The sequence below is a fragment of the Paramormyrops kingsleyae genome, unplaced genomic scaffold, assembly GCF_048594095.1.
Source record: "Paramormyrops kingsleyae isolate MSU_618 unplaced genomic scaffold, PKINGS_0.4 ups59, whole genome shotgun sequence".
NCBI classification, from domain to species: Eukaryota; Metazoa; Chordata; class Actinopteri; order Osteoglossiformes; family Mormyridae; genus Paramormyrops; species Paramormyrops kingsleyae.
The window spans coordinates 23,745-95,833 of NW_027325997.1; the positions used below are offsets into that span (position 1 = coordinate 23,745).

At 44.1% G+C, this 72,089-nt stretch overlaps 1 protein-coding gene and 1 long non-coding RNA gene across 7 annotated transcripts; one reads left to right on the forward strand and one right to left on the reverse strand.

Annotated features, from left to right (window-relative positions):
* Nucleotides 1–6,631: 6,631 nt before the first annotated feature.
* Nucleotides 6,632–11,447, reverse strand: LOC111851163 (uncharacterized). Its single transcript, XR_002839958.2, has 2 exons — nt 11,139–11,447; nt 6,632–7,012 (listed from the first exon to the last, which is right to left on the reverse strand). It is a non-coding gene; the product is annotated as an uncharacterized lncRNA (long non-coding RNA).
* On the forward strand, nt 10,479–35,946 carry LOC140577633 (molybdenum cofactor sulfurase-like). Of its 6 annotated transcripts, XM_072708268.1 has the most exons (16): nt 10,542–10,575; nt 12,765–12,854; nt 13,082–13,170; nt 13,901–13,967; nt 17,712–18,338; nt 18,812–18,888; nt 25,441–25,640; nt 25,855–25,971; nt 26,260–26,640; nt 28,411–28,573; nt 30,027–30,111; nt 32,077–32,189; nt 32,560–32,662; nt 32,936–33,071; nt 33,159–33,263; nt 33,667–35,946. In XM_072708268.1, the coding sequence occupies exons 3-16, from the start codon at nt 13,146–13,148 to the stop codon at nt 33,763–33,765; spliced, it is 2,298 nt and encodes a 765-aa protein (XP_072564369.1). In that variant the 5' UTR covers nt 10,542–10,575; nt 12,765–12,854; nt 13,082–13,145; the 3' UTR covers nt 33,766–35,946. The 6 variants fall into 6 exon arrangements, with proteins under 6 accessions (XP_072564368.1, XP_072564369.1, XP_072564367.1 ...); XM_072708267.1 differs by lacking the exon at nt 13,082–13,170 and having other exon boundaries at nt 10,479–10,575; XM_072708266.1 differs by lacking the exons at nt 10,542–10,575; nt 13,082–13,170 and adding an exon at nt 10,640–10,997.
* The last annotated feature ends 36,143 nt before the right edge of the window (nt 35,947–72,089 follow it).

A 72,089-nucleotide genomic window follows, 5' to 3' on the forward strand; every position in this document is an offset into this window, starting at 1 on the left:
TGCATTTTGGGCTATATCTGTCACTATGCAAAAAACTGAGAAAATTAACCCTCAGTTAAGTTTCATGGCATGAATGACCTTGTGCTAATCACATATAACTTGTAAACTGAATGAATGAAACAGAATTTTCTTGAAGATTGTATTTTCCGTATTGTCTGATCAAACCAATAAAACATAGTAAGGAAGACATGCAATTCCCTTCTAAAGACCTCTCTATACACATTACCCATGGCATCCAATCAGGACCACTTTTGGAAGATCCAAACATTGCATTATTCATTAGAATCTGAGGGACTGAACTAATGACATTTACTGATGTGTTGTTACATGGTTGTGTGTTTCTCTTGTCTAAGCAGCCTTTTTTAGTCATTCATCATGAACATATTTCTGCAATGCAGATATTCTAAAAAGAGCAGTCATTAGTACACTATAAGAGTATCTATATATACACCACATACAGTATAAGATTTATCCAAGGATAAAATATGAGCTGAATATGAAGGAAAAATCATGAACATGGGGACCAAAAAGCATCCTAAATAAATTAAAACTACACAACAAAAGGGGTACAAAATTATATATAAATATAAATGTAGCTCAGTGGGTACTGCTGGCTCAATAATTAAGGAATAAAATATTACTTAGATACTGCCTAGACATGCCAGGGCAGCTACTGAGTAGCCAGCAATTACTATGAAGGACCTACAGAATCTGGTGGTAAACAGTGCAAGATCAGGCCACCAAAGCCCATATCAAGAGCCCTATATACACTGATACTTCAAGAAAAAAAATACACTTCACACAAAACAAAGGAACTCAAAGCCTACCTGGGATTCTGCAGACAGAACCACAAGGAGTTGTGGTGCAGTGAAACCAAAACTGGCCAAAATGCAAAGTGCTTTCTGTAGTTCAAGGTAACACTGCCCATACCACAAAAACATCAATCAAGAATGATGGTAGCACCATTATGCTATGGGGATGGTTCTCACCAGCAGGGTTATCCAGTCATAACTGAAAGAATGAACTTAGCAATGGTGCAAATTACTGCAAGGGAGCCAGATTCAACTGAATTAACTTTTATATAGTGACATTCTCAATCTGGTTGGCTTAAAGCACTTAACGCAGAGTCACAATAGTACATACCAACATACCACAGTTTAGAATAACAGTAGTGTAAATGGATCGTAAGATAAATAAATGAAACTCCATAAACTGATAGAATAAAATGGCTGGCAGAAGCTTCACAAGAAATTCATCTTTAATCAGGACAATGAACCCACAGCAAAAGCAATGCTGGCAAGCAACAATGGCAAGAATGTAAATGTCAGATAACAGCCCAAAGTCCTGACTTCAACTTCTTCAAGAATGTATAGCATGATTTAAACATCCCACAGTCCAAATATGCTGTCCATAACCATAACAAGGGCACAAAACTCAGACATACAGTCATAGACTCAAAGCGGTCATTTTGGCAAAAGGTGGTTCTACCGAATAGGCCTACTAAGTATGATATTTGAAAACTTATGAAAGTATTAGGCTAATATTTCAGTTTTTGAACCAGTAACCGTGGGGATGTGCACCTCCCAATATTCCGTCATCTGCTCTCCCCCAGTCACAAGACCTTTGTATTTAAATTAAATTAAGTTTTGTCCTCCCCATTATCAAACTCTCTCCTACTCCTTTGCATGCAAGGCATTGTACAGGCCAGAGCAGAGTATTCATTACTACATACTTATGAGTAGCTCAGTGGGGAGTCTGCCTCTCAGTACACAAATTTGTCTTCTTATTAAAGGAAGCAGTAACCTAGCAGAGCCTTTTATGAGTGTTAGCAAGACATTTGCAGCAACATTCACTGTCACTCTTTCTTCATGCAAAGATGTCACTCTAAACCTCAAGACAACAGTGATCAGGTAAAACTCCATTTCCAGAATTAACTCTAAAAGACTATATCTTAAGGCACAGACATTAACTCTAACAGCATCCAGTTTGTTGGCATTGAAAAGCCACTTGTGTACTAAACCTTAACACACTACCATAAGTAAATTTTAAAACATTCATTATTCATTCAGGTAAACATCACAGGATCATGATGACCCTGGAGCCTATCCTAGGAAACACCAGTTTGTCACAGGGAACATACAATCATACGCTATAGGAAGTATGGGGAGTGGTGTGTGTCTCAGCGGGTTCGGACAATGTACCTGTGATCGGGAAGTCACTGGTGCAAATTGCGGGCTTGGCAGAGTGATTTCACTCCTGGGCTCTGGAACAAGGCCCCTAACAGGGACCGGCTGAGCCTGGAACAAGGCCCCTAACAGGGACCGGCTGAGCCTGGAACAAGGCCCCTAACAGGGACCGGCTGAGCCTGGAACAAGGCCCCTAACAGGGACCGGCTGAGCCTGGAACAAGGCCCCTAACAGGGACCGGCTGAGCCTGGAACAAGGCCCCTAACAGGGACCGGCTGAGCCTGGAACAAGGCCCCTAACAGGGACCGGCTGAGCCTGGAACAAGGCCCCTAACAGGGACCGGCTGAGCCTGGAACAAGGCCCCTAACAGGGACCGGCTGAGCCTGGAACAAGGCCCCTAACAGGGACCGGCTGACCCTGGAACAAGGCCCCTAACAGGGACCGGCTGACCCTGGAACAAGGCCCCTAAAAGGGACCGGCTGACCCTGGAACAAGGCCCCTAAAAGGGACCGGCTGACCCTGGAACAAGGCCCCTAACAGGGACCGGCTGACCCTGGAACAAGGCCCCTAACAGGGACCGGCTGACCCAATTTTCTTAAATGTCTGTCACTCTGGATAAAAGTGTCGGCTAAATAAATAATATGTAATAAAATATAGATACAGCAGCTCGGTTACCCACATGCTTCTGGAGTGTGGGAGGTAACCTGAGTGCCCAAACATCACAAGAAGAACATGCAAAGTCCACACAAACAGAAGGTCCTGAACCAGCAGCCCTAGGGGAATGAGGCAACATTGATACTCAGTATGGCACCCAGCATTTACCTGTGAGTTAGTGTTGAAGACTGCTATGCTCTCTACATTTAGAAATAACTGCTGTACTTATATTACAATTTCAAACAAATTCAATGCTAAGCAATCCCTTCAGCATTCATTGTCATCCATATACTACCTGGAAGCTAAGGCAACTGTTGAAGTGTGTGCATGTTCAGTATGGCCCAGTACAGCTGTTTCCCTGGGTTTTAATAAGGTTTACACACACATACACACACTGGTGGCAGAGCCAGCTGCTGATGACACTCCCAGTCTCAGATAACACACAACGACAGAAGTCAAGCACCAACAGGTGTGCTGGTAGCACGGCCAACCAGGCAGCACCCAGAGCCCCACGACTAACATGCTGTGCCCTTCTGTGCCAGGAAACTGCGCTTTTCGGGAGGAATCAGTAGACAAGGGTCTAGAATGACCTCCGAAAACTGCATAACCTATATAGCAGTTCGCTGCTCATTCAGATGATGCACTGAAAATTATATAACAATCTTAGTTAATATTCAAGGGAAGCCCTACCAGATAACATGATCCAAACTTTCCTGTTACAGGAAATAAAACCGTCCTCTGCTGGGAAGCTGCCTGCGTCTCCTTCAGGATGCGCTTGCTGATGAGGTCAGTCTGTGACTGTCACTGCAGCCACTCAGTCTCAGATGTCACTCAGTTTCTATGAAAGCCAAGATGACTCGTATTCTGTCCCCTCAGCCTTGTAATCAAACGCTGAATCACTCTGGTTTTAAACTTAACCAGGCATAATAAACCGCGTAATGGACCGGTGATACAGTTGTTATGCTGCTGTGTTGTTTATGTGGCAGCTGTGTACTCAGCATGGGCTCAGACTAACAAACTATCAGCCATTACCATGACATAGTTCTCACCTTTCCGAAAAGCTGATTTAATGGAATTATATCTCTGCTTTGCCTCCATTAGTCTTATTTTATTAACTACTACTGAGAAATGGTGTCCATTTTCATATAATTGCTATTTGTATTGTGCTATAAAGCAGTGTATTAAAAATATTGTTATAAAACAAGTACTAGTAATAATCATATAGAAAAATAACTGTTCTCATTGTCCCTCATTGACTCACACCATTAAGCCAGAAAATAACAGATCATATCCACATTCTTCCCCAGCACCCACACAAAAAAGCCGTATAGCCTTTGCACCTTTGCTTAAAGTACAAGCCAATCCCAATAGATCTCCCAAACAGGCAAACAGGCAATTTAACTATATATTAAAACACGTCGTGAACACGTTATTTAATGTTTTGGTGTTTTACTTGTGGTTATAATGATGTGTAAGAATTTTCCAAATACTGTGTTAGTTTATGTTTTAAGTTACAACTTGACATAAAAATACATAGTATGGAAAAAAAACTCAAAGCCCGAATATTTTCAGCGACCACTCGTCTTCATGTTCTGCGTGTTCATCAGTTTCTTCCTGCCTGATATCAGCGCCCTTTCACTTGCTTTATGTGAGTCGTCGCAATACATGAAAAATACTTAACCAAGCTGGAAAATTAGACACAGAGAAACGTCCGTTTCGAGGCATCCAAACATTGGAGAGACTGACAGCGCGCAGTCCCGAAGCGGCGGAGGTACGGTCACTCCGGAGGAGTTTTCCCGCAGGATGGATGGATAAGGTCGGGATGAAGACGGAAGCTGGCAGCGCGGAGAGGGGGAGAGCTTGCTGAACATGACCGGGATTCAGCAATAAACACCCTGTCAAGCAGCCGTGTGTAGACACACACACACACACGGAAAAAAGTGATGAAAAGACAAAAACTCACCTTTAACAGGGAATGTTGGGTGGGATCAGAGGAAGAGCGAAGGTGTGAAATTGTTAAACACAGACAAGGGTTTGGAAAGCGGGGTGGAGGGAACGGGAAAACCAAATAAAGAGGCTAGTCATTCAGCAGGAAAAAAATGTTCTGGATAATGATCCTACGTGTGAATAAAAACAATAACATATATAGCAATATCTTTGACGGCTAACGGGATGAGAAAATAATCCAATGAAGGCACCTCGTCTTCAGGTAAGATGTCTGGTGAATTCTCCAGCACACTGCTCTGCGCGGAGAGCTTCGCCTTCCCTGGTCCACCGACCGCACTTTCTCTCCCCGCTCCGCTCGATGCTCTCCGCGGTGACGTCAGATAGAGCTTGTCTGAGAGCACCGCACCTGTCAGCTACCGCGGGGACAAGCGCGGTGGCCAGCCTGTTATAACACCACGTGTAGGTTGTCGCGTACACATCAGCTCTATTCAATAGGAATTCCCCTATTTGACGGTCTAAGGCAGACATGTGCCCTCGTACATAAATAGACAGCCATAAATAAAGGATTATATTGGATATAGTTATATTAAATTTAGTCTATATACCCAATATGGCTTATCCAATACAGTGCTGTGTTCAGCCGGGAGCATATCTCATGGTGCCCAGCTTACAAAACAGGAGCCTATAACTATATATTAATTATTCTTTTTAGGCCAAACGTTATCTGTTTTGACACCTACAAGAAACCATCTTGCAGGTGCCTCGGTGGGACGCACTGTCACCTCACACTCATGTTCTCCCTGTGCTCTGCTGCTTTCCTCCTCAGTCCAAAGACGTGCAGTAGGGTTAACTGGTGTCCCTAAATGGGCCATAGCGTATGCTTGTGTGTGTGCGCTCTGTAATGGACTACACCCCAGGTCCGCCCCTGCCACGTGCCCTGTACTGCCTGCAATAAGAAGTTAGACGAATGGGAAAAAAGACATTTAATTTTTGGAACAACAGTTATTGTTGTAATTGTATAATGATCATTGATTCAAAATGAATTCCCCAGGGATGTAATTATAATGGATAGATAGGGGAAGTAGAGTCTTTCGTGGGGGGTGATGGCAAACTTATGTATAGTATAAAAAGCTATTCATGATTTAAGCCAATAAATACACATTTATGAATGAGGGCTAAAGCCCCCCCCCCCCAAATAGGGCTAACAAAGCCCATGAGTTCACTAAATTTTATGAGTACTAAGGCATTGATATATCAACCTATTATTTATGTTTATTAATTTTCTGAAGTTATTCTAAGTTCTAGAAAATCCACCTGACTCAAATTTCAAAGTCTGATTTATGTGTAGTTCAGTCTTTAGCTTTTTGAAAATTATATCCCAAACAAGGAAGGATTCATCTGAATGTGAAACATAATCAAACCCAAACTGTTTATATGAGGAACACTTCAAATAACCCTGAACCATGAACAACACGAGTGCTTTAAGCAAATTATCTGGTCAGGATGCCTCCTGGACGCCTCCCTGTTGAGGTGTTTCGGGCATGTCCTACAGGGAGGAGGTCCCGGGGAAGACCCAGGACACGCTGGAGAGACTGTCTCCCGGCTGGCCTGGGAATGCCTCGGGATTCCCCCAGAGGAGCTGGATGAAGTGGCCAGGGAGAGGGAAGTCTGGGTTTCCCTGCTTAGGCTGCTGCCCCTGCGACCTGACCCGGAAAAGCGGTAGGAGATAGATAGATGGATGGATGGATGGATGGATGGATGACCATACTAAATCCACAGTTACAAATGCAACACAGAACAACATAAATGTTTACAGGGGCTAAGTGGATGCAGTATTAGCAATATAATTTTGAAATATTAAAAGATTTATTTGGTGAACTGTAATGAACTGTAAATAGTTAAGTAATGATAAATTATACAGCATCTTGCGTAGCTTAAGGCCATTACAGGGTCAATACTATATGTTCCACATAGCTGAATCTTTATATAATAGTAGGAAATATCATGGACAAGTAAAAAGTATCTCTAGGGTTTCAAGGTCAGCCCATCCCCCTGGGTAGGCCAACAATAAACAAGCCAGAGACAGTGTGTTTTGTGTAGCCCTATCTTCTTTCGTGCCCTCTGTGGGTCAGCTCAGCTCGTCTGCACCCAGTCTTCGGTCTTCTACTTCGGTCCAGAAGCCAGTGGAGGGTCATATTTATTCATTCCAATTATATTCCGGTCTGCTATAAGGAAAATGATATGTGATTTGTACTCCCTAAGAGTAGAGCATTACAATAGTACAATAATACAATGTAACACAGCACTATTGAATAGTATATTCTGTATATTCAAGGATGGTACCCAGTGATTTCAGAGATCTACAAGGGACATGTAATAATCATATCACTGAGGTAAAGAAAAACATGGCAACATCTAAAAACTAAGACACTTAAAAAATAATCACTCAACCAGTTTAAATGGGTAATTATGAATATATAGACATTTGATGCAGCTGAGAGATATATTTGTGGGTCATCAGCTTATGGCTGAAAATTGTATGCTCAAATATCCTTCTAGCATGCCAGCAGCCAGTCCACCTGCAGTCAGACTAGATAATCCACCTGAAGCTCAGCAGGTTTGGACCTGGTTAGAACTTGGATGGGAGACCAACTCGGAAAAGGAGTTGCTACTGGAGGAGGTGTTGGTGTGACCAGCAGGTTAGCCCGTCCTGTGGATCTCATTGCAGTAATGGGGACACCGTGCTGTAAAAATGGTACCGCCCTTTGGATGAGATGTAAAACTGAGGTCCTGACTCTCTAAGGTCATAAAAGATCCCTGGGTATACTTCAAAAGAGTAGGAGTGGTACCCCAATGCCCTGGTTAAATTGCCCACTCTGACCCTTTCAAATCTACCCTCCTAATCATCCCCTATATCTAATTGGTGAATTCTCTCCTGCCCCTTCAACACCTTAGCTACTGTGTGGGGAGCATACTGGCACAGAATGGCTGCTGTCGCATGCTCCAGGTGGGGGCTACACAGTGGTGGTGGGTGAAGTGGATCCTCATTGCTCCAGTTAAGTGCTTTGGGTCTTGTAAAAAAGAAGTGGCATATAATGCAACATTCATTCAGCATGTAGCAAAACTGATCCCTGTGGAACTCCAAATTTCACCGGCAATATTGATAACACAGTGCTGTTATATATCTGAACTTACTGGTGAAGATTGTTCAGACAGGAGGCAAACCACTTAGGGAAGGTTCCATATATTCCAACCTAACATTGACTGGCTGAAAATGTCAAAAGCCTCAGTGAAATCTAGCAGAATAAGTACTGATGCATTCCCTGAGAACAGCAGTAAATCATTTACAACTCTCATTAAAGCTGTTTCACTACTGTGGCTTTGCCAGCATTCAGACTGAAACATTATTAGTGAGCATGTATGTTTGCTGTTGGGTGAGCACTATTTTATCAATGATTTGTAAAGGGAACGTTTTAGACAGGCCTATAGTTGTTAACAATGATTACAGTATTTTCTTAAGTAGTAGTCTGATTACAGCTGGTGAAGTGTTAAGTAGTGGTCCTATGAATACTCACAATCTTTCTTTAAGTTATTTAGTGAGAATAGGATCTAGCATACATTAGTGGATTTTGTTTTTGTCTTTTAAATTCTACTTCACTGACCAGCCAGAAGTATGTACAGTATGTCAGATCTCAGACTGTGATGTAGGTTAATATATAGATTGGATCTGATGTCTAATATTAAACAATGTATTTGGAAGATCAACAACTGTATTTGTTTGGTTAGTGGAAGTGTGACTCATTTTATATTCTTAATAAGCACAAAGTAGTAGTCTAAACCATATCCAGCCCACGGAGTTATTTTAGTGGCTCAAGGGTTTAATATAAGTTTAAATATAAATTGAAGACAATCCTATAGACAACGCAGACAGACGCCAAATTCTGAAGAGACACCAACTTGACAGCCAGTTTCATTTTGCCACGAACAGGGGCAATAGCAGTGAAGCTTGCCTACGGCTTGGACCAGTACTGGTTAAAAATGGACTAGTTCTATTGATTTCTGCATGCATTTTCAAAAAAGTTAAAAGTAAAATCTAACACGTCTATTATTGTAACTATCATGGGAATGACATGCCCCTACTGAGATGGAGAAGCTCAGATTTGGCTCAAAGTAATTGGCCAGGCCTGTGTAAATCTATTCAAACCAGGCTGATTGAACCATGTAGCTGGGAGTTTTTAATAGTTCTGAGTACTTATAAGATTTTTAAACATGGACAGTAATATTTTTAAATGATTGTTACTGATTAAGAAAAGGTTAGTGCATACTTTTAAAAAGCACATCTTATTACACAAGCTGGATAGCATTATATGTGTAAAAAATTATAAATATTAAAGTATATAAATAGATATAATCACGTTAATGCAAGTTACAATTTTTACAAAAATATAAAATTATCCTTTTTCACCCATTCCTTTAAGTCGTGGGCTTTTGATACTCGCAGGCTATGTTGCTGTGGTCATTTATGCGCTGTGTAAAGCGTAGAAAAAGTGAACAGTAATTTTAGGTTTTTGAGTAACGGTCACGATTACCTTCTAGGAAAACAAACATTTGTAATTGACGCTTTTAAATTGTAATCGATACCGGATGAGGAATGTTTGAGTAGGCAAGTATTGATACTGGGGGATCGATCCCTATACCCAGATAACACACATATGTTGAAATGACATTGATTCCATATCAGACAAAAAGGTTGAAACAACGTTGATCTTCAATGTTCAACTTTATATCAACACTGAATCGAGGTTTTGCCAACATCAATTTTTCAATATTCAAAATCTGACCAAAAATCAATTCAGTTTCAACGTTGATAATTTAACATTGACCATAATTCAACGCGTTTAACTATAATTCAACGTTGAAACAATAACGTGGTGCTAAATGGGTATCTTTATTTTAGGCCACTTAAAATAAATAAATTGTTTTACATGGCCGCCCGCCTCAATTTTTTGGTGCCGCCTCGATTTTTTTTATATTTTTCAAAAAATCCGTTTTTTTCACCTCAAAAACTGTCAGAGATCGTCAATGTGCCAAATCCTGATATCCTGTGCACTGTGAGCAAGTAGTCTCTTGTAGGGTGGTCCAATAATAGTGACCCTCATTGAGGTCAAACAACAGCACTTCTATTGTTTGAAACAATGGAAGTGCTGTTGTTTTGCTATTGTCAGGAGGACGCTTTTATTGGGCCATTCTGTGGCAAGACCATTAAACACTTAGACTAGGCATTTGTTTTGAAGGTTTCTCTTTTTCTTGTAATTGTTTGAACTGTTGAGAGTTTAAAATGTTGAGATACTGACAAATTAAAGTTTAATTTTCTAGTTTTAGTATATCTCTGTTGCCGATCGTCTTCTCGCTAAAAATATAAAATCCCCTACTCACCAATATTTTAGAAGTTTGAGTCATGTAAAACAATTTATTAATTTTAAGTGGCCTTAACACCAGTACAGCACCAACGAAGAATAAATACACCCGCACCATAAACTCCACTAAACACAACCACGGACTTAAAGATCACATTCATCGTTAACGTGTACAGCTTAACAGCAGTAACGAGAAATAGGATGTTTCGAATAGTTTTTGCCCTACCGTTTTTATCTGGCGTACTGGCAGGGCAACTAAATGGTTCAAAGGACCCGAAAGCTGATGGGAGGTGTAGTTTCTGTTTGGCTAGGCAGTCATGGAAAAGTGGAATTGTGTTTCAGGAGATAGGAATCACAAAATGAGAATTAGGGTAAGAGTATGCTTTCAATTGTGTGTGTATGTCTAACAAAGAACAAGACGTTACTTTTTTTTTTTTTTTACCGAACTTAGTCGACAAAACTAAGAAACCGAACACCGAAGCTACCACCATGCAAGGAAAGCAATGATAGTATGTTATTCTCACAAAGAAATTAAGAAGCTTTTACCTAAGAACACGACAAAAATACCGCCAACCGCCGCTTTAATATTTATGTCAGTCAACTGACTCCTATATTATTCACCAAGGTCTACTACCGCCACACGGCAGCACTCGGGTTCTTATACCTGAGGTGGTTTGTCGTGGGGTGGGTGCGGCACCGCTCTGTAATCAGCACATGCTCCTTACCTCCTCCACTGGAATACCGCTGCGTCCCAGACCCACTGGTAGCAGCAGGTGGTAGAGTAAGTAATAAGGTAATAAAAAGGGTAACAAAATAATAGTGAAAAAAACATAGCTTCGGGCTATGTACTGTTTTCGCATGGTGTTAAATTTCACTAGTGACTAGCTCGAGAATTAACACCCTAACTGTATATTTACCTATACTTATCACTCACCTTCGTCTTTCCGAATCCAAAAACAATCTCTTGCTCCTCTTTCTGACTCTTTCAAACTTTTAATTGTAAGAAGCAGTAAAGGCATTCTTAGCACGTTTTAAATGTTTGAATTCAGTGAAAGAAACACGTGCAGTAATTCTCTGACATATTTTAGCATATCCTATGATAAATGAGGCTGCTGCAATTAACTGTATATGCACATGGACAACTGTGCATTGTGTCTGTCTACTTTCAATTGACACATATCAGAATCGGTACTGGCACACTATCAATATTGGTTGCGACGTACTTTTACCAGAACAAATAATTTAATTATTTGGTTTTTTATTTTCAAGGTTAGGCATGCATCTAGTATCTGTTCTCCAACCCGAGCCAGTAAAGTCGTTTTCTTGCTGCTGTAACGTAGGCTTCTTTCGCTTTCAGCCCGCCCATAAATTGTGTACGCCGCTTGGCAGATAAGTTAAGCTAAGGACTTTGGTCTTTACCGTAATGGCGATTTTTAGCGTTTTGTATCAAATTTTATTTTTGTGGTGAGCCGCGTTTCTTCAAAGCGTCTGCTGTCGCCCTTTCATTTTAAGAAATCCTGTAAGAGGCCGGAAGGAGGAGTATGAAATGAATCTAGACGATTTTGACCGCTGTAGCCGTTTTGAGAGTTTTAAAGAGTCTTGGGATCATTACGGCTATGGAGGTGACTTCGAAGGCATGGTGCTAGCAGAGTTTTCCAGGATTAAAGGTACGCCGAGGTCTGCAGATGCAGCTGTAATAGTTAAAAAAGTTACAACTCATAAGATCCTGAGAATTTTTTAGAAATAAAAAATTCAAAGTCTGTGGGTATATGTGTAATTCATACTGAGCCCCTATAGGGACAAGGCTTGGAGAATATTAACATTTTTGCGTTCCCTCGGAATCCTGTCTTGTGACTTACATTTGCTGTGGACTGTTTTGCTGCTGTGCCCCGGATTCAGACATATCCAATGGCAATGGATCACCTGAATTTTCTTCTAACTTATACTCCAAAATACAGTTGGGGCGTAGGTAGCGGGGAGACGTGTCCCCCCAGTTTTTAATTCGGATTAATTAATCACTCCAATAAATATACCTTGGTATTTAAATTCGCTGTCTCTTAAACTCTTGTCTCTCTTTCTGGACCCTCGCGTGTATTTTCATACTTCGGACCGAGAGAACCGGCAAGAACACAAAAAAACTTAACGAGAGAATTCGACTGTCCCTCACAAAAACTGTAAAGTTTTAGTGGCTAAATTGCGTTTTCTATGCCTTTTCAGACAGGAGGAGATTTGTTAGCATCCAGTTTTGGAAAATGAAATAGTGCAAAATGTGTCTTACAAGTCATAAAGTGTCACCCATTAAAACAGACAAAAGTCCACTAGAAAGTAAGGCTACTCACACGAACAAACTGGAACCCTGAAATTGTAGGAAATGTACAGCAATTAATGCATTAAACCCTGTACCAAGCAAACTGCCTTCCCAGCAACTGCAGCTGTATCAACTGAAAGTCTTAATTGTGGATTTGGGGTTTCATATACTTATACAGATAGTATCTTGTCTTCAGCTCTGGTCAGTATGTGAAGATATTAATGTGACATTCTCTGTCTTTGTCCAAAAAAGGAATGACTTACCTCGATCATGCAGGGACAACATTGTTTCCAGAGTCACAAATTAAAGGATTCTTCCAAGATTTATGTGGAAGTGTCTATGGTGAGCTTTCATTTCTTCTGCTCAATCATTTCATTCTAAAATCCTTTAGAAAACAACCAGTTTCATATAAACAGTGGGGATTGTTTGCAATAATGTGTATCCAGATGCTACTTTAAATATAGAGTAGGAACTCAATAATCTAACAAAATCCTATATTAGTATTCAGCATATACTAACAGAGATGGGGACAGGTGAAAAGTAGGAATGCATTACTTGTGTACTTACAGGCTACACTGACATGAAGAGACCACAGTGACAGGAAGTGGAACTGATTGCACAAAATAATGGGATATGCTAACAGCAACAGGTTACAATGGTGGGATCGGCTCAGACTTCACTACCATAAACATTCCACACAGGGAGAAACAGCAATGGTTTAGAGCTACAGGGTCAGGCTACACCTGTAGTTACAATTTACCATAGGAGCCACAGAAATAGACTACACTGATGTAATCGGGCTACTTCGATAGGAACAGGCTACACTAGTAATCACAATCAACTGTAACAAGAATAAGAACAGGCTAAAAGGCAAACAGGAAAACTAAAGATTTTCCATGGGATGATTATATGCAAGCATAGAAAAATTGATTGCCTAATTCTGTAGACAGCTTCAAATGCATAAATAATTGACCATGTATTTAAAAGTAAGCCAGAACTGTGAGTTTTGTCATTAATAGTAAGGTTTATTTGGCAAATATGTAATTGTTTTTTTTACCTAATAAATGCATACAATTTCTAATGCGTATTCTTCAGATACACACGGTTTTTTGTAGCCTATATGCTAATCCATAAGAGTTGTACCTCAGTGGTTTCACATTGCTGTATTTCAGTGTTTCTCCAATCAGTCCTTGGGGAGCCCCAGACGGTCCACGTTTTTGCTCTCTTCCAATTCACAGTGCATAATAATGAACCACTGTGAAAATGTACTAGATTTTTACAATAAACAAAGGATGACTTGCTTAAAGTGCATTTTACTGTGATTGGTTGAGAATTTAGTGTGTAGACCTGATCTCCCAGTTTATCTATTTTAATATTCCCTCTGGCAGGTAACCCACACAGCCACAACCCCAGTAGCAGACTGACTCATGACACTGTGGAGCATGTGCGCTACAGGTATGTTATACCGGGGATTTAAATGTAACAGGAATACACATAATACACATAAGTGCAACAAGCATCATTGAAAACAATAAGTAGAAAATCATTGAAAACAATAAAGGAATAAATGGTTAAGGTACATTTGCCGGAAACTAGATTTTATCATAAATATTTTTTATAAAATATGCATTTTTCATTATTTGAAAATGAAGAAAGTCCATTGCAATATACAAAACATGTGGAGTACACAGTAAGTAAGCAGTGTTCTAATTCCTGGATTCTTCAAAAAAGCCACCATTTGCTTTGTTAACAGCTTCACAAACACAAGGCATGTGCTTAAGAAGTTTCAGCAGGAAATCACCTGTCAAGTCTTCCTAGCTCTTCTGCAGCAGTTCCCAGAGATCATGAGTTTGAGTTCTTCCTTCTTTCCCAGATAGCTCTTGAAAAATTACAAGGTCTTTTTGTGCCATTGTACTTTTGAAGAATGAAGGGCGACCTGGTCAGCTGTAATCCTGATGGAATGATATGCCTTTGAAGTGTGCTGTGATATTCATGCTGGTTGAGATTGTCAGGGATCTCATAAAGATTACCAGCTCTGTCACCAGCAAAGCAAACCCAGACCATGACACAAAAACCACCATACTTAATAGTGGTGACCATAAATGCAGATGTCATGTGTATACAGTTTAAAGCCCAGATAATTATGGTTTCAAGCAAGTTTTCTCAATCCTTTGACTGAGACTGAATGTACTGATGGAAATAGATGTGGAGTAAACCATCAACATTTATGAATCTTGAATCCTTTGCACTCATGCAGTGGTTGAGCTGCTTGTGTTGGTTTTATTTTTGAGATGGAACACTTCTGTTGACCTTTATAGGGATGAGGCATTGGGAAATAATCAGTGTGTCTTCCTGGATTATTATAGCTAGAATTGGCCAGGGGCAGCTCATGAATCTTTGATGCCAATGTCTAATATCAGATCTTGGATTTGCCTATAAGATCTATTATTCCTGTTATAGAGAACATCAGCAAGGGGTGGGGGTTGAATCCAATGTATTAATGTTATGTACCTCTGGATGCCAGGACTGAAATCTGTTTTATGTAACTAAACTTAACCAATTTATATACTGGGTTGGACCCTTTTGCTGACAGCAGTCAGAATGCACTGGGAGCTTTCCTTATGGGTTAGGTCCGTGATATTTTTGCATTTGTAGCTTTCCTGTTGAAAGTGAGTGAGAGAGATTGAGTTGTAATTGTGAGCAAGGGAGGATGAGTTTCTTGTGAGAGATGTTGAAAGTGCGCAAGAGAGATTGAGTTGTTATTGTATGTGAGAGAATGAGTTCCAAAACATGAGGGATTAAGGTCCATGCGACAGAGAACCAGTCCTACACCAGCAAAAGATATTGGGGGTCCTATTAAAATATTATTAGGAATAAATAAATAAAACATGTAATGATTTCAACATTATTTCATAAAAATTAAAACCTGTGTGCTTTTCGCTGAACAGAGTGAGTAAACACTCAGTTAAAATGATCTTGAGCAATGCCATAGTTTCTTGCAGCAACACTTTGAAATGCTGTCAAAATGGTTGACCACCTGCTGCAGAATAGTTTAAAGACACGCAAAATCCTTGCCAATACCAACAACAGTACAATTAGGACTGATAAAAGCATGCTAGCATGCAAACAGGTGGCTTGAACTACAGAACTACATAGTGCATAGCCTGAGCAGCTAGTGGGAACAACAGCTGTGTTCATCAGTCCTTCATTTGACTATATTCGATTTAAACATGCAACCTGTTGCTTTAACATTTGTAAGTGACCACTTTAATTCCATGATTATGCATACAAACGAATCCTCATATGTGATACACACACACACACACACACATTATATAGGCTACAAAGGACAAGCCTCTTCAGAAATGTGGTAGGCATGTGTTCTGTTCATTTCTGATGAAGCAAAAACAGATAAAGAGTATATGCAGGGGGGGGGGGGTATTCCACAACCCATCCATTCATTTTCTGCTACCGCTTATTCTATTCAGGGTCACAGGTAGCTCTTTCACACCAAGCCCTGGCTGGAGCTCACACGGGCCCCACCAGGAACCGTCTCGCATTCACACTGCACTTGGTGCCGAAAGGGTACAACGATGACATCAGTGTGTATGTGTTGCTGTGAGTGGGGTACCGTTTCCATAGTGAAGACAAAAATGGAGGACTGTGAGATGTGATGAATGCAAGACTTTTTGTAATGTACTGCAAATGCTTACATTATTTGTAGCTTTATTTGTTACTGTTTCTCATTCCTTTTGAAGGTCACTTTGTCATCCTACAATTTATGAGAAACTCTGATAACTTAACAGTCATCTCTGGCATTGGAATGTCACTTCCGCCCTTTACCTGGCTGGTTTCAAGTCTAGTGTTTCCCCTACCATTATATTAGGGGATGCCCCGCCCCCCAGCGGCACCTCCCTCCCCCCCTTGAAGGTCAAGTTAATTTAATTTTATTTAATTTTATTTTCTATATAGCCCCAGATCACAACAGAAGTCATTTAAGGTTACCTTTCCTATAGAACAGGTCTATACATTGTCCTTTTATTAAACAAACTAAATAGCCTTGTGTTATTTATCTTATTTACACAACAGCTTGTCATTTTTGTCGCACATTTACAATTCTCCCCTGCTCTCTCTATCGCACATGGCAAGTTCCGCCTCGATGCCTGCACACAGACACACAGGTGAGCACACTCCCAGCAGCGGACAGAGCGCGCGTCAGAAAATGTCACGTCAACCACCTGAAAAGCAGACAAAAATATCTGCGTTTTTTTTACTGCTGTCATTAAAAGAAACACATGAATACCATGAATCCTGTCGGTGTCCGTCTGCCCCTCCCCACCAAGGCAGTAAACCTTGGTCGAAACACTAAAGTCGTTTTCAGCATCTCCTGCTTCTCCTTATTCTTGTGTCCTGCTGTCTTAGAAATTTTGAACCTGAAAGCATCCTGCTGCTCAGTGTAGCCTCTGCCAGCAGAACCACAATTTAACCATGGTTTAAAAATGCAGATTTGTTTAAAAATATAGTGGTGTCTTAATTATATGTTCCCTTTACGTCTTTAGGAAATCAATATCGCAACATTCAACAAACTGCATTGCAGAGTGTAGATTACAACACATGTGACCGAGACACATGTAAGACTTATCGAGTCATCTACCCTCCAGCCACTTGTGCAGTAGAGAGTCACAGAGAGCCTACAGCCTATCTCAGAAAGCACAGGGCACAAGGCAGGGGAATACACTGGATCACATTCAAGTGAATCACATGGCTTAATTGCATGTTGACCTGCAGATTCATAGCATCAGACATACAGAGAACATTAACAACATAGTAAATTATACAGTCCTATCTCTGCTAAAGTACATCCTGAAATAAGATGAAGTGCTGACTGTCTGCAGCAACAATAGGTTAAATAAAAGTTTTCATATTAAAGCTTAAATGTTATCTTAGCTTAGTTACTGAGTGAGTTGTGACTGTGCTAGTTTCTCCGTGTTACGGGTTTCTTTGTTTTGGTTATTGTTTGAGAGCTTATGTTAGAATTCTATAGCTTCACAACCTGACATGAAATTAACATTTTCTAGCATGTCAAACAGCTATAATCGGTGACTGACTTATAAATACACAAGGACTGAAGTCACGGTGCATATACGCTGCATTAGCACAGAAGAGGAACTTGACAGTACACTTACTCTGTCCCTACAGGATCCTGCAACACTTCAACTCCAGTCCAGAGGACTACACTGTAGTCTTTACTGCAGGCTGCACAGCAGCTATCAAGCTAGTAGCAGAAAGCTTCCCGTGGACTCCAGCCTCTTCTTTCTGTTACCTGACTGACAATCACACTTCAGTGGTTGGCATTCGTGGCCTGACATCACCAATCGGCGTAGCATCCATACCCATCAGCCCTGAAGAGGTGGAGGGGAGGGCAGGTGAAAGAACATGTCCGAAGGTGGGAAACTCCCAGGCGCCACACCTCTTCTGCTACCCAGCCCAGAGCAACTACTCCGGGAAGAAGTACCCTCTGTGGCATGTCAAGGGCATCCGTTCAAGAGAGCTGTACCCCTCATGTACTCGGGAGGGCCAGTGGTTTGTGCTTCTTGATGCATCCAACTTGGTGGGTTGCTCACCCCTAGACCTACAGGAGTGTCCTGCAGACTTCCTTCCTGTCTCCTTCTACAAGATGTTTGGCTTCCCTACTGGATTAGGGGCCCTGATCATCCGGAACGAATGCTTAGATATGCTAAAGAAAACCTATTTCGGAGGAGGAACAGCCGCAGCCTACCTGGCTGGAGAGGACTACTATGTACCAAGGTTTAACATTGATGGCAGGTATAGCTAAGCACTCATTCACTTTGGTCAAATCACACTCTCCTCAGTATATCAATCAACCAGTTTCTTCTGTTGCTTTTGGTAGCACATTGTTCAGTCTACCATGCGTTCAAATGTTTTGTGAAGCTTGTTCACAGAAAATGCAGCTACCTGTGTGAAGATGTTTCATAGTCTATAAATATAGTTTCACCAAAGCACTTAAGTGTTAGATTTAGAAAGACATAACTATTGTTGTCCTGGCTACCTAGTTCAAGTCACCAATTTGATACCTTCCCTTGTATTGGGTGGCATCTACCTATTGTTGCTAAATCTTTATAAGGCATATTTAGGTGACTGTTTTAGCAATTCAGCTGCATAATAATTGAATATCATTGAATATTTCTTGAAAGTTTTAATGTGCTTCGAAATTTCTTTGTGTGTAATGTTCCTTCCCTTACTCTGTGTGTAATGTTTTGTGACTGTGGTCTTTATAGATTTGAAGATGGCACCATATCCTTCCTGGACATCATTGCAGTAAATCATGGCTTTGAAGCCCTGCACAGGCTCACAGGTGAGCAGATACAGAATATTGGGGAAAACAAGAGCTGCTTTCCTGAGTCATTTGAACGCAACACAATCATAATATTTCAAATGAAAGAAAATTTTATGAAGGCCTGCCATCTCTTTATAATTTAGATCTGGAAGTATACTACAGAATTTTGCCTGTTCTTTGCATGGTTTAAAATCTTTAATGTATCAGTGTGAACAACAAAAGACAAGCTTAAGTAAAACAGCAGGTAAGGCCTTCATCAAAATCCCTGTGAATCTAGCCTCTTGTTTTTTCACAGTACTACATATTGAATTTTATACTTGTAATTATCATTGTGATGTGAGAATAAGCCTCACTATCTGGCTATATATGAATACATGCCCATATTCTAAGGACATGCTAAATGACACACTGACCCCCCTTGAAGGTCAAGTTAATTTTATTTAGTTTTATTTTCTATATAGTGCCAGATCAAAACAGAAGTCATTTAAGGTTAGCTTTCCTGGAGAACAGGTCTATACATTGTTCTTTTATTAAACAAACTAACCTGTCCTGTTAACAGTCATCTCTGGCATTAGTGCTGTCAAACGGACACCAATAGGATTCATGGCGTTCATGTGTTTCATTTAATGACAGCAGTCAATATAACAACTGAACTAAACATCATAACATTTCTTTTTATGACTATTATCCACAAAGTGTGCAGCTTTTGTCACTGCAGTGTATCTTTCTGGAAGAACATTTCTAGAGCCTCTTGATATGGGAAGTCAGAAACGTCTGGCCCATTTATTGAGATCCGTATGCAGGCTGCAAGATGGTCTCCTTGCAGTCTATTGCGGATGTTTGTCTTGACCTGCAAACACATTAACTGTTAGGCTTTAAAAGTGATAGCTGATACCTTAAAATAGTGATAGTTTAAAGCAGAAAATCCCATTGTGAAACGTATTTATTACCCTGTTTATGGTTGAGAAGTCCCTCTCATAGTTTACACTACTGACTGGGTGGTAGATGCGATATCTTTTCCGACGCGCACTCTCTGTCCGCTGGTGGGAGTGTGCTCACCTGTGTGTGCACGCACGTGTCTATGCGCGCACATTGGGGCGGAACTCCGCCGTGCGCAATACTGAGAGAAGAGGAGAATTGGAAACGCACGACCGTGTAGAGACGAAAAATGACAAGCTGTTGTTTAAATAAGATAAATAACACAAGGCTATTTATTTTGTTTAATAAAAGGACAATGTATAGACCTGTTCTATAGGAAAGGTAACCTTAAATGACTTCTGTTGTGATCTAGCGCTATATAGAAAATAAAATTAACTTGACCTTCAAGGGGGGGCGGGAGGTGCCGTTGGGGGGAGGGGGGTGCCCCCCCTAATATAATGGTAGGGGAAACACTGCCATAGTAAATGACTGTGGACCACCCCGCACTGCTGGGACTGAAACCAGATATTGTTAGGTACAGTTAATAGATTAACCAAAATGTTTGACATAAATGAGGTTTTTAGGGGATCAGAACAACTGAAAATACAGTAAACATTTCCGTGCGGTTAGTTTTGCATTTTTAATGATCCAGAGTGCAAAATGTAGTGCTCCAAGTGCGTATAGTAGTAACTTTATACAAACAGGTGTATAAGTTAGATAGATTGTATGTTATATAGGAAATGACGAGGTAATTTGACATGCAAACTCAAACTGTACTGTTCGTTTAGAAATTGGTAATAAACATACTGTTTATGTTATTGTTCAGACTGTTATGGTTCGGGGTGCCCAAGTAGCCTATTATTAGTGAATTTTCCCATTCGCCAAGATCTTCCGCCACGCGAATGTGAAGGGATTAAAGTATTGATTTAAAAAATGAGTCGGCCATTCAAAATGTTTGAAACATTGCATCACAGTGACACCTGGTGGCCAATCATGCTGTATAAAAGACTTTTTGCAGGCAAGCTAGACCTGATCATACAAACTGTATTGATTAAACTGCAGAAGGAATAAGAAGTTCATTATGATGCCATAGATCAGAGACATTCAAACTGCTTTTGACATGGCCCCTTAGGACTGATATATTTGTCCTGATCGCCCCACACACACCCACAAAAAACCATCTTCCAGATATGTATTGTCATATTTTCTGTTTTTGTTTGTTTTAGGTGTTTCATCACATTTTCTTTGAAATATAGCTACTAGCAGAGAGATATTTCTCTGTGGTTCATCCAAGTATGTAAGCACTAACTAGGCAACTTTCCCACTGTAAACTTAATTACATCACCGGTCATAACAGTTTCATGTATTCAGTACTCGGTGCTTGTTTTGCACATTTCAATTACAGTAATAATGTTTGGGACAAAGACACCTTTTTCCTTGATTTACCCCTCCGTTCCACAGTTTAAAATTTGAAATCAAACAAATCAGACATGATTAAAGTGCACATTCCAGACTTCAATATAAAGTTATTTGGTTTCACTTTGTAAAAATGATAATACGTTCTATACATAGACCCCTCATTTCAGGGCACCATAATGTTTGGCACAAAGCAATGGTGTGTATATTAAAGCATGGTACTTTGTTGCATATCCCTTGCATGCAACGACGGCTTGAAGTCTGCGATTCATAGACGTCACCAGGTGCTGAGTATCTTTAGTGATGCTCTGCCAAGCCTCTAATGCAGCCACCTTCAGCTCCTCCAGATTTGATGAACTTGCCCCTTTAAGTTTCCTCTTCAGCATATGGAAGGCATATGCTCAACTGGATTTAAATTGGGTGGCTAACTTGGTCACTCAAGAATTTTTCATTTTACGATTTGAAAAACTCATGTTGTAACAATCAATACTTTATTGATCCCGGTGGTGAAATTGTCTTTACACCTCCCTCAACTTGCTCTTTGTAGAGTAAGCTGTCCACGAAGGGCTGCCACCCATAGCATCGCCCAGGGAGCTGGGGTTGAGGGTCTTGCCCAAGGACCCACAGACATGCTGAGGCTGGGTTTGAACCGGCAACCTTCTGATTACAGGCACACTGGCTTAGCCCACTGAGCCACACGCTGCCCCTTTAGCAATTTAAATGGTGTGCTATTGCTATGGCTGACCACTAGAGGCTGTATGGGTCGTTGCTTCCTTTGTGGGGGCCCCAGGCAAGTTACTGGAACCCGGGAAAAAAATGCCGTTGGGGCAGGCCGTCAGGCTTCCGTCCCCTAAGTGGTTACACTGGCTTTCACTGACTACACTTATAACCAAGGAGATAGCTAGGCAGTTGCCTACACTTGATGAGTGACACACATCTTTATTGCATGCACACGCTACTTGTGGCTAATACCTGCGCTTTGACTGGTTTAAAATCTTTTAAAGTTATTACTAAAACAAGATGTGATGACAGATCCAGATAGCTAATGTACTATATCTCATTGCAAATGGTGCTTAACCACGGCAGGTGTCAGGCACTGGAGACTCCCAACTTTACAAATAACACGCACACTTGGCTTGCAGCACAAAGCGGTGTGAAACTTGTCTAAAGCAGGCACACACATAGGAGTAAGATCCCGATAGGTTGCTAAGATATCGGTCTTATCTCAGGCAGTCTAAGCGTACCAGAATTCAGGTTAGAACCATGTAAGAGATCTCTGACAAGATATTAAGAAACAGAGAATCTCATCTGAATCAATCCTGGAACACAATGCACACACTATATCTGAGAACCTCGTCAGATACAGGGTAAACGTTTACCGCAGTTTTGGCCAAACGAAAGAAAGGAAAAGGCAGTGCTTTTCTTAAAAAAAAAAAAAAAGAAAACCAAAGAAAATAATAATGATAAAGCTACTAATAATAAAAGAAAATAAAAAGCTTGGTTTAGGGGCCCAATAGTAGTACCGCAAGGTCGATCAGTCATCAGCCTTGGCAGTTTGTTCATGGCAGCCCTTATTCAGCTGCATGTTTGCTCATAATAAGTTTAAACCAGTGCCCTCATTCTCCACCAATTCTGTAGAAAAAATAAGCTCAAATTTGTGTCTCCACCAATATCTAGGGAAATTAATAACTATTTTATTATTGATTAATGAACCCTTTAAGTGGCACACCCAGAAAAAGGCATTGAAAAAAATATTTTTTATCAGATCTTTGCGCTGTAGGCCAATATAAAAAAAAAAAACAATAGTTTTTTCAAACACTGACCATGTTTGTTAATTACAGAGGTCTACCAAATGGTACAGGAAACCGTTAAAGGTAAAAGTAACATTTATGAAATGTTTCCAAAAATATCAAAGCAACATCTTTGTGTTTTTCTTTTGTTTTTTTATTTGTTTTATTCTTAAATAGTATACAAATTTTACAAAATTAATAACAATATCAGCATGAAAAACAGGTCTATCAACACGTAAAACAGAGACAGAGCCGCCTTTCACAAATCCGAGCGTGCTGCAGATCATGGTGCTTTAGCCTGTGTGGGGGGTAGAGAGAGAGTTTGTGTGTCTTGTGAAATGAAACTGAAAAAATGTAATTGTTTTATGTAATGTAGCTTTCGTGTTTCTATAACTCACCTTTCTGAATGGCACTTAATTTTTTTCTGGTGGTATATGAAGAAGCAATTCTGGTCCACATTCAAGCACAGGAAGACTGCACATTTGTGGCACTTCCACCTTGAAACTCCCTTTGGACAGTAGCTGCATATCCCTCGATTGTCAGAGTGGAGGGGTCAATGTGCAACGTTGTCAAATCTGGCGTTGGTTGGGACGATCTTTCGATTTAAGCTTTTTGGTTCCTCAGCAGGAGGTGAGGAACATGGTGGCCTGCCAATTGATGGCTTGTTGATGAGCTTCAGACCGGAAGCAATACCCAAATGAAAATTCTTCAGAGGCACTGACTAGTCATTTAGCAGCTGACATTCCCGCTTGTGAAGAAGCCAGGAATTTGACACGCCGAAGTCAAGCATGTTTATTAAAATTAATTATTATGCTTGAATATAATATCATGGAAGTCCCAATTAGTCAGTTACTGGAAGATTTAGTTCCAGGATATGAATATAATCCATTAATTACAGTATCACTACTTATATACTGTAGCAACTCTATAACAAACTAAGCTCTTGGCCGCAGAGACAGTGTCTCATGATACTTTTGGAAAAGCTTGGGAATTTTAAAAGCTTAAGGCGGTTTGCACCAGTAAATGGACTTAATTATGAGGCAATCATTCAGCCAGAGGTTAAATGCATGCTTTTTGTACATTTTTATTTCTAACACACAACAAACATTACACTTAACACAAAGAAAAGAACAGAATAACAAAACAATAAAATCAGTGAGCAGGATGGAATATGGGAAGGCAGTAATGAAATTTAAATGGGTACCCTTAAAGGAAATACTGTTCTGCACAGCAAGCCTTTGATCCTAAAATGAATGAACAGGACAGGTTAGATTAAAATGAATGAAAATTAGTTTACAGGGTTACGAATGGAGTCTCTGGAAGTTTGTTGGAGAGGTGGTGAGATGATCGAGAGATGGAGTTTGGGGGTGGCGGGGGGCACGAGGTCGCGAACAGCTCTCTGCTTCTGGTGGCTTTATCGTACTTCGCGGTTTCTTCTCCCCCCTTTCCGTGCGGTTGTTCTTCACGCAGGTACCTTCAATCTTTTGGTTCTGCTCCATCTCCAGAGGAATCCAAGGTGTGTGATTTTAAAGTCTAAAGTCCATGAATACTGATTATTGGGTATTCCACACTGATCGGGGACATCCGACAGGAGTCCTGGTCTAGGGGTGTGTATAGGCTATTTTTGATATATCAGAGCACAAGTGTTTCATTTATTTTATGCAAACAGGAAGTGCCACTGAATCAGTTGGTGAACAAATCAGAACAAATGTTTAGATGAATTGAATCAAATCAGGAAGTACTATAGTTTCCAGTTGGATTTGGATCACCGGTTCACACAAATTAGAATCTACTGAAAAAAACAAATTTTTGGAAAAAAAAAGTACACCAAGGGTTAAAGAGGCACAGGTAGAATAGTAATTTGCATCTGGTTTTGGATCACTGGCTCCCATAGCCTAGAAGCTATTTAGATTCAGTTGTAATAGGTGCTTGTAGGAGATCTGGAGTTGCATGAACCTGTAAATTCAAAAACCTAACCAGAGCACCGGTTTTAGCTCCTGCAGGCTCACTATTGATGGGAATATCATCCCTCAAGTCGTATTTCTGTTCCAACAACCTTTCTTGACACATTAGACCATGCAGAACATTTATGTTCTGCATGGTCTAATTTGCCACACAATTCCAGGACCAAACTATGTATTATGGATGGTTGATTGTCTTTGTTGTTTATGCCTCTTATTAATATAACAGTTCTCTAGTCTACATTTATAAGCATCATCCCTAGAATCACTTTTTAAAGACCTCAACAGCAAGATTTTTGATTGCAGAGATTTCAGTACATTTGTTTTGATTGTAAAACTGATTTTGGTAATGGAAAAAAGTGCAATAGAAATTAATTTGATGATGATTATTATTATTATTGTCAATATTATTTTAATTATTACTATTATTTTTATTATTATTTATTGGTTCTGTTTCTGTGTGTTTGCATGTGTGGTGACTTCAGGGGGAATGGAGAGGATCCAGCTACACACATTTGGCCTGGCTCGCCACACCTACATGATGCTGTCCTGCCTTCAGCATAACAATGGCCAGCCAGTGGCCAGGTTATACTGTGACACTGAGTACCAGGACCCCAGCACCCAGGGACCCCTGTTAAACTTCAACCTGCTGGATGCCCATGGGGATATAGTGGGCTACTCTAAGGTAATCATGATGGGATACAATGTTTTCTTAATATGTAGTCATTTTACCTAAGCAGCTTGCTGTGGCAGGACATGGGAAGCTCAGCTAACAGAAGTAGGCAGCATTTTATTTGATTTTACTGACAAAATGGGACATGAGAAGTCCTTTGGAAAAGTGATCGATGCTGTGTGTGTCATTTCCTGCTTCCTGTTGAGTGCCCATCTTGCCCTGGCAGGTCCAGAAACTAGCTAGCCTCTTTAATATCCAGCTGCGCACTGGCTGCTTCTGCAACACAGGAGCCTGTCAGCATTACCTGGGCATGAGCGACCAGCAGGTGAAAGCCAACCTCCAGGTAAGACTGGTAGAAGAGTCCAGTAAAAATACAGCTCCTGGGAAAGTGCCTGAACATAGCAGCGACCAATTTTCATGGGTGCCGGTTTTTATATTTATGCACTACTGCAGACATTACCCATTGCACCTGATCACATGCCCATGTGCATTCAACATGATTAACATATTCAGTTGTGTGATGATAGTAACCCATTTTACATGGCTATTCTCTGTAATCATGAGACTTGATCACTGCTCTTTCGTATGCAGTTATGTGACCATCCTGTTGCACTGTACTCTGTGTGTGCAGGCAGGCCACGTGTGCGGTGATGATGTGGACATGATCGATGGGTGGCCTACAGGCTCAGTGCGTGTGTCCTTTGGCTACATGTCCACCTTCGGTGACATCCAGCAGCTTCTAAGATTTGTGGTGGACTGCTTTGTGCAGAAGCCAGTGAGGCTGGACTACATCCGGCTGAACAGGCTGCACTCAGCTTCGACTTGCTCTGCGTTTGTGCGACACCCCCAGAGCCCCACAAGACTACAAATCCCCAGCCCCAGTGGCACAGGGGAGGGCCTAGAATTCTCCCATATGGCTGTGGCATGTTCTCCCACACTAAGGACAAGCAATTGTGAGAGAACCCTGAGCCAAATTTTCATATATCCGGTCAAATCATGTGCAGCAATAGAGGTATGATACATCCCTGTGTCCATCCCTCTTACTGTTCTCACTGAATGGTGAGCGCTGTTTGTGAAGAAACCTGTTTCCTCTTACTGTGCTTACTGAATGGTGTACACTGTCTGTGAAGAAGCCCGTTTCCTCTTACTGTACTCACTGAATGGTGAACGCTGTCTGAAGAAACCTGTTTCCTCTTACTGTGCTTACTGAATGGTGTACACTGTCTGTGAAGCCCATTTCCTCTTACTGTACTCACTGAATGGTGAACGCTGTCTGAAGAAACCTGTTTCCTCATACTGTACTCACTGTATGGTGAATGCTGTGTGTGAAGAAGCCTGTTTCCTCTTACTGTGCTCACTGAATGGTGAACGCTGTCTGTGTAGAAGCCTCTTTCCCAGTAGCACTGTGAATCATGATAGATATAGAAAACCAGTAGAATAGAATAGTGATACTTTGTTCATCTCTGTGGGGATTTTTTTTGCCAACCCCATCTTGCTCTCCATGAGACACACAGGCACATATTCAAGTGACAGCAAGCTTAGGGGCTCATGGCGCAGGGTAGCCAGCATGCTGGGGGTGAAGGTCCCTGCTCAAGGGCCCATGGACACGTGACTGTTCTGCTGAGGCTCAAATTGGGAACCTTACGCTCATAGGCACAGAGGTTTAGACCATTGAGTCACACAGTGTCACCCAAGTACCAGTCACAAGTCAAATCTCATCAGTCAATTTCATTATGCCTTCCAGTTTTTATGTTTATGTGTGTGAATTACATTACAGTTTACATACTTTTGCAGTTCTACAAAAAGTAGATGCCTTTTCAACACTTACTCTCAGTTGACTAGCAATCATCAGCCCCCTCTGCTGGGGAAAGCACCACTGCCCCAGGACCATCCACATTAATGGTATTGATGCAAAGGCCTGCATGTTATGGTTAAGATAAATGTATACAGACAATTCAAACCAGCATTGCCATGCACCCGTAGCCTTCGGGATAGGCTCCAGGACCCCTGACCCTGAATAGGACAAGCAGTCACAGAAAATGGACGGATGGATGGATGGATGAACGGGACAGTTTATGCTTTATTCTCAATAGTAAATAAACCAAGAATTTACAGGCCATGCATCTCCAGATGTCCTAGAAGCAGCTGTTGCAATGTAATCTTCAGGCATGATGTTAATATACAACTGTGTATCAAGGGTATGAAGGATAAGACAGAATAGATAGTGAAAGGACTGAAACAGGTAGATAATGAGGATATAAGAAGGCAGTGAGTGAAGAATGGATAGGGTACATGAAGATAGTAGACAGTAGATTGAGTGAAAAGATAAAGTGAGTAAAAAGTAGAGTGATGATATGATGAGGGGGAGACTGGGGACAAAAGTTGGTCACAGAATTGGAGAGGAGGTACCAGGCCCAAAAACCCCAGAGACTAATTCTAAGGTGAGGCAAGGAAAAATTCCCTCAGAGAAAGGAACCATGGGAGGAACCAGGCTGAAAGGGAAATCCCATCTCCCTCGGGCCAGCAGAGGGTAGTTTGCATAACTTTGGGACATTTGGGCAGATGGAGGGACAGCACAGTACAGCAGAGAGACAGGTGAGGTAGTACAGGGGAGCAGCAGGCAGACCAATGGACAGCCAGGGTACTCTCCTGTATGGGGACCTATGCATGGCTCACTCCAGAAGGAGGGGCTGAAGATATGGCAAAGTGCATTAGCCAGTATGAAACAGAAATACGGTAGTACAAGGTCTGAATATACTTCTGGTGTTTTGTGCTGTTGCAGGTGACTCAATGGGCAGTAGGACCCCTCGGCCTTCTTTATGACCGACTCTGGATGGTGGTCAACATTAATGGGGTTTGTTTGAGCCAGAAGCAGGAGCCTCGTTTGTGCCTGATCCAGCCTAGCATTCACTGGGCCTGCAAAGAGCTTTGTCTACACGCTACAGGTAAGCCTTGTTACTGTGGCAACACCTCAGAGCGACAACAGCACAAAGAGCTACCTGTAAGCTATTGACCAGTTCTGTGACAGTGGCACCAGCATAACGCCACAAATTCAGGACACAGAATAGCCCTACTTCCATGGCAAAATCAGACATATCTGCTTTGTAACAGCCAAAGACTGCTGGTGACAAGCTCATGCCAGATGATGTCTATCTATGGAATACCGAATCATCTGACCATTACCTGAAACTTTAAGAAAGATATCTGTTTAGGATATCTGGTTTTGTAAATCTGACTTATGTTTCCCTTTATATGTTAGAATAACTGTATAAATGAAGCAAATATTTTTTTCAAGATTCAGGTAATTTGCCTGTAATAAAAGTTTTTTATCTAGCTTTTATCTATGGTCAAAAACATACGAAAAGCTGACATCAAGTTGGGGTAGATAAAAGCAGTACATTAGGACATAGAGATGGAACAGAGGTGAGGTAAGAGCACAGAAGATTGATTGGGGGAAGGTTGTAGTTTGGTCAACCCAGGCAGGCTGGGCCCACCATGCACTGTGACCAGGCCAAAGGGAGAGGGAGGGCAGCCCCCAGGGCAACCCCACCCCAGGCAGACCACACCCCACATGACCTGCTACCCCTTTTCTAGGATGAAGTTTGTTTGGTTTTTCCTTTCTCTTGGATTGTTTTTCTGTATGAGTAGAACAGAAAGCACTGATCTAGTGTTATGCATTAAAAGAAGCAGGTCATGCAGGTTCAGGGCAGGAGAGATCAGTAGGCGGGAAAGCGGCCACCGGGGGGCCAACACAGCTTGTGGACCCATCCCAGTGCACCGGGGAGCTACCACACCAGACCAGCTCAGGGACCCATCCCTAGTGCACCAGTGGGCCACCACACCAGACCAGCTCAGGGAACCATCCCTAGTGCACTAGGGGGCCACCAGACCAGCTCAGGGAACCATCCCTAGTGCACAAGGGGGCCACCACACCAGATCAGCTCAGGGAACCATCCCTAGTGCACTAGGGGGCCACCACACCAGACCAGCTCAGGGAACCATCCCTAGTGCACCAGGGGGCCACCACACCAGACCAGCTCAGGGACCTATCCCTAGTGCACCAGGGGGCCACCACACCAGACCAGCTCAGGAAGGGAAGAGAAAGAAAGGAGGAGAGAGAAGAGAGGAAGAGTGAAAAAGAGAAAAAGAAGTAAAGACATAATAAAAGAATTAAGGAATACAGAGCTTACTCATTATGCTTTTAGTTACATAATATGTATTTGTTTGATTCTGTTTGTGAAGCCACAAAACATTTAACAAAAACATGCATAAATATTGACCATTAAACAAATACTTGCCAATAACTGCAGCTTCCCATGTAATGTAAGAAATTTAATCAGAACTTAGTGCAATTGTATGACTTCTCTGTGTTTTCATTGTCTGAATTAATTCTCTTAGGAATGAAACCTTTATCCATTCCACTAGAGGGCAATAAACAGAACCCAGGTGTCAAGGTGTTTCAGAGTAAAGTGTGTGGGGACAGGTATGTGTGTCTTATATTATCTATTTTACAAATGTCATGATGTCTTCCAGTCACCCATCTTTCATAATTACATATACGTCAGGCTGTAATTGAAGTCAGGCTGGTGTCTATCCCAGGAAGCACAGGACACAATGCAGAGGACACCCTGGATGTGATTTTAGCATTATATTATCACTGTATGATGTTTGAGAACGGCCACTTTACACAGCTATGTGATTTGTGTATTTTAGATGCATAAACTGTTATTATACATCTGAATAATCTTTGTTTTAAATGTAATAAATAATTAAATAATAATAAATAATTAAATAATCATTTAATAAATAACGTCACTAGTCGTTGCATCACCCGGATCCACCCCAACCTCACCCCCCAGTGAACTTTTGACCCAGTAACCTTTTGACCTTTAGGTCATAAATCTTTTTGAAAGAAGCAGTATTATCCATCTCTCTTACATCTTTTGATACTATTGATTATAAATCGATTCTTCATAGCACTATGCATAATATGCTTTTGGCAGATCCTCCTGATTTCAATGAATAGGAAAACATGTATCCTGCCACAAAATCAAAAACGTTTGTGCAGTTTGATTTAATTGATCTTATTGTAATGGTTCTCTTTAAACACCGCAAGAACCATCATCATAGCACACTATGGTTTTAACCCAAAAATTCCGCTTAACTGGTGACTATTGTGGCTGTATAGTCTTTATATTTCATTGCCACATCAAACAACATTCCCAAAATAAAGGCATTAGCAAATACCTACACCACACAACAATACAGAGCTGCTTATCAATGAACTTTTTAACTCAAAACAGCTTTTTAATAACTAATAATTTCGGTTTCAATTTATTAGTACTTGAAAAGAATGTCTTACTTAAAACTACTGGCTGCTTCTAATGTGACATTTTTGTGAGCAAATGAAAAAAGCAATGATTTTTATTAAATCATTAAATTAGCAATATTTTACTCCATTAAGGAAGCATCCCAAGACTTTCTGTGAGCACTTTATATAGTACAGTGGTTCCCAAACTTTCTCTGCAGGGCCCCCCTTTTCTAGATAGGAACATTATTGACCCCATTCAAACTACACAGGTTCATATTTAAACTTTATTTGAAATACAACTCCCTTTTCTAATTGAGCGAAACGAATGCAATTACAAAATACAAATGGTGCAATTTCACCACTATGGGAGAAAAAAGAGCAATCAATTAAAAATAAAAGTCCAGCATAAGTTTGAAATTATGCAAATGCAGCTTTAACATTCCTGTTAATATTCATTGGTGTACACAAATTAAAGTTTGTTTTACGATTACCGCATTTTGTTTTTAATGATAACCACAGGTTTCAGCCTATACTATAGCACAAAACAACACTAAATCATAACAATTAATTGATAGTCTCCCTGCACTTCATGTAGAAAATTTTAAACCTCGTTTTTCATGATATGGTTAGATTTTTTTGTCCAGCGCTGCAAAACGTCGTCACGCGTCACAATGTCACATGGTACAAAAACCTTGCAAGAGCAAGACGACTTAAGACAGGTCGTACAGCACCTCTCAGCTGGCTGAACAAACTGGAACTGCCTCCGTGACGACACAACTTTGCCCTTATTGGCTGAAGAACGTGACGTTTGTATCCCAGGAAGTTCCGATGCGTTATCTGATATTTCTCCCGAATATCACGTAAAGCAGTGAGAACTGGTTTTCAGTTAATTTACCTATTAAAATAAAGTTTAAATAAATTACATAAATGCTCTAATCGTACAAGTAAGTTAGTGGTTTATTTAATGTTAGTTACTGTAATGTTGTGCTGCTTTATTTGTTTAAATGTCCAGTCTGTGAAGAGATTATTTTGCTGAGGCTATCCCATTGGTGCGCCCCTCCGCAATACCTCTGCGCCCCCCAGTTTGGGCACCACTGATATAGTAGTATATATAGTATATTTCTCTCTCTTCCTCAGAGTTCAGAGTGTCGATTGTGGTGATGAAGCTGCTGATTGGATCTCTGAGTTTCTGGGAAAGCCCTGTCGTCTGATTCAGCAGAGCCCTGGCTTCATCAGAGGAATGAAGCGAGGTTGAGATTCCCCCATTACACCCCCCCCCCCCATTTCAGTCTTATACAGCCAGAATTTCTGTACTTTTAGCCTTGGTTCCATGGTATATTATTCTTTTTTCCACTTTGAATTTTGGCCTGAGATTTTGCTAATTGGTCTTGATTTTGCTAAGGGTTGTTCTGCTTCCTTGTTTACTTTATATTTAACACATAATCGATAAATTAATTGATTAGTCAACTTAATAGAACCTTTTTAGCAGTCAATTCATCTTCCATGCCACTTAGCCACAGCTGACTCACTGTGAGCAGAGTAATATCTCAGGTTGGGAATTGGAGTTAGAAGACTTAGTCCATGATATGTGAAGATATGAATGGTGACTCTCTTCTTCAGACCATGCAAAGCCGGTAGCTGGTCTATCTCTGGTAAATGAAGCACAGTATTTGATGATCAACATGGCCAGTGTCAAGTTCTTGAAGGAGCATATCAACGAGAGGTATAATGCCATGCAGATTCTACTGTATATGTGACACCTATATCATAATATTCTGCTTGAAGAGAATAAAGGTGTTATTTTTCAGATGTTAGTCATCACATACAGTTGAAGAGATAACTGTTATCAAAATTTCCTTTGATCCTATAAATGTTAAAATTGTTATCACTCATTAAAATGTTGTGTGGACATTCTGAGTAATTTAGACAAGGGGATTGATGTATACAAATTTTGAATGTATAAAATCTAAATTAATATCTTCTTTGTGGGAAACAGACAGGGCCCTGAGGCTGAAAACCTTGACATCCAGCAGCTCATTGCACGTTTCCGTGCTAATCTAGTCGTCATGGGTGCAGAACCATTTGAGGAGGATAACTGGAAGCATGTGGTGATTGGTGACCTAGTCTTCCAGGTGAGTTGTCCTATTAGCCGGCATCAGTATAGTTTTCTGACAATGAGCAGGTGGCTCATCAGAGCAGCTCCTTCTGTGATGTGCCAGGTGACGGACCTCTGCGCAAGATGTCACATGATTGGGATTGATCAGCAGACTGCCACCCACATGCCGGAGCCTCTAAACTCACTGTCTGCCTGCCGCAAGGGGAAGGTTAGTACAGGGGGAGTGCAGTCTGAAGGACCTCAGATAAATGGTATTTTTGCATTTGGGTCAGTTTACATCATGTATATGTAGCCAGGACAGGCAGTACAAGGACCCTCATATGAGTATTATGACAAAAATAATACTGAAGATGGAAATCATTCGATGTTACAACAGACATGGAAGATTTGGTACAATTGATCTCTAATTTTGATAACCTATCAAGTGTAACAAGGTCTGACAACCAGTTCAGGTACTAGCAGAAGTACATGTTTTAATCTCCAATTTTATTGGTTCATCTGATTGATAATGGCTTTGTTCTGGCCATTTATTTTGATCTCTCTTACAGTTGTTTCATTGTTCAGTGTGTACTGACCGTAGCTGAGTTTTTTTTTTTCTTTCTTTCTTTTAGGTCACTTTTGGTGTGTACTTGGTCCGGCAGCACCAATTGGACCTGGATCATACCTCTACCTTGTCTGTAGGATGTCCAGTTGTCCCTCAGTCACCTTGAGGAGATTAAAGTGCAGCTGCTCTAAAAGTATTATTGATACTTGTATTGATTTTTTAAAATTAATCACTCTCATCTTGTTTCAGTACATTGAGTGATACAAATTTAACAGCAGTACTGAACCCCGCTGATGACAATGTTGTGCCAACTCTTGTATGTAATATTTGTTTGCATGCAGTCTGCATAGTTTACATATTTTACCTGGAAGACAAAGTAATAAAGCTTTCTCCAATTTTAAAAAAGCTAAATGAATAGCACATTTGTATTTTCACACAAAAAACCCAGTCAGGAACACACTTATGTTACGGCTGCTTTTTCCTTCCTTGTTCTGTTATTCACTTTTCCCCCATTATCATTTGTATTTTTCTGCTCTTTCTGATGCCAAATGTTTCCCATCTTACTTTCTATTGTTTGTATTAAGGGTCTCCACAGAAGTTACCCCATATTGGAGCTTCATTACAGGTGTAATGGCAGTGATTACATTAAGTTTACTTTTATATTCAGTGTCTTTTCTAAATTTTTTGTTGATCTGTTGTAGGGATGTAATGATACACTCAACTCACGATTCGATACGCTTCACAATTCGTTCACGATACAATTTTCTCACGATTTTTTTACAGAGCTGCAGACAAATTTATTACAAAATATTCCTTTATCTTTCTAAACTGTGCAAAACATGTCCTTCTTAACAGTGCAACTGAAATTGAATAAAATATTGGTTAAAAAAATCTCAAATCAAAATAAATAAAAAAAAAATCTTGAAATACTGTAAATAAATGGTAACCTTCATAATGCTTTTATATTGCATTCATAAAACATTTAGTACAACTTCATAATGAATTAAGTATTCAGAAATCATTCATAAACATCATGCATGTATACCTTTACATCATAACATTGCTTAACAGCTGTAATATACATTAATAACAAACATTATACAATTATAATGTTTGTTATTAATATATAATCATGTAATGAAAACAGTTCCTTGCTGCCATACTTCTTAAGTAAATTCCAGGGAGAAGGTTGCCTTGGAGAGGATATTACATACTGTATTTGGTAAACCCATGTGAAAAGTTGTAATGAATTGGTATTTAATGTCCTACACAAAGTTACCAACTGTGTTACTGTTTAACTTTGATGTAAAAGCTTTGTTGTAGAGCTAAATGTTCATGTGTCAGGCATACACAGCATAACTTTTAATAATAATGAAGAAATGTGTATGTTATTTATGAACATGATATACTGTATTTATACAGATAGATAGATAAATATCTTTAATCGTGAAGGAAAAAAAATTAAATATATATATATATGATTATGTGTGTGTGAATGCATATATATGCACATATGTTATTGTTTTTATGAAGTATATAGAAATTAAATTAAACATTCATAAATGAAAAATCTTATGAGTGCAGCACGTATGAAAGAAAATTTGCTGAGGTTGGCAATGCAAGTCATTAATTAAACACTAGGCCTCAAATGAACATGAGGGGGCGTCACTGCCGACCTGTACGAATCAGGGGTCTGAAATCTGAAATTTGGCATGCATGAATGAGGGCCACAGCCCCAGGTTGTCATCAATATGACCAGCAACGCCAACTCTGCTGGTGACTCGTGGTCCATCCAACCGCCGCCAGCGCCCATCGCCCCGCTGCGCTTTTGTCCGGAGTATTACTACACTGTGGACTCTGATTCTGTGTGAACAGTGCGGATTTCGCGTGTTCAAAAGGGGGGAGTGTGGAAGTAAAATTGGACATTAGTATGCCCGGGAGGGGAGGCATATTGGGTCTGTTATGTTTTAGGCCTTAGGCAAGAAGAGATTGTTTTGAATACTGTGTGACCTCGCTTTGTGATAGCTGCCTGCAGTTGGCTCCGCAGAAGCTCGGACCTTGGAGAGGCAGACAGTGGAGCAAAGGGGGGGAGAAACCACTTGCAGGAAGAGACTCGAAGCCGCCCCAACTGGTGCACAGAGAGTTATAGCTTAATAAAGTAGTTGTAGTAGACAATATATAATATGTTACGCAATTGATCGCATAAGTAATCATACTAATCATATGTTAACCATGTATTTGCAGTGATTCAGGGACAATACGTCAATGTGTTATCAGAGAGGTTGATTTATCATTTTTCTACCACACTTTAATTAAAGTAAGCGAATTAAAGTTTAAAGTAGAATCACTGTTGGTGTCCTCAATCCTTTAAATAAATATTTGACAGGGAGTCTTTTCAGTGTCAGCTCTGTGGTTAGCATGTTCATGTCACTGCCTCCTGGAACTGGCTTGATTTGTGAATACTTCCTGTGATTGGTGTGCTCATGTGACTGCCTGTTGTGATTGGCATGATCATGTGACTGCCTCCTGTGATCATATGACTGCCTCCTGTGAATGGCATGATTGCACAACTGCCTCCTGTGTTTGGCGCGATCATGTGACTCCCTGTTGTGATTGGCATGATCATGTGACTGCCTCCTGTGGTCATATGACTGTCTCCTTTGAATGGCATGATTGCACAACTGCCTCCTGTGTTTGGTGCAATCATATGACTGCTTCCAATGATCATGTGAGTGCCTCCAGAGAGTGGTGTGATCATGTGACTGCCTCCTGTGATCATATGACTGCCTCCTTTGAATGGCATGATTGCACAACTGCCTCCTGTGTTTGGTGCGATCATATGACTGCTTCCAATGTTTGGAATGATCATGTGACTGCCTCCAGAGAGTGGTGTGATCATGTGACTGGCTCGATTGTGTAACTGCCTCCTTTGGTATGATCACATTACTGCCTCCTATGACTGACATGATCATATGACTGCCTCCTATGATTGCCATGATCACTGCCCCTGGTTTTTATAAGAATCGTTTTATTTCATAAGACAGGGGTGGGCTGGGCTTCATTTCCACTTTGCACAACTGCACTCATAACAACAGCGGGGACGTCACTACAGCAGCCTCATACGGCACCTACACCTTCATACGCAGCAAGCAGGTGGCCATGATAATGACTGGCATCAAGTTACTGCTGCAGTCCGACACCAAAATTCATACAGATACAACGTATATCCAAACGCTGAATGATCTGGTGAAGTTTGTCTCCAGTGGCTACCCATACTTATGCACCACTAGTGACGGTACAGCACATCAGAACACTAAGTGAGGACCCAAAGTGACTTGTGGCCAGATTTTCTGGAGAGCAAACTTAAAACTCGTGTCTTACGCTTGTGTCCCCAGCCTGAAATATGAAAACACTTCAGTTGTTTTTCATCACAGTTAAGTTCAAATACATGCTTGATTTATGCAGTTTTCAGAAAGCACCTGAATCACCTTAAATGAAGCATTAAAATGTAAATAATATAGAGATACAGAAATCTTGTCAACTTCTGGAGGGATCATTAATGAAGTAACAACTAAGCTTGGATTTCACACTCTGGATGATACCTCAGAGATCACTCCCTGGGAACACTTCAGAGATCTCTCTCTGAACAATACCTTGAACAGCACTTGGGCTGCTCTTATGAGAGCTAAAAGCAGAGATTAATATTACTCTGCTTATCTGCTATTGCGCTAAGACTCAATAGTTGTTTCAAATGGAAAGCAGAAAATCAGGTCATCAGCTCAGGAGCCACACATTCTCTGTATCTGGGACCCACAAGCATTTCAGCATTTTCTTAAAACGCCTTAGAGGCAGGTGACTTCAAGATACACAAAATATTACACATCCCCTTGTAGACTTGAAAAGTGCAAGACTGGGTCAACATACAAATGTTCATATGTTCAGAAGCCAAAAGCATGCAGGCCTTTTCTGCATTGGTACATTTATAAAAGAATTTGAGCTTCTTTTTTTTTAGTCTGAAGTGTGCATCAAAGTGAAAATAAAGAAATCAAATGAGCTAGAGGCTACATTTTCCTTCAGTCTGAGAGCTGGAGGTGCCATGAAATGAAACAAGCATGGGCACTGACACCCTCAGTACATTTTTTACATGAAGAACCCTCTGGGATGTTATTTACAGATGAGGCTGTCATGCTCTGTTAATGGGTCATTTAAAAGCTATTATTACACTAATAATACACCGAGAAGGCTCTCTTCTTATTACTACCATTTCTGCGAGCAACAGTCACAAAAGAGTCCGAACAGTTTCTTTGGAGATGGACGAGGGTTTCCATGGAAGTGACAGGACGCGTTGGGGCCACAGGGACGCAGCAGCAGAGCTACCCATCCAAGCGTCTCTAGAGACTTCCACAAGTACAGAGTGAAAGTAAGAGGCCTGGGGGTGGGGGGCAGTCATTCGGCCACGTGCCGGCGCAGGCTGGGGTTCTGCTCTGCTGGTTGCAGCTCCGCGTCGAGGAGAATGTGAGGCTGCAGCCCGGAACCTTGCAGCGCTGCATCTGGCGCAGATGTACTGTCTTGAAGTGAGTGCCCTTGCAGCTGTATGGTTTGTGGCACAGGACAGCACTCGGGTCGACCCCCTGGCCCGGCAGCTCTGGGAACCGCTCCCTGGCACCACCCCTCACCCAGTCTGCCCTGTTTGAGTCACCCTCCCCTTCGCTGGCCCCCTCCACCTCTCACTGGTAGTCCGAGCTTCATCCTGCTCCAGCTGGAGAATGCTCCTCAGTGCCAGCCCAGGGCTCACCTCATCCCGGCTGGGAGATGCTTGGCTGCTGCCCCCACTGTGGTTGCTGTTGTTGTAAAGGTGGGAATGTGGATGGTGGCATCCTTGGGTGCTAGGCATTCCATTCAGGACCCTGCCCCCTTCCTCATCCTCCTCCTCCTCTTTGTCGTCGAACACATCAGCCACGTTGATGACCTCCTTCTCAATTTTCACTGGCATACTGGATTTGCGTGGCTTCTTCTTGGGTATGGGGTCAACAGAATGTTCCTGGATGCCAGTACCAGGCAGCTTGTGGCTGACAAGCCCTGCCTCGGCCACTAGAGAATTGTGGGAGCCAGGGGCCGAGGCCTGCTGCTCGATGAGAGACGTGTTGTTAGAGGCCGGAGGGAGTATGGAGCTGGTGGGCAGGGAGACCGGTGAACTGACAAGATCCCCAGGGGACAACAGAGCACGATAGAATGGGGGTACCGGTTGTACTGGCTGGACTGATTTCAAGGATGGGAAGATCAGAGAACTTTGCAGGGGAGACTGCAGCATGGGATCGAGCGGTGGGGTAGTGAAGCCAAGAGGTGGCCGTCCCGGGCTGGTCAGAGTCAAACTGCTTTTGGTGCTGGAGATGACAGATGTGCCAGAGCCAACACTGGAGCGGATGAGGTCCTTGTCACGGTTGTTCCTCAGCATGGGCATGTGTAGTCGGGGGTTAGGGTTGGCGCTGTGCCGGTTGCGGCTGCGCAGGAAGCTGAACACCATGTTGCAGCCCTCGATAGTGCAGTGGTGCTTGATCTTCAGGTGCACAGCATTGTAGTGGATCTTCAGGGTGCCCTTGTCATAGAAGGTCTTGCCGTATGCGTTGCAGCACACTCGGCCCTTGCGGGAGGTAGAACCCATGCGTCGCATGCGGTGCATCTTGGAGGAGAAGGACAAGGTAATGCTCTTGGCTTGCTCACTTTTGAAAAATGCATGTTGCTCACTCAGTCCAGCCAGCTGCTGTTGCTGCATTGGTGCTTGCTGCTGTTGAGGCTGCTGGGAGGTGGGGGGGGGAGATGGTTGTTACACTAGCAGGCTCAGGCTTAGGCTGTGTCGGGTGGAAGGTATTTATTGTGTAAAATGAATATAATGTGTATCAATATCTTCCTACCGGGATGTTGTTTTAGAAGGTGTTTAACTATTAAAATGAAATAATTTATTGAATATGTAAAGTGAATATTTGTATTTGTATGTGCATTTGCGTATTTGCATATTAATTTGTCCATTTGTTATGTTTATATGTATGTAATAATTTGGGGTCTATTTCTTTTCTTGTTTGCTTAAAGGTTTTCTACCTGACTATTTTATCTGGTGGCAACATTGGTTACCTTGCTGAGATCCAAATAAAAGGAAAATAAGGATAAAAGAAATAGTGGGTTTGCCTAGTCTGTCGAGTGGAATCCAGTTATACCTCCAAGTGGATGTTGTTATTCCTTTCAAGTTGGGGAAATTGCACAAAAGAAAAAGGGACAACTTGACAAGCACTCGGGTGTGGTCATAAAGAGATGGACATGGTCAGGAGCAGCACTCAGGTAGACTGGTCATAAAGGGATGAACACGGTCAGCGGCAGCACTCAGGTAGACTGGTCATAAAGGGATGGACACGGTCAGCAGCAGCACTCAGGTAGGCTGTGATCATAAAGGGATGGACACGGTCAGCAGCAGCACTCAGGTAGGCTGTGGTCATAAAGTGATGGACACGGTCAGCAGCAGCACTCAGGTAGACTGTGGTCATAAAGTGATGGACACGGTCAGCAGCAGCACTCAGGTAGGCTGTGGTCATAAAGGGATGGACACGGTCAGCAGCAGCACTCAGGTAGACTGGTCATAAAGGGATGGACACGGTCAGCAGCAGCACTCAGGTAGGCTGCGATCATAAAGGGATGGACACGGTCAGCAGCAGCACTGAGGTAGGCTGCGATCATAAAGGGATGGACACGGTCAGCAGCAGCACTGAGGTAGGCTGCGGTCATAAAGTGATGGACATGGTCAGCAGCAGCACTCAGGTAGGCTGTGATCATAAAGGGATGGACATGGTCAGCAGCAGCACTCAGGTAGGCTGCGGTCATAATGTGATGGACATGGTCAGCAGCAGCACTCAGGTAGGCTGTGATCATAAAGGGATGGACACGGTCAGCAGCAGCACTGAGGTAGGCTGCGATCATAAAGGGATGGACACGGTCAGCAGCAGCACTGAGGTAGGCTGCGGTCATAATGTGATGGAGATGGTCAGCAGCAGCACTCAGGCAGGCTGTGGTCATAATGTGATGGACATGGTCAGCAGCAGCACTCAGGTAGGCTGTGATCATAAAGGGATGGACACGGTCAGCAGCAGCACTCAGGTAGACTGCGGTCATAAAGGGACGGACATGGTCAGCAGCAGCACTCAGGTAGGCTGCGGTCATAATGTGATGGACATGGTCAGCAGCAGCACTCAGGTAGGCTGTGATCATAAAGGGATGGACACGGTCAGCAGCAGCACTCAGGTAGGCTGCGATCATAAAGGGATGGACACGGTCAGCAGCAGCACTGAGGTAGGCTGCGATCATAAAGGGATGGACACGGTCAGCAGCAGCACTGAGGTAGGCTGCGGTCATAAAGTGATGGACATGGTCAGCAGCAGCACTCAGGTAGGCTGTGATCATAAAGGGATGGACACGGTCAGCAGCAGCACTCAGGTAGACTGTGGTCATAAAGTGATGGACACGGTCAGCAGCAGCACTCAGGTAGGCTGTGGTCATAAAGGGATGGACACGGTCAGCAGCAGCACTCAGGTAGACTGGTCATAAAGGGATGGACACGGTCAGCAGCAGCACTCAGGTAGGCTGCGGTCATAAAGGGATGGACATGGTCAGCAGCAGCACTCAGGTAGGCTGCGGTCATAATGTGATGGAGATGGTCAGCAGCAGCACTCAGGCAGGCTGTGGTCATAATGTGATGGACATGGTCAGCAGCAGCACTCAGGTAGGCTGTGATCATAAAGGGATGGACACGGTCAGCAGCAGCACTCAGGTAGGCTGCGGTCATAAAGTGATGGACACGGTCAGCAGCAGCACTCAGGTAGGCTGTGATCATAATGGGATGGACATGGTCAGCAGCAGCACTCAGGTAGACTGGTCATAATGTGATGGACACGGTCAGCAGCAGCACTCAGGTAGGCTGCGGTCATAAAGGGATGGACACGGTCAGCAGCAGCACTCAGGTAGGCTGCGGTCATAAAGGGATGGACATGGTCAGCAGCAGCACTCAGGTAGGCTGTGGCCATAAAAGGATGGACATGGTCAGCAGCAGCACTGTTCAGTCAAACAACGTAGGCTATTACGATCTAATGGGTGTGGTATCGCTTGTGACGTCACGCATGCGACGTAGCAGGAAGTAGGTTCTCACCTAATTGGAGTTTGGAGGCGCGTATAAGAAGCCGGCTTGTAGGTTGGACTGTTTCGCCGTTCTGGGAGATTGTGCAGAAGAACAACATCAGAGACTGGAAAGGCAGACGGTAAGAAGAGGATTTTATTTTTATATTGTGAGGTTTACTGTTGCTGCCGGTGAAATCTGCAGTTGTGGCTGATAACTGGTGGTTGTAGCGGTTCTCTTAAGGCATAAGTTGAGCGACAGCAGTGTAATTGTTGGCAATTTTTGCTCCGGTTTAAATATGAAAGGACGCTGGTAGTATAAAAAAGCAGGTATGTTGTTAACGGCGAGATGCATACAGAAATTTAAGATGAGTTGAAGGTGTCTCATGTGTCGGGTGGAAGGTATTTATTGTGTAATATGAATATAATGTGTATCACTATCTTCCTACCGGGTTGTTGTTTTAGAAGGTGTTTAACTATTAAAATGAAAATTTATTTATTATGTCATATGAATATTTGTATGTGCATTTGCTAGAGTTTGATGTCTCGAGACCGGTCTTTTATGCTGTCTTGATCTTCGGTCTCGACGGTCTATTGTCTTGGTCTCGGATCCCTCTGTCTTGCTGTCTCAGATCAACATAGTGGTCGGGAGATTTGGAGCGAGTAGTATCCATGACACACAACGTAAGATTCCATAATGCAGCATTATTATTATTTCGCCTTTGGAGCCCTTCAAATGCAACCAATCAATGACATTCAGACATTGGCAGTGGTGGAATGTAACAAAGTATTTGTACTTCGTTACTGTACTTAAGTACATTTTTACGTATCTGTACTTTACTTAAGTAAAAATAATAAGGCATACTTTTTATTTTACTCCATTACATTTTGCGGCAATTATCTGTACTTTCTACTCCACTACATTTCTACAATTTATGCCGTTAGTCCTTACATTTTATGAACACAATTTCCTCAAAATCTTGCATGAAAAAATAGCCTATTGCGTTCTGGCGTTGTTTGCCATTTCCTACCAATCAGGTGACTTAATTAGTTCCAATGATGGCAGAGCGCGCGTCAATTGGCAGCAAGAGCTGGTAGACTGGCTTGATTTCAAGAAGACGAGACATTCAACATGTCGCCACCCCACCACTAGTGTTTGGTTACTGTTGTGTTTCCCTTTTACTGCTCTTAACAGATGTGTTGAATAGTTTTGCAAGTACATAAATGATTTAAAGATATATCATGTCCTGATTGGTTTATCTTAATGGTATATTAGTGGGTAATATAGTAGATAACTTGTCATCCACATAATTCTAAGTTAGGGTACACACAGTATTGCAGAGTGCATGCACAATAAGCACACAAAACCTTACAATACACATATACTGTATAGTTGCTTGTAATTATTACGAGCAATGACATTGGTAGGGGCGTAAGTCAGTATATCTACTATTCTTTTACAAAATGGCACACCCCAGACGTTGAGACAAACCATTGTGTGAGTACTTTTACTTAAAGAAATACTTTAAAGTAAATTTAAAAGTAAGTACTTAGTACTTTCACTTAAGTAAGATTGTTGATGTAGCACTTCTACTTTTACTTGAGTACATATTTTGTGGGATACTTGTACTTTTACTTAAGTACTAAGCTTCAGTACTTCCTCCACCACTGTTCCCCACCAAGGGCTCAGTATTTCCGTTTCGGGTTATGGTTAGGGTTTAGGTTAGGCTTATGGTTAGGGTTATGAATTGCGGTTAGAAACCCCAGGGCCTGTGACCCCAGCGTCCCAGGGCCACAGGTAAGCACTGGTCAATTCGGGGCCATCGGCGCATCCACCTGCTTGCGCGCACACCGTTCATTCCCCAACTGAGGCTTAAATTATTAACTGTGGTGCTTTAATTTTTGTTTTTCCATGGGTGATGAAGAAGATGGATGCAGGATAGTCCAAGATATCAGGTAAGTGGACCGGAGGAGCAGATGGAGCAGCAGCCACGCAGACAGGTAATTATCAGCCTTTTTATTCTTGTTTCAGGTTATTTCCCCACCAAGGGCTCAGCATTTCCATTTCGGGTTATGGTTAGGGTTTAGGTTAGGCTTATGGTTAGGGTTATGAATTGCGGTGAGAAACCCCAGGGCCTGTGACCCCAGCGTCCCAGGGCCACAGGTAAGCACTGGTCAATTCGGGTCCATCGGCGCATCCACCCGCTTGCGCACACACCGTCCATTCCCCAACTGAGGCTTAAATTATTAACTGTGGTGCTTTAATTTTTGTTTTTCCATGGGTGATGAAGAAGATGGATGCAGGATAGTCCAAGATATCAGGTAAGTGGACCGGAGGAGCAGATGGAGCAGCAGCCACGCTGACAGGTAATTATCAGCCTTTTTATTCTTGTTTCAGGTTATTTCCCCACCAAGGGCTCAGCATTTCCGTTTCGGGTTATGGTTAGGGTTTAGGTTAGGCTTATGGTTAGGGTTATGAATTGCGGTTAATAGCCCCAGGGCCCGTGACCCCAGCGTCCCAGGGCCACAGGAAGACACTGGCCAATTCGGGTCCATCGGTGCATCCACCCGCATGCGCGCACACTGTCCATTCCCCAACTGGGGCTTAAAATATTAACTGTGGTGCTTTAATTTTTATTTTTCCATGGGTGATGGAGAAGATGGATGCAGGAGAGTCCAAGATATCAGGTAAGTGGACCGGAGGAGCAGATGGAGCAGCAGCCACGCTGACAGGTAATTATCAGCCTTTTTATTCTTGTTTCAGGTTATTTCCCCACCAAGGGCTCAGCATTTCCGTTTCGGGTTATGGTTAGGGTTTAGGTTAGGCTTATGGTTAGGGTTATGAATTGCGGTTAGAAACCCCAGGGCCTGTGACCCCAGCGTCCCAGGGCCACAGGAAGGCACTGGTCAATTCGGGTCCATCGGCGCATCCACCCGCTTGCGCGCACACCGTCCATTCCCCAACTGAGGCTTAAATTAACTGTGGTGCTTTAATTTTTGTTTTTCCATGGGTGATGAAGAAGATGGATGCAGGATAGTCCAAGATATCAGGTAAGTGGACCGGAGGAGCAGATGGAGCAGCAGCCACGCAGACAGGTAATTATCAGCCTTTTTATTCTTGTTTCAGGTTATTTCCCCACCAAGGGCTCAGCATTTCCGTTTCGGGTTATGGTTAGGGTTTAGGTTAGGCTTATGGTTAGGGTTATGAATTGCGGTTAATAGCCCCAGGGCCCGTGACCCCAGCGTCCCAGGGCCACAGGAAGACACTGGCCAATTCGGGTCCATCGGTGCATCCACCCGCATGCGCGCACACTGTCCATTCCCCAACTGGGGCTTAAAATATTAACTGTGGTGCTTTAATTTTTATTTTTCCATGGGTGATGGAGAAGATGGATGCAGGAGAGTGCAAGATATCAGGTAAGTGGACCGGAGGAGCAGATGGAGCAGCAGCCACGCTGACAGGTAATTATCAGCCTTTTTATTCTTGTTTCAGGTTATTTCCCCACCAAGGGCTCAGCATTTCCGTTTCGGGTTATGGTTAGGGTTTAGGTTAGGCTTATGGTTAGGGTTATGAATTGCGGTGAGAAACCCCAGGGCCTGTGACCCCAGCGTCCCAGGGCCACAGGTAAGCACTGGTCAATTCGGGTCCATCGGCGCATCCACCCGCTTGCGCGCACACCGTCCATTCCCCAACTGAGGCTTAAATTATTAACTGTGGTGCTTTAATTTTTGTTTTTCCATGGGTGATGAAGAAGATGGATGCAGGATAGTCCAAGATATCAGGTAAGTGGACCGGAGGAGCAGATGGAGCAGCAGCCACGCTGACAGGTAATTATCAGCCTTTTTATTCTTGTTTCAGGTTATTTCCCCACCAAGGGCTCAGCATTTCCGTTTCGGGTTATGGTTAGGGTTTAGGTTAGGCTTATGGTTAGGGTTATGAATTGCGGTGAGAAACCCCAGGGCCTGTGACCCCAGTGTCCCAGGGCCACAGGTAAGCACTGGTCAATTCGGGTCCATCGGCGCATCCACCCGCTTGCGCGCACACCGTCCATTCCCCAACTGAGGCTTAAATTATTAACTGTGGTGCTTTAATTTTTGTTTTTCCATGGGTGATGAAGAAGATGGATGCAGGATAGTCCAAGATATCAGGTAAGTGGACCGGAGGAGCAGATGGAGCAGCAGCCACGCTGACAGGTAATTATCAGCCTTTTTATTCTTGTTTCAGGTTATTTCCCCACCAAGGGCTCAGCATTTCCATTTCGGGTTATGGTTAGGGTTTAGGTTAGGCTTATGGTTAGGGTTATGAATTGCGGTTAGAAACCCCAGGGCCTGTGACCCCAGCGTCCCAGGGCCACAGGAAGGCACTGGCCAATTTGGGTCCATCGGTGCATCCACCCGCTTGTGCGCACACCGTCCATTCCCCAACTGGGGCTTAAAATATTAACTGTGGTGCTTTAATTTTTGTTTTTCCATGGGTGATGAAGAAGATGGATGCAGGATAGTCCAAGATATCAGGTAAGTGGACCGGAGGAGCAGATGGAGCAGCAGCCACGCTGACAGGTAATTATCAGCCTTTTTATTCTTGTTTCAGGTTATTTCCCCACCAAGGGCTCAGCATTTCCGTTTCGGGTTATGGTTAGGGTTTAGGTTAGGCTTATGGTTAGGGTTATGAATTGCGGTTAATAGCCCCAGGGCCCGTGACCCCAGCGTCCCAGGGCCACAGGAAGACACTGGCCAATTCGGGTCCATCGGTGCATCCACCCGCATGCGCGCACACTGTCCATTCCCCAACTGGGGCTTAAAATATTAACTGTGGTGCTTTAATTTTTATTTTTCCATGGGTGATGGAGAAGATGGATGCAGGAGAGTCCAAGATATCAGGTAAGTGGACCGGAGGAGCAGATGGAGCAGCAGCCACGCTGACAGGTAATTATCAGCCTTTTTATTCTTGTTTCAGGTTATTTCCCCACCAAGGGCTCAGCATTTCCATTTCGGGTTATGGTTAGGGTTTAGGTTAGGCTTATGGTTAGGGTTATGAATTGCGGTTAATAGCCCCAGGGCCCGTGACCCCAGTGTCCCAGGGCCACAGGTAAGCACTGGTCAATTCGGGTCCATCGGCGCATCCACCCGCTTGCGCGCACACCGTCCATTCCCCAACTGAGGCTTAAATTATTAACTGTGGTGCTTTAATTTTTGTTTTTCCATGGGTGATGAAGAAGATGGATGCAGGATAGTCCAAGATATCAGGTAAGTGGACCGGAGGAGCAGATGGAGCAGCAGCCACGCTGACAGGTAATTATCAGCCTTTTTATTCTTGTTTCAGGTTATTTCCCCACCAAGGGCTCAGCATTTCCGTTTCGGGTTATGGTTAGGGTTTAGGTTAGGCTTATGGTTAGGGTTATGAATTGCGGTGAGAAACCCCAGGGCCTGTGACCCCAGTGTCCCAGGGCCACAGGTAAGCACTGGTCAATTCGGGTCCATCGGCGCATCCACCCGCTTGCGCGCACACCGTCCATTCCCCAACTGAGGCTTAAATTATTAACTGTGGTGCTTTAATTTTTGTTTTTCCATGGGTGATGAAGAAGATGGATGCAGGATAGTCCAAGATATCAGGTAAGTGGACCGGAGGAGCAGATGGAGCAGCAGCCACGCTGACAGGTAATTATCAGCCTTTTTATTCTTGTTTCAGGTTATTTCCCCACCAAGGGCTCAGCATTTCCGTTTCGGGTTATGGTTAGGGTTTAGGTTAGGCTTATGGTTAGGGTTATGAATTGCGGTGAGAAACCCCAGGGCCTGTGACCCCAGTGTCCCAGGGCCACAGGTAAGCACTGGTCAATTCGGGTCCATCGGCGCATCCACCCGCTTGCGCGCACACCGTCCATTCCCCAACTGAGGCTTAAATTATTAACTGTGGTGCTTTAATTTTTGTTTTTCCATGGGTGATGAAGAAGATGGATGCAGGATAGTCCAAGATATCAGGTAAGTGGACCGGAGGAGCAGATGGAGCAGCAGCCACGCTGACAGGTAATTATCAGCCTTTTTATTCTTGTTTCAGGTTATTTCCCCACCAAGGGCTCAGCATTTCCGTTTCGGGTTATGGTTAGGGTTTAGGTTAGGCTTATGGTTAGGGTTATGAATTGCGGTGAGAAACCCCAGGGCCTGTGACCCCAGTGTCCCAGGGCCACAGGTAAGCACTGGTCAATTCGGGTCCATCGGCGCATCCACCCGCTTGCGCGCACACCGTCCATTCCCCAACTGAGGCTTAAATTATTAACTGTGGTGCTTTAATTTTTGTTTTTCCATGGGTGATGAAGAAGATGGATGCAGGATAGTCCAAGATATCAGGTAAGTGGACCGGAGGAGCAGATGGAGCAGCAGCCACGCTGACAGGTAATTATCAGCCTTTTTATTCTTGTTTCAGGTTATTTCCCCACCAAGGGCTCAGCATTTCCGTTTCGGGTTATGGTTAGGGTTTAGGTTAGGCTTATGGTTAGGGTTATGAATTGCGGTGAGAAACCCCAGGGCCTGTGACCCCAGTGTCCCAGGGCCACAGGTAAGCACTGGTCAATTCGGGTCCATCGGCGCATCCACCCGCTTGCGCGCACACCGTCCATTCCCCAACTGAGGCTTAAATTATTAACTGTGGTGCTTTAATTTTTGTTTTTCCATGGGTGATGAAGAAGATGGATGCAGGATAGTCCAAGATATCAGGTAAGTGGACCGGAGGAGCAGATGGAGCAGCAGCCACGCTGACAGGTAATTATCAGCCTTTTTATTCTTGTTTCAGGTTATTTCCCCACCAAGGGCTCAGCATTTCCGTTTCGGGTTATGGTTAGGGTTTAGGTTAGGCTTATGGTTAGGGTTATGAATTGCGGTGAGAAACCCCAGGGCCTGTGACCCCAGTGTCCCAGGGCCACAGGTAAGCACTGGTCAATTCGGGTCCATCGGCGCATCCACCCGCTTGCGCGCACACCGTCCATTCCCCAACTGAGGCTTAAATTATTAACTGTGGTGCTTTAATTTTTGTTTTTCCATGGGTGATGAAGAAGATGGATGCAGGATAGTCCAAGATATCAGGTAAGTGGACCGGAGGAGCAGATGGAGCAGCAGCCACGCTGACAGGTAATTATCAGCCTTTTTATTCTTGTTTCAGGTTATTTCCCCACCAAGGGCTCAGCATTTCCGTTTCGGGTTATGGTTAGGGTTTAGGTTAGGCTTATGGTTAGGGTTATGAATTGCGGTGAGAAACCCCAGGGCCTGTGACCCCAGTGTCCCAGGGCCACAGGTAAGCACTGGTCAATTCGGGTCCATCGGCGCATCCACCCGCTTGCGCGCACACCGTCCATTCCCCAACTGAGGCTTAAATTATTAACTGTGGTGCTTTAATTTTTGTTTTTCCATGGGTGATGAAGAAGATGGATGCAGGATAGTCCAAGATATCAGGTAAGTGGACCGGAGGAGCAGATGGAGCAGCAGCCACGCTGACAGGTAATTATCAGCCTTTTTATTCTTGTTTCAGGTTATTTCCCCACCAAGGGCTCAGCATTTCCGTTTCGGGTTATGGTTAGGGTTTAGGTTAGGCTTATGGTTAGGGTTATGAATTGCGGTGAGAAACCCCAGGGCCTGTGACCCCAGTGTCCCAGGGCCACAGGTAAGCACTGGTCAATTCGGGTCCATCGGCGCATCCACCCGCTTGCGCGCACACCGTCCATTCCCCAACTGAGGCTTAAATTATTAACTGTGGTGCTTTAATTTTTGTTTTTCCATGGGTGATGAAGAAGATGGATGCAGGATAGTCCAAGATATCAGGTAAGTGGACCGGAGGAGCAGATGGAGCAGCAGCCACGCTGACAGGTAATTATCAGCCTTTTTATTCTTGTTTCAGGTTATTTCCCCACCAAGGGCTCAGCATTTCCATTTCGGGTTATGGTTAGGGTTTAGGTTAGGCTTATGGTTAGGGTTATGAATTGCGGTTAGAAACCCCAGGGCCTGTGACCCCAGCGTCCCAGGGCCACAGGAAGGCACTGGCCAATTTGGGTCCATCGGTGCATCCACCCGCTTGTGCGCACACCGTCCATTCCCCAACTGGGGCTTAAAATATTAACTGTGGTGCTTTAATTTTTGTTTTTCCATGGGTGATGAAGAAGATGGATGCAGGATAGTCCAAGATATCAGGTAAGTGGACCGGAGGAGCAGATGGAGCAGCAGCCACGCTGACAGGTAATTATCAGCCTTTTTATTCTTGTTTCAGGTTATTTCCCCACCAAGGGCTCAGCATTTCCGTTTCGGGTTATGGTTAGGGTTTAGGTTAGGCTTATGGTTAGGGTTATGAATTGCGGTTAATAGCCCCAGGGCCCGTGACCCCAGCGTCCCAGGGCCACAGGAAGACACTGGCCAATTCGGGTCCATCGGTGCATCCACCCGCATGCGCGCACACTGTCCATTCCCCAACTGGGGCTTAAAATATTAACTGTGGTGCTTTAATTTTTATTTTTCCATGGGTGATGGAGAAGATGGATGCAGGAGAGTCCAAGATATCAGGTAAGTGGACCGGAGGAGCAGATGGAGCAGCAGCCACGCTGACAGGTAATTATCAGCCTTTTTATTCTTGTTTCAGGTTATTTCCCCACCAAGGGCTCAGCATTTCCATTTCGGGTTATGGTTAGGGTTTAGGTTAGGCTTATGGTTAGGGTTATGAATTGCGGTTAATAGCCCCAGGGCCCGTGACCCCAGTGTCCCAGGGCCACAGGTAAGCACTGGTCAATTCGGGTCCATCGGCGCATCCACCCGCTTGCGCGCACACCGTCCATTCCCCAACTGAGGCTTAAATTATTAACTGTGGTGCTTTAATTTTTGTTTTTCCATGGGTGATGAAGAAGATGGATGCAGGATAGTCCAAGATATCAGGTAAGTGGACCGGAGGAGCAGATGGAGCAGCAGCCACGCTGACAGGTAATTATCAGCCTTTTTATTCTTGTTTCAGGTTATTTCCCCACCAAGGGCTCAGCATTTCCGTTTCGGGTTATGGTTAGGGTTTAGGTTAGGCTTATGGTTAGGGTTATGAATTGCGGTGAGAAACCCCAGGGCCTGTGACCCCAGTGTCCCAGGGCCACAGGTAAGCACTGGTCAATTCGGGTCCATCGGCGCATCCACCCGCTTGCGCGCACACCGTCCATTCCCCAACTGAGGCTTAAATTATTAACTGTGGTGCTTTAATTTTTGTTTTTCCATGGGTGATGAAGAAGATGGATGCAGGATAGTCCAAGATATCAGGTAAGTGGACCGGAGGAGCAGATGGAGCAGCAGCCACGCTGACAGGTAATTATCAGCCTTTTTATTCTTGTTTCAGGTTATTTCCCCACCAAGGGCTCAGCATTTCCGTTTCGGGTTATGGTTAGGGTTTAGGTTAGGCTTATGGTTAGGGTTATGAATTGCGGTGAGAAACCCCAGGGCCTGTGACCCCAGTGTCCCAGGGCCACAGGTAAGCACTGGTCAATTCGGGTCCATCGGCGCATCCACCCGCTTGCGCGCACACCGTCCATTCCCCAACTGAGGCTTAAATTATTAACTGTGGTGCTTTAATTTTTGTTTTTCCATGGGTGATGAAGAAGATGGATGCAGGATAGTCCAAGATATCAGGTAAGTGGACCGGAGGAGCAGATGGAGCAGCAGCCACGCTGACAGGTAATTATCAGCCTTTTTATTCTTGTTTCAGGTTATTTCCCCACCAAGGGCTCAGCATTTCCGTTTCGGGTTATGGTTAGGGTTTAGGTTAGGCTTATGGTTAGGGTTATGAATTGCGGTGAGAAACCCCAGGGCCTGTGACCCCAGTGTCCCAGGGCCACAGGTAAGCACTGGTCAATTCGGGTCCATCGGCGCATCCACCCGCTTGCGCGCACACCGTCCATTCCCCAACTGAGGCTTAAATTATTAACTGTGGTGCTTTAATTTTTGTTTTTCCATGGGTGATGAAGAAGATGGATGCAGGATAGTCCAAGATATCAGGTAAGTGGACCGGAGGAGCAGATGGAGCAGCAGCCACGCTGACAGGTAATTATCAGCCTTTTTATTCTTGTTTCAGGTTATTTCCCCACCAAGGGCTCAGCATTTCCGTTTCGGGTTATGGTTAGGGTTTAGGTTAGGCTTATGGTTAGGGTTATGAATTGCGGTGAGAAACCCCAGGGCCTGTGACCCCAGTGTCCCAGGGCCACAGGTAAGCACTGGTCAATTCGGGTCCATCGGCGCATCCACCCGCTTGCGCGCACACCGTCCATTCCCCAACTGAGGCTTAAATTATTAACTGTGGTGCTTTAATTTTTGTTTTTCCATGGGTGATGAAGAAGATGGATGCAGGATAGTCCAAGATATCAGGTAAGTGGACCGGAGGAGCAGATGGAGCAGCAGCCACGCTGACAGGTAATTATCAGCCTTTTTATTCTTGTTTCAGGTTATTTCCCCACCAAGGGCTCAGCATTTCCGTTTCGGGTTATGGTTAGGGTTTAGGTTAGGCTTATGGTTAGGGTTATGAATTGCGGTGAGAAACCCCAGGGCCTGTGACCCCAGTGTCCCAGGGCCACAGGTAAGCACTGGTCAATTCGGGTCCATCGGCGCATCCACCCGCTTGCGCGCACACCGTCCATTCCCCAACTGAGGCTTAAATTATTAACTGTGGTGCTTTAATTTTTGTTTTTCCATGGGTGATGAAGAAGATGGATGCAGGATAGTCCAAGATATCAGGTAAGTGGACCGGAGGAGCAGATGGAGCAGCAGCCACGCTGACAGGTAATTATCAGCCTTTTTATTCTTGTTTCAGGTTATTTCCCCACCAAGGGCTCAGCATTTCCATTTCGGGTTATGGTTAGGGTTTAGGTTAGGCTTATGGTTAGGGTTATGAATTGCGGTGAGAAACCCCAGGGCCTGTGACCCCAGTGTCCCAGGGCCACAGGTAAGCACTGGTCAATTCGGGTCCATCGGCGCATCCACCCGCTTGCGCGCACACCGTCCATTCCCCAACTGAGGCTTAAATTATTAACTGTGGTGCTTTAATTTTTGTTTTTCCATGGGTGATGAAGAAGATGGATGCAGGATAGTCCAAGATATCAGGTAAGTGGACCGGAGGAGCAGATGGAGCAGCAGCCACGCTGACAGGTAATTATCAGCCTTTTTATTCTTGTTTCAGGTTATTTCCCCACCAAGGGCTCAGCATTTCCGTTTCGGGTTATGGTTAGGGTTTAGGTTAGGCTTATGGTTAGGGTTATGAATTGCGGTGAGAAACCCCAGGGCCTGTGACCCCAGTGTCCCAGGGCCACAGGTAAGCACTGGTCAATTCGGGTCCATCGGCGCATCCACCCGCTTGCGCGCACACCGTCCATTCCCCAACTGAGGCTTAAATTATTAACTGTGGTGCTTTAATTTTTGTTTTTCCATGGGTGATGAAGAAGATGGATGCAGGATAGTCCAAGATATCAGGTAAGTGGACCGGAGGAGCAGATGGAGCAGCAGCCACGCTGACAGGTAATTATCAGCCTTTTTATTCTTGTTTCAGGTTATTTCCCCACCAAGGGCTCAGCATTTCCGTTTCGGGTTATGGTTAGGGTTTAGGTTAGGCTTATGGTTAGGGTTATGAATTGCGGTGAGAAACCCCAGGGCCTGTGACCCCAGTGTCCCAGGGCCACAGGTAAGCACTGGTCAATTCGGGTCCATCGGCGCATCCACCCGCTTGCGCGCACACCGTCCATTCCCCAACTGAGGCTTAAATTATTAACTGTGGTGCTTTAATTTTTGTTTTTCCATGGGTGATGAAGAAGATGGATGCAGGATAGTCCAAGATATCAGGTAAGTGGACCGGAGGAGCAGATGGAGCAGCAGCCACGCTGACAGGTAATTATCAGCCTTTTTATTCTTGTTTCAGGTTATTTCCCCACCAAGGGCTCAGCATTTCCGTTTCGGGTTATGGTTAGGGTTTAGGTTAGGCTTATGGTTAGGGTTATGAATTGCGGTGAGAAACCCCAGGGCCTGTGACCCCAGTGTCCCAGGGCCACAGGTAAGCACTGGTCAATTCGGGTCCATCGGCGCATCCACCCGCTTGCGCGCACACCGTCCATTCCCCAACTGAGGCTTAAATTATTAACTGTGGTGCTTTAATTTTTGTTTTTCCATGGGTGATGAAGAAGATGGATGCAGGATAGTCCAAGATATCAGGTAAGTGGACCGGAGGAGCAGATGGAGCAGCAGCCACGCTGACAGGTAATTATCAGCCTTTTTATTCTTGTTTCAGGTTATTTCCCCACCAAGGGCTCAGCATTTCCGTTTCGGGTTATGGTTAGGGTTTAGGTTAGGCTTATGGTTAGGGTTATGAATTGCGGTGAGAAACCCCAGGGCCTGTGACCCCAGTGTCCCAGGGCCACAGGTAAGCACTGGTCAATTCGGGTCCATCGGCGCATCCACCCGCTTGCGCGCACACCGTCCATTCCCCAACTGAGGCTTAAATTATTAACTGTGGTGCTTTAATTTTTGTTTTTCCATGGGTGATGAAGAAGATGGATGCAGGATAGTCCAAGATATCAGGTAAGTGGACCGGAGGAGCAGATGGAGCAGCAGCCACGCTGACAGGTAATTATCAGCCTTTTTATTCTTGTTTCAGGTTATTTCCCCACCAAGGGCTCAGCATTTCCGTTTCGGGTTATGGTTAGGGTTTAGGTTAGGCTTATGGTTAGGGTTATGAATTGCGGTGAGAAACCCCAGGGCCTGTGACCCCAGTGTCCCAGGGCCACAGGAAGACACTGGCCAATTTGGGTCCATCGGTGCATCCACCCGCTTGTGCGCACACCGTCCATTCCCCAACTGGGGCTTAAAATATTAATTGTGGTGCTTTAATTTTTGTTTTTCCATGGGTGATGAAGAAGATGGATGCAGGATAGTCCAAGATATCAGGTAAGTGGACCGGAGGAGCAGATGGAGCAGCAGCCACGCTGACAGGTAATTATCAGCCTTTTTATTCTTGTTTCAGGTTATTTCCCCACCAAGGGCTCAGCATTTCCGTTTCGGGTTATGGTTAGGGTTTAGGTTAGGCTTATGGTTAGGGTTATGAATTGCGGTTAATAGCCCCAGGGCCCGTGACCCCAGCGTCCCAGGGCCACAGGAAGACACTGGCCAATTCGGGTCCATCGGTGCATCCACCCGCATGCGCGCACACTGTCCATTCCCCAACTGGGGCTTAAAATATTAACTGTGGTGCTTTAATTTTTATTTTTCCATGGGTGATGAAGAAGATGGATGCAGGAGAGTCCAAGATATCAGGTAAGTGGACCGGAGGAGCAGATGGAGCAGCAGCCACGCTGACAGGTAATTATCAGCCTTTTTATTCTTGTTTCAGGTTATTTCCCCACCAAGGGCTCAGCATTTCCGTTTCGGGTTATGGTTAGGGTTTAGGTTAGGCTTATGGTTAGGGTTATGAATTGCGGTTAGAAACCCCAGGGCCTGTGACCCCAGCGTCCCAGGGCCACAAGAATGCACTGGCCAATTCGAGCCCATCCAAATATCCCCAACTGGGGCTTTGTTTAATTTAATGTCTTTTATTTTCTTTGTTTTGCAGGGAGAGATGACGACGACGACGACGAGAAGGAGCTCCAGACCCCAAACAGGCATCCCGGAGGACCACACAGGAGCAGCGACGGCGACACAGGTAAGTATTTGCCCCTATTTATTTCTTTTTACAGGCCCCAAACTAATATCCCCGTATGTGTTCCTTTCTAGGGATTATCTAAAACGGCACCCCCTCAGACCTAACATCCTAATGGTTAGCAGCGTGGCCCCCAGTAACCTACGCTGAATCGAAAATGGCACCCCCAAGGTCTGGCTTCTGCCATCTATCCGGCATGCAAAACCCCTGTGTTAACCGAGCACTAACTCCCGGGGCCCCCCGGAGACACCCCCCGGTGCCCAGGACCCCCCCAAGGTCAATCCGCCGCCATCCTGTCTAATTGAGTGACAAATAAAAATTATTCCACCAGCACTGTGTCCTGTGACCTTCCTCCAAGGAAGCCTGACAGATATTGAGGAGCACAGTGTGGGATCGCAATATATATAGAGGGGGCGGGGCCAAAGAAAAATAATTTTATAGACCCGGCTAAACAGCCTTATGGTCCAGGAATTAGGGTTAGGGATCCGGCTAAATAGCCTTAGGAAGGGAGGATTAGGGTTAGGGACCCGGCCACTAGCCTTAAGGTCCAAGGGTTAAGGGTTAGGGAACAGGCCTACTGGCCGTGGGTATAGGAGTATTAGGGTTAGGGATCCGGCCTCCTGGCCTTAGGGTTAGGGTTAGGATGGGGACTTAGGCCTAGTTGGGCCATGTTTGGACACTAAATTCTAAATATTAAATTGAGGCCTAGTTGGGCCGTACCTAAACTAAGTGGTAGACACTGACCTGTCCAAATGTGGGTTACAGGGTCAGGCTCCAATGCGCATTTCGGGCTGCCACGCCCTCATCAGGGAACCGGCGAAAAAATTGATATAGGCCCTCTGGGCCGTAATGGAATGGACTCGAATGGCACGGGCTGGTTAGGGAAATATGATTGTGACCCCAGCATCCCAGGGCCACAAGAATGCACTGGCCAATTCGAGCCCATCCAAATATCCCCAACTGGGGCTTTGTTTAATTTAATGTCTTTTATTTTCTTTGTTTTGCAGGGAGAGATGACGACGACGACGACGAGAAGGAGCTCCAGACCCCAAACAGGCATCCCGGAGGACCACACAGGAGCAGCGACGGCGACACAGGTAAGTATTTGCCCCTATTTATTTCTTTTTACAGGCCCCAAACTAATATCCCCGTATGTGTTCCTTTCTAGGGATTATCTAAAACGGCACCCCCTCAGACCTAACATCCTAATGGTTAGCAGCGTGGCCCCCAGTAACCTACGCTGAATCGAAAATGGCACCCCCAAGGTCTGGCTTCTGCCATCTATCCGGCATGCAAAACCCCTGTGTTAACCGAGCACTAACTCCCGGGGCCCCCCGGAGACACCCCCCGGTGCCCAGGACCCCCCCAAGGTCAATCCGCCGCCATCCTGTCTAATTGAGTGACAAATAAAAATTATTCCACCAGCACTGTGTCCTGTGACCTTCCTCCAAGGAAGCCTGACAGATATTGAGGAGCACAGTGTGGGATCGCAATATATATAGAGGGGGCGGGGCCAAAGAAAAATAATTTTATAGACCCGGCTAAACAGCCTTATGGTCCAGGAATTAGGGTTAGGGATCCGGCTAAATAGCCTTAGGAAGGGAGGATTAGGGTTAGGGACCCGGCCACTAGCCTTAAGGTCCAAGGGTTAAGGGTTAGGGAACAGGCCTACTGGCCGTGGGTATAGGAGTATTAGGGTTAGGGATCCGGCCTCCTGGCCTTAGGGTTAGGGTTAGGATGGGGACTTAGGCCTAGTTGGGCCATGTTTGGACACTAAATTCTAAATATTAAATTGAGGCCTAGTTGGGCCGTACCTAAACTAAGTGGTAGACACTGACCTGTCCAAATGTGGGTTACAGGGTCAGGCTCCAATGCGCATTTCGGGCTGCCACGCCCTCATCAGGGAACCGGCGAAAAAATTGATATAGGCCCTCTGGGCCGTAATGGAATGGACTCGAATGGCACGGGCTGGTTAGGGAAATATGATTGTGACCCCAGCATCCCAGGGCCACAAGAATGCACTGGCCAATTCGAGCCCATCCAAATATCCCCAACTGGGGCTTTGTTTAATTTAATGTCTTTTATTTTCTTTGTTTTGCAGGGAGAGATGACGACGACGACGACGAGAAGGAGCTCCAGACCCCAAACAGGCATCCCGGAGGACCACACAGGAGCAGCGACGGCGACACAGGTAAGTATTTGCCCCTATTTATTTCTTTTTACAGGCCCCAAACTAATATCCCCGTATGTGTTCCTTTCTAGGGATTATCTAAAACGGCACCCCCTCAGACCTAACATCCTAATGGTTAGCAGCGTGGCCCCCAGTAACCTACGCTGAATCGAAAATGGCACCCCCAAGGTCTGGCTTCTGCCATCTATCCGGCATGCAAAACCCCTGTGTTAACCGAGCACTAACTCCCGGGGCCCCCCGGAGACACCCCCCGGTGCCCAGGACCCCCCCAAGGTCAATCCGCCGCCATCCTGTCTAATTGAGTGACAAATAAAAATTATTCCACCAGCACTGTGTCCTGTGACCTTCCTCCAAGGAAGCCTGACAGATATTGAGGAGCACAGTGTGGGATCGCAATATATATAGAGGGGGCGGGGCCAAAGAAAAATAATTTTATAGACCCGGCTAAACAGCCTTATGGTCCAGGAATTAGGGTTAGGGATCCGGCTAAATAGCCTTAGGAAGGGAGGATTAGGGTTAGGGACCCGGCCACTAGCCTTAAGGTCCAAGGGTTAAGGGTTAGGGAACAGGCCTACTGGCCGTGGGTATAGGAGTATTAGGGTTAGGGATCCGGCCTCCTGGCCTTAGGGTTAGGGTTAGGATGGGGACTTAGGCCTAGTTGGGCCATGTTTGGACACTAAATTCTAAATATTAAATTGAGGCCTAGTTGGGCCGTACCTAAACTAAGTGGTAGACACTGACCTGTCCAAATGTGGGTTACAGGGTCAGGCTCCAATGCGCATTTCGGGCTGCCACGCCCTCATCAGGGAACCGGCGAAAAAATTGATATAGGCCCTCTGGGCCGTAATGGAATGGACTCGAATGGCACGGGCTGGTTAGGGAAATATGATTGTGACCCCAGCATCCCAGGGCCACAAGAATGCACTGGCCAATTCGAGCCCATCCAAATATCCCCAACTGGGGCTTTGTTTAATTTAATGTCTTTTATTTTCTTTGTTTTGCAGGGAGAGATGACGACGACGACGACGAGAAGGAGCTCCAGACCCCAAACAGGCATCCCGGAGGACCACACAGGAGCAGCGACGGCGACACAGGTAAGTATTTGCCCCTATTTATTTCTTTTTACAGGCCCCAAACTAATATCCCCGTATGTGTTCCTTTCTAGGGATTATCTAAAACGGCACCCCCTCAGACCTAACATCCTAATGGTTAGCAGCGTGGCCCCCAGTAACCTACGCTGAATCGAAAATGGCACCCCCAAGGTCTGGCTTCTGCCATCTATCCGGCATGCAAAACCCCTGTGTTAACCGAGCACTAACTCCCGGGGCCCCCCGGAGACACCCCCCGGTGCCCAGGACCCCCCCAAGGTCAATCCGCCGCCATCCTGTCTAATTGAGTGACAAATAAAAATTATTCCACCAGCACTGTGTCCTGTGACCTTCCTCCAAGGAAGCCTGACAGATATTGAGGAGCACAGTGTGGGATCGCAATATATATAGAGGGGGCGGGGCCAAAGAAAAATAATTTTATAGACCCGGCTAAACAGCCTTATGGTCCAGGAATTAGGGTTAGGGATCCGGCTAAATAGCCTTAGGAAGGGAGGATTAGGGTTAGGGTTAGGGTTAGGGGTTAGGGTTAGGGTTAGGGGTTAGGGTTAAGGGTTAGGGTTAGGGTTAGGGTTAGGGGTTAGGGTTAGGGTTAGGGTTAGGGGTTAGGGTTAGGGTTAGGGTTAGGGGTTAGGGGTTAGGGTTAGGGTTAGGGTTAGGGTTAGGGGTTAGGGTTAGGGGTTAGGGTTAGGGTTAGGGTTAGGGGTTAGGGTTAGCGGTTAGGGTTAGGGGTTAGGGTTAGGGTTATGGTTAGGGTTAGGGGTTAGGGTTAGGGTTAGGGTTAGGGTTAGGGGTTAGGGTTAGGGTTAGGGGTTAGGGTTAGGGTTAGGGTTAGGGTTAGGGTTAGGGTTAGGGGTTAGGGGTTAGGGTTAGGGTTAGGGTTAGGGTTAGGGATATGAAACGTGACCCCAGTGTCCCAGGGCCACAGGAATGCACTGGCCGATCCGAGTCCATCCATACATCCCCAACTGGGGCTTCGTTTAATAAAAGTTATTTTTGTTTCCTTTGTTTTTCAGGAAGAGATGACAACGACGAGACGACGAGAAGGAGGAGTTCCAGACCCCAAACAGGCATCCCGGAGGACCACACAGGAGCAGCGACGGCGACACAGGTAAGTATTTGCCCTAAATCCTCACTGAGGTTTATTAACTAAACTTTATATGTTCCTCTCCTCTGCTATAGCTCGAACGTGGCTGACCAGGCTCACGCCGGCTGAGGAGGTAAGTAACCTATTTCCCTGTCTAAAAAACTAATCTGCCCGTATATTTTTTCTTCCTAGGCACTTTCTAATATGGCACCCCCTCAGACCTAACTTTCTGATGGCTCACAGCGTGGCCCCCTATAACCAACGCTGGACCGAAATGGCACCCCCGAGGTCTGGCTTCTGCCCTCTATCCGGCATGCAAATTCCCTGTGTTCACCAAGCACTAACTCCCGGGGCCCCCCGGAGACACCCCCCGGTGCCCAGGACCCCCCCAAAAGGTCAATCCGCCGCCATCCTATCTAATTAGGTGACAAATAAACAGAATCTCTCCAGCACTGTGTCCTGTGACCTTCCCCCACGGAAGCCGGATGGATATTGAGGAGCACAGTGTGGGATTGCAATATATATAGAGGGGGCGGGGCCAAAGTAAAATAAATATGTAGACCTGGCTAAATAGCCTTAAGGTCAGGAAATTAGGGTTAGGGATCCGGCTAAATAGCCTTAGGAAGAGGGGATTTAGGGTTAGGGACCCGGCCACTAGCCTTAAGGTCCAGGGATTAAGGGTTAGGGAACAGGCCTACTGGCCGTGGGTTTAGGAATATTAGGGTTAGGGATCCGGCCTCCTGGCCTTAGGATTAGGGTTAGGATGGGGGTTTAGGCCTAGTTGGGCCATATTCAAACACTAATCTAAAAATTATGAAATTGAGGCCTGGTTGGGCCGTAGCTAAACTAAACTAATGGTAGACACTGATCTGTCCAAACTTAGGTTCAAGATCAGGCTCCAATGCGCATTTCGGGCTGCCATGCCCTCATCAGGGAACCGGCGAAAAAATTATTATTATCGGCCCTCTGGGCCTTGATGGAATGGACTCGAATGGCACGGGCTGGTTAGGGATATGAAACGTGACCCCAGTGTCCCAGGGCCACAGGAATGCACTGGCCGATCCGAGTCCATCCATACATCCCCAACTGGGGCTTCGTTTAATAAAAGTTATTTTTGTTTCCTTTGTTTTTCAGGAAGAGATGACAACGACGAGACGACGAGAAGGAGGAGTTCCAGACCCCAAACAGGCATCCCGGAGGACCACACAGGAGCAGCGACGGCGACACAGGTAAGTATTTGCCCTAAATCCTCACTGAGGTTTATTAACTAAACTTTATATGTTCCTCTCCTCTGCTATAGCTCGAACGTGGCTGACCAGGCTCACGCCGGCTGAGGAGGTAAGTAACCTATTTCCCTGTCTAAAAAACTAATCTGCCCGTATATTTTTTCTTCCTAGGCACTTTCTAATATGGCACCCCCTCAGACCTAACTTTCTGATGGCTCACAGCGTGGCCCCCTATAACCAACGCTGGACCGAAATGGCACCCCCGAGGTCTGGCTTCTGCCCTCTATCCGGCATGCAAATTCCCTGTGTTCACCAAGCACTAACTCCCGGGGCCCCCCGGAGACACCCCCCGGTGCCCAGGACCCCCCCAAAAGGTCAATCCGCCGCCATCCTATCTAATTAGGTGACAAATAAACAGAATCTCTCCAGCACTGTGTCCTGTGACCTTCCCCCACGGAAGCCGGATGGATATTGAGGAGCACAGTGTGGGATTGCAATATATATAGAGGGGGCGGGGCCAAAGTAAAATAAATATGTAGACCTGGCTAAATAGCCTTAAGGTCAGGAAATTAGGGTTAGGGATCCGGCTAAATAGCCTTAGGAAGAGGGGATTTAGGGTTAGGGACCCGGCCACTAGCCTTAAGGTCCAGGGATTAAGGGTTAGGGAACAGGCCTACTGGCCGTGGGTTTAGGAATATTAGGGTTAGGGATCCGGCCTCCTGGCCTTAGGATTAGGGTTAGGATGGGGGTTTAGGCCTAGTTGGGCCATATTCAAACACTAATCTAAAAATTATGAAATTGAGGCCTGGTTGGGCCGTAGCTAAACTAAACTAATGGTAGACACTGATCTGTCCAAACTTAGGTTCAAGATCAGGCTCCAATGCGCATTTCGGGCTGCCATGCCCTCATCAGGGAACCGGCGAAAAAATTATTATTATCGGCCCTCTGGGCCTTGATGGAATGGACTCGAATGGCACGGGCTGGTTAGGGATATGAAACGTGACCCCAGTGTCCCAGGGCCACAGGAATGCACTGGCCGATCCGAGTCCATCCATACATCCCCAACTGGGGCTTCGTTTAATAAAAGTTATTTTTGTTTCCTTTGTTTTTCAGGAAGAGATGACAACGACGAGACGACGAGAAGGAGGAGTTCCAGACCCCAAACAGGCATCCCGGAGGACCACACAGGAGCAGCGACGGCGACACAGGTAAGTATTTGCCCTAAATCCTCACTGAGGTTTATAAACTAAACTTTATATGTTCCTCTCCTCTGCTATAGCTCGAACGTGGCTGACCAGGCTCACGCCGGCTGAGGAGGTAAGTAACCTATTTCCCTGTCTAAAAAACTAATCTGCCCGTATATTTTTTCTTCCTAGGCACTTTCTAATATGGCACCCCCTCAGACCTAACTTTCTGATGGCTCACAGCGTGGCCCCCTATAACCAACGCTGGACCGAAATGGCACCCCCGAGGTCTGGCTTCTGCCCTCTATCCGGCATGCAAATTCCCTGTGTTCACCAAGCACTAACTCCCGGGGCCCCCCGGAGACACCCCCCGGTGCCCAGGACCCCCCCAAAAGGTCAATCCGCCGCCATCCTATCTAATTAGGTGACAAATAAACAGAATCTCTCCAGCACTGTGTCCTGTGACCTTCCCCCACGGAAGCCGGATGGATATTGAGGAGCACAGTGTGGGATTGCAATATATATAGAGGGGGCGGGGCCAAAGTAAAATAAATATGTAGACCTGGCTAAATAGCCTTAAGGTCAGGAAATTAGGGTTAGGGATCCGGCTAAATAGCCTTAGGAAGAGGGGATTTAGGGTTAGGGACCCGGCCACTAGCCTTAAGGTCCAGGGATTAAGGGTTAGGGAACAGGCCTACTGGCCGTGGGTTTAGGAATATTAGGGTTAGGGATCCGGCCTCCTGGCCTTAGGATTAGGGTTAGGATGGGGGTTTAGGCCTAGTTGGGCCATATTCAAACACTAATCTAAAAATTATGAAATTGAGGCCTGGTTGGGCCGTAGCTAAACTAAACTAATGGTAGACACTGATCTGTCCAAACTTAGGTTCAAGATCAGGCTCCAATGCGCATTTCGGGCTGCCATGCCCTCATCAGGGAACCGGCGAAAAAATTATTATTATCGGCCCTCTGGGCCTTGATGGAATGGACTCGAATGGCACGGGCTGGTTAGGGATATGAAACGTGACCCCAGTGTCCCAGGGCCACAGGAATGCACTGGCCGATCCGAGTCCATCCATACATCCCCAACTGGGGCTTCGTTTAATAAAAGTTATTTTTGTTTCCTTTGTTTTTCAGGAAGAGATGACAACGACGAGACGACGAGAAGGAGGAGTTCCAGACCCCAAACAGGCATCCCGGAGGACCACACAGGAGCAGCGACGGCGACACAGGTAAGTATTTGCCCTAAATCCTCACTGAGGTTTATAAACTAAACTTTATATGTTCCTCTCCTCTGCTATAGCTCGAACGTGGCTGACCAGGCTCACGCCGGCTGAGGAGGTAAGTAACCTATTTCCCTGTCTAAAAAACTAATCTGCCCGTATATTTTTTCTTCCTAGGCACTTTCTAATATGGCACCCCCTCAGACCTAACTTTCTGATGGCTCACAGCGTGGCCCCCTATAACCAACGCTGGACCGAAATGGCACCCCCGAGGTCTGGCTTCTGCCCTCTATCCGGCATGCAAATTCCCTGTGTTCACCAAGCACTAACTCCCGGGGCCCCCCGGAGACACCCCCCGGTGCCCAGGACCCCCCCAAAAGGTCAATCCGCCGCCATCCTATCTAATTAGGTGACAAATAAACAGAATCTCTCCAGCACTGTGTCCTGTGACCTTCCCCCACGGAAGCCGGATGGATATTGAGGAGCACAGTGTGGGATTGCAATATATATAGAGGGGGCGGGGCCAAAGTAAAATAAATATGTAGACCTGGCTAAATAGCCTTAAGGTCAGGAAATTAGGGTTAGGGATCCGGCTAAATAGCCTTAGGAAGAGGGGATTTAGGGTTAGGGACCCGGCCACTAGCCTTAAGGTCCAGGGATTAAGGGTTAGGGAACAGGCCTACTGGCCGTGGGTTTAGGAATATTAGGGTTAGGGATCCGGCCTCCTGGCCTTAGGATTAGGGTTAGGATGGGGGTTTAGGCCTAGTTGGGGTTAGGGTTAGGGTTAGGGTTAGGGTTAGGGTTAGGGTTAGGGTTAGGGGTTAGGGTTAGGGTTAGGGTTAGGGTTAGGGTTAGGGGTTAGGGGTTAGGGTTAGGGTTAGGGTTATGGTTAGGGTTAGGGTTAGGGTTAGGGTTAGGGTTAGGGTTAGGGGTTAGGGGTTAGGGGTTAGGGTTAGGGTTAGGGTTAGGGTTAGGGGTTAGGGGTTAGGGTTAGGGTTAGGGTTAGGGTTAGGGTTAGGGGTTAGGGGTTAGGGTTATGGTTAGGGTTAGGGTTAGGGTTAGGGTTAGGGTTAGGGTTAGGGGTTAGGGTTAGGAGCCTGTCCAGAATACCTATTATTTTTTCCGCATTTTGTAAAAAAAATGTATGGGACGGGTTTTTTTCCTGGCCTGTATTAAGTTTTATGGCCTGAATTTAGGAAACCTGGCCTCGTCAATGGGAAAATCCCATACGTTCGAAAAGCCAGGATACCTATAATTCATTAGAAGGACGTAATTCCTATTACGTAGTAACTGTTTTTGTACTGCAGGTGGCAGTATTTATTTTTTAAAAATATATTACGGATTACCTAAGTCTCATTATCTCAGGCCTATCTCAGACATATATATTACGGCTTCTATAATTCAGTAATAAGGTTTGTAGTACCTTAACATAGGCTAATGTCACAGCCCGTTTTACATGGCCAAAATTGTTTTTTGATCAAGTTTTTAAAGTATATTGTGTTTTTTTCTGTCTGTACATCACATATATATGTATGCAGGCATAGCCAGATGTATTTGTGCATTTACTTTTTTGTTTTTAATCTTTATTGTCTATTATCTTTAATCGATGTAGCTAACGTTTTATCATTTAGTTATGCTTAGGGAGGCCGTAATAAATAATATATATTGTGCACTTTATTGCTCAAGCTGCAGTACCTTTGTCTTCACCAACAGAGGGCAGACTGAGCTATTGGTCTCTATGGCATAGGTAGTAAAGCCGGATTATGTATTTATCATGGACTACCACAGTAGTCATTATACTTAGTGTTATAGCTGTCAAAAAAGTGACATCTTAGCATTTAGTTATACATAGGGAGGCCGTAATAAGTAATATATATTCTGCACTTTATTGCTCAAGCTGCAGTACCTTTGTCTTGACCAACAGAGGGCAGACTGAGCTATTGGTCTCTATGGCATAGGTAGTAAAGCCGGATTGTATACTTATCATGGACTACCACAGTAGTCATTATACTTAGTGTTATAGCTGTCAAAAAAGTGACATCTTATCATTTAGTTATACATAGGGAGGCCGTAATAAGTAATATATATTGCGCACTTTATTGCTCAAGCTGCAGTACCTTTGTCTTCACCAACAGAGGGCAGACTGAGCTATTGGTCTCTATGGTATAGGCAGTAAAGCCGGATTATATAGGTATGGTAGTAAGGCCGGATCCTGTATTTATCGTGGACTACCACAGTAGTCATTATACTTAGTGTTATAGCTGTCAAAAAAGTGACAGCTCGTTTTACATGACCAAAAGTGTTTTTTGATCAACTGTTTTAAGTATGTTGTGTTTTTTATGTCTGTACATTACATATGCATGTATGCAGGCATAGCCAGATGTATTTGTGCATTTATTTTTTTGTTTTTAATCTTTATTGTCTATTATCTTTATTCGATGTCGCTAACTTTTTAGCATTTAGTTATACATATGGAGGCCGTAATAAATGATATATATTGCGCACTTTATTGCTCAAGCTGCAGTACCTTTGTCTTCACCAACAGAGGGCAGACTGAGCTATTGGTCTCTATGGTATAGGCAGTAAAGCCGGATTATATAGGTATGGTAGTAAGGCCGGATCCTGTATTTATCGTGGACTACCACAGTAGTCATTATACTTAGTGTTATAGCTGTCAAAAAAGTGACAGCTCGTTTTACATGACCAAAAGTGTTTTTTGATCAACTGTTTTAAGTATGTTGTGTTTTTTATGTCTGTACATTACATATGCATGTATGCAGGCATAGCCAGATGTATTTGTGCATTTATTTTTTTGTTTTTAATCTTTATTGTCTATTATCTTTATTCGATGTCGCTAACTTTTTAGCATTTAGTTATACATATGGAGGCCGTAATAAATGATATATATTGCGCACTTTATTGTTCAAGCTGCAGTACCTATGTCTTCACCAGTGGGGGCAGGATGACCTAATGCTCAGTTTGGGTAGGAAAGCCAGATCATATACGTATCATGGACTACCATACTACAGAGATATATATATATATTACGGACTATATTGCTCAAGCTGCAGTACCTGTGTCTTCACCAACAGAGGGCAGACTTACCTATTGTTCCCTATGACATAGTTAGTACGGCCGGATTATATAATTGTGGCAGTAAAGCCGGATCATATACTTATCATGGACTATCATACAATAAAGATATATATATATTACAGACTTTATTGCTCAAGCTGCAGTACCTATGTCTTCACCAGTGGGGGCAGGCTGACCTAATGCTCATTATGCGTAGGAAAGCCAGATCATATACGTATCATGGACTATCATACTATAGAGATATACATATGTTACGGACTTTATCGCTCAAGCTGCAGTACCTATGTCTTCACCAGTGGGGGCAGGCTGACCTAATGCTCATTATGCGTAGGAAAGCCAGATCATATACGTATCATGGACTATCATACTACAGAGATATATATATATATTACGGACTATATTGCTCAAGCTGCAGTACCTGTGTCTTCACCAACAGAGGGCAGACTTACCTATTGTTCCCTATGACATAGTTAGTAAGGCCGGATTATATAATTGTGGCAGTAAAGCCGGATCATATACTTATCATGGACTATCATACAATAAAGATATATATATATTACAGACTTTATTGCTCAAGCTGCAGTACCTATGTCTTCACCAGTGGGGGCAGGCTGACCTAATGCTCAGTATGGGTAGTAAAGCCAGATCCTATACGTATCATGGACTATCATACTATAGAGATATATATATGTTACGAACTTTATTGCTCAAGCTGCAGTACCTATGTCTTCACCAGTGGGGGCAGGCCGACCTAATGCTCAGTTTGGGTAGGAAAGCCAGATCCTATACGTATCATGGACTATCATACTATAGAGATATATATATATATATTACGGACTATATTGCTCAACCTGCAGTACCTGTGTCTTCACCAACAGAGGGCAGACTTACCTATTGTTCCCTATGACATAGTTAGTAAGGCCGGATTATATAATTGTGGCAGTAAAGCCGGATCATATACTTATCATGGACTATCATACAATAAAGATATATATATGTTACGGACTTTATTGCTCAAGCTGCAGTACCTATGTCTTCACCAGTGGGGGCAGGCTGACCTAATGCTCAGTATGGGTAGGAAAGCCAGATCATATACGTATCATGGCCTATCATACTATAGAGATATATATATATATATTACGGACTATATTGCTCAAGCTGCAGTACCTGTGTCTTCACCAACAGAGGGCAGACTTACCTATTGTTCCCTATGACATAGTTAGTAAGGCCGGATTATATAATTGTGGCAGTAAAGCCGGATCATATACTTATCATGGACTATCATACAATAAAGATATATATATGTTACGGACTTTATTGCTCAAGCTGCAGTACCTATGTCTTCACCAGTGGGGGCAGGCTGACCTAATGCTCAGTATGGGTAGGAAAGCCAGATCATATACGTATCATGGACTATCATACTATAGAGATATATATATATATATTACGGACTATATTGCTCAAGCTGCAGTACCTGTGTCTTCACCAACAGAGGGCAGACTTACCTATTGTTCCCTATGACATAGTTAGTAAGGCCGGATTATATAATTGTGGCAGTAAAGCCGGATCATATACTTATCATGGACTATCATACAATAAAGATATATATATGTTACGGACTTTATTGCTCAAGCTGCAGTACCTATGTCTTCACCAGTGGGGGCAGGCTGACCTAATGCTCAGTATGGGTAGGAAAGCCAGATCATATACGTATCATGGACTATCATACTATAGAGATATATATATGTTACGAACTTTATTGCTCAAGCTGCAGTACCTATGTCTTCACCAGTGGGGGCAGGCCGACCTAATGCTCAGTTTGGGTAGGAAAGCCAGATCCTATACGTATCATGGACTATCATACTATAGAGATATATATATATATATATTACGGACTATATTGCTCAAGCTGCAGTACCTGTGTCTTCACCAACAGAGGGCAGACTTACCTATTGTTCCCTATGACATAGTTAGTAAGGCCGGATTATATAATTGTGGCAGTAAAGCCGGATCATATACTTATCATGGACTATCATACAATAAAGATATATATATGTTACGGACTTTATTGCTCAAGCTGCAGTACCTATGTCTTCACCAGTGGGGGCAGGCTGACCTAATGCTCAGTTTGGGTAGGAAAGCCAGATCATATACGTATCATGGACTATCATACTACAGAGATATATATATATATATTACGGACTATATTGCTCAAGCTGCAGTACCTGTGTCTTCACCAAAAGAGGGCAGACTTACCTATTGTTCCCTATGACATAGGTAGTAAAGCCGGATTATATAATTGTGGCAGTAAAGCCGGATCATATACTTATCATGGACTATCATACAATAGAGATATATATATATTACAGACTTTATTGCTCAAGCTGCAGTACCTATGTCTTCACCAGTGGGGGCAGGCTGACCTAATGCTCAGTATGGGTAGGAAAGCCAGATCATATACGTATCATGGACTATCATACTATAGAGATATATATATGTTATGGACTTTATCGCTCAAGCTGCAGTACCTATGTCTTTACCAGTGGGGGCAGGCTGACCTAATGCTCAGTATGGGTAGTAAAGCCAGATCCTATACGTATCATGGACTATCATACTATAGAGATATATATATGTTATGGACTTTATCGCTCAAGCTGCAGCACCTATGTCTTCACCAGTGGGGGCAGGCTGACCTAATGCTCAGTTTGGGTAGGAAAGCCAGGTCCTATACGTATCATGGACTATCATACTATAGAGATGTATATATGTTACGGACTTTATCGCTCAAGCTGCAGTATCTGTGTCTTCACCAGTGGGGGCAGGCTGACCTAATGCTCAGTTAGAGGTAGAAAAACCAGATCCTACACGTATCATGGACTATCATAGTATAGAGATATATATATGTTATGGACTTTATCGCTCAAGCTGCAGTATCTGTGTCTTCACCAGTGGGGGCAGGCTGACCTAATGCTCAGTTTGGGTAGGAAAGCCAGATCCTATATGTATCATGGACTATCATAGTATAGAGATATATATATATTACAGACTTTAATGCCCAAGCTGCAGTACCTGTGTCTTCACCAGTGGGGGCAGGCTGACCTAATGCTCAGTATGGGTAGTAAAGCCAGATCCTAAACGTATCATGGACTATCATACTATAGAGATATATATATGTTATGGACTTTATCGCTCAAGCTGCAGTACCTGTGTCTTCACCAGTGGGGGCAGGCTGACCTAATGCTCAGTATGGGTAGTAAAGCCAGATCCTATACGTATCATGGACTATCATACTATAGAGATATATATATGTTACGGACTTTATCGCTCAAGCTGTAGTACCTGTCTTCACCAGTGGGGGCAGGCTAGTAAAGCCAGGACCTATACGTATCATTGACTATCATACTTTAGAGATATATATGTTACGGACTTTATCGCTCAAGCTGCAGTACCTGTCTTCACCAGTGGGGGCAGGCTAGTAAAGCCAGATCCTATACGTATCATGGACTATCATAGTATAGAGATATATATATGTTACGGACTTTATTGCTCAAGCTGCAGTACCTATGTGTTCACCAGTGGGGGCAGGCTGACCTAATGCTCAGTATGGGTAGTAAAGCCAGATCATATACGTATCATGGACTATCATACTATAGAGATATATATATATATTACGGACTTTATTGCTCAAGCTGCAGTACCTGTGTTATCACCAATAGGGGCAGGCTGGGCAGGGGCACATCTTATAGATAGGTATTACGGACTGTCTCGTATTGGACTCTAAAATCGCATCCCCTATATAGGCATTACGGACCACCTCATTCTAGGTTCACAGGCCTGATGGCTGACTAGGCCTCAAACAAACATGAGGGGGCATCACAGCAGAGCCCTACGAGCTAGGGGTCTGAGATTCGGCACGCATAAACTGGACGTATGTCCGGACAAGTTTGCCAAGTTTCAAGAATGCAGCAGTTACAGAACATGTGTGGGGCCCATGTAGGTTTACATTTTAAATCACTTTTAAGCGCTAAAGTGGCAGGTAACCTGAGGGGGTCCGGCAGCTGAACCGTGTGAGCTAGGGGCTTGAAATTTCACACAGATAAACTAGTTTCATGTATGAATAAGTGTGCCAAGTTTCATTAGCGCAGCCCTTACCACTTAGCCGCAGTGGGCTTTAGAATTTGCCAAGTTAGGCAATGCAGGCGAATGGAGACATTAAAAACTAGGCCTCAAACGAAGCTGACCGGCCGCTACGGCCGAACCGTACGAGCTAGGGCTCTGAAATTCGGCGTGCTCATACTAGATATAAGCATCAATTGACGTGCCAAGTTTCAAGAAAGCAGCACATACAGAACAAGTTTGCGGGCCATGTAGGTTTACATTTTAAATTGCTTTTAAGCGCTAAAGTGGCGGGTGACCTGAGGGGGTCCTGCAGCTGAACCGTGTGGGCTAGGGGCTTGAAATTTCACACAGATAAACTACTTACTGGTATAAATAAGTGTGCCAAGTTTCATTAGTGCAGCCCTTACCACTGAGCCGCAGTGGACCTTTAAATTTGCTAACATAGGCAATGTTAAGTCAATGGAGACATTAAAAACTAGGCCTCAAACGAAGCTGACCGGCCGCTACGGCCGAACCGTACGAGCTAGGGCTCTGAAATTCGGCGTGCTCATACTAGATATAAGTATGAATTAAGGTTCCAAGTTTCAAGAATGCAGCTCGTACAGAACACGTTTGGGGGCCATGTAGGTTTACATTTTAAATCCCTTTGAAGCGCTAAAGTGGCGGGTAACCTGAGGGGGTCCTGCAGCTGAACCGTGTGGGCTAGGGGCTTGAAATTTCACACAGATAAACTACTTACTGGTATGAATAAGTGTGCCAAGTTTCATTAGCGCAGCCCTTACCACTGAGCCGCAGTGGACCTTTAAATTTGCTAACATAGGCAATGTTAAGTCAATGGAGACATTAAAAACTAGGCCTCAAACGAAGCTGACCAGCCGCTACGGCCGAACCGTACGAGCTAGGGCTCTGAAATTCGGCGTGCTCATACTCGATATAAGTATGAATTGACCTGCCAAGTTTCAAGAAAGCAGCACATACAGAACACGTTTGGGGGTCATGTACGTTTACATTTAAATCCCTTTTAGGCGCTCAAGCCGCATCCCCTATATAGGCATTACGGACTACCTCATTCTAGGTTCACAGGCCTGAGGGCTGACTAGGCCTCAAACAAACATGAGGGGGCGTCACGGCGGAGCCCTACGAGCTAGGATTCTGAAATTCGGCACGCGTAAACTCGACGTGCGTCCGGACAAGCGTGCCGAGTTTCCAGAACGCAGCTCTTACAGAACAGTTTTAATCGACCCTCAGATTCAGCGAGGTCGGCAATGTTAAGTGAATGGAGGCACCGCGTATGTCATTTGAAGTGTAGGAGTGGCCTAGGAAGATGATTCAAAATGTTCCTGAGACTAGACAGTCTGCTCTTTAAATCACCCAATACATGTCCATTAAAATTATGCCTTCTTAATTAGATTCTAACAGGCTTTAA

Bases quoted from the DNA above. Each gene is read 5' to 3' on its own strand.
- LOC140577633 (XM_072708264.1), top strand. From the start codon at position 11,751: ATGAATCTAGACGATTTTGACCGCTGTAGCCGTTTTGAGAGTTTTAAA. The intron at 13,968-17,711 runs GTATGTTATACC...CTGTCCCTACAG, and splicing joins GTGGAGCATGTGCGCTACAG to GATCCTGCAACACTTCAACT. The intron at 32,663-32,935 runs GTATAATGCCAT...TGTGGGAAACAG, and splicing joins AAGGAGCATATCAACGAGAG to ACAGGGCCCTGAGGCTGAAA.